The sequence below is a fragment of the Scomber scombrus genome, chromosome 12 (genome assembly GCF_963691925.1).
Source record: "Scomber scombrus chromosome 12, fScoSco1.1, whole genome shotgun sequence".
NCBI lineage: Eukaryota > Metazoa > Chordata > Actinopteri > Scombriformes > Scombridae > Scomber > Scomber scombrus.
Genome location: NC_084981.1, coordinates 18,530,470 through 18,602,558, shown reverse-complemented (window position 1 = coordinate 18,602,558; position 72,089 = coordinate 18,530,470). Strand labels below are relative to the sequence as shown.

At 40.3% G+C, this 72,089-nt stretch overlaps 4 protein-coding genes across 4 annotated transcripts; 3 read left to right on the top strand and 1 right to left on the bottom strand.

Annotated features, from left to right (window-relative positions):
- Positions 1 to 126: 126 nt before the first annotated feature.
- On the bottom strand, positions 127 to 5,011 carry ikzf5 (IKAROS family zinc finger 5). Its single transcript, XM_062430356.1, has 4 exons — positions 4,573 to 5,011; positions 4,253 to 4,414; positions 2,944 to 3,117; positions 127 to 2,770 (listed from the first exon to the last, which is right to left on the bottom strand). Exons 2-4 carry the CDS (start codon positions 4,383 to 4,385, stop codon positions 1,806 to 1,808), a joined length of 1,272 nt encoding a protein of 423 aa, XP_062286340.1. The 5' UTR covers positions 4,386 to 4,414; positions 4,573 to 5,011; the 3' UTR covers positions 127 to 1,805.
- Positions 5,012 to 8,712: 3,701 nt separating this feature from the next.
- On the top strand, positions 8,713 to 10,745 carry LOC133991467 (tubulin alpha-1B chain-like). Its single transcript, XM_062429889.1, has 3 exons — positions 8,713 to 8,932; positions 9,026 to 9,174; positions 9,765 to 10,745. The coding sequence occupies exons 1-3, from the start codon at positions 8,812 to 8,814 to the stop codon at positions 10,743 to 10,745; spliced, it is 1,251 nt and encodes a 416-aa protein (XP_062285873.1). The 5' UTR covers positions 8,713 to 8,811.
- Positions 10,746 to 35,729: 24,984 nt separating this feature from the next.
- hmx3a (H6 family homeobox 3a) lies at positions 35,730 to 37,813 on the top strand. Its single transcript, XM_062430713.1, has 2 exons — positions 35,730 to 36,283; positions 37,191 to 37,813. The coding sequence occupies exons 1-2, from the start codon at positions 35,995 to 35,997 to the stop codon at positions 37,811 to 37,813; spliced, it is 912 nt and encodes a 303-aa protein (XP_062286697.1). The 5' UTR covers positions 35,730 to 35,994.
- A 6,682-nt stretch (positions 37,814 to 44,495) lies between these two features.
- hmx2 (H6 family homeobox 2) lies at positions 44,496 to 46,092 on the top strand. Its single transcript, XM_062430714.1, has 2 exons — positions 44,496 to 44,769; positions 45,545 to 46,092. Exons 1-2 carry the CDS (start codon positions 44,496 to 44,498, stop codon positions 46,090 to 46,092), a joined length of 822 nt encoding a protein of 273 aa, XP_062286698.1.
- Positions 46,093 to 72,089: the final 25,997 nt, after the last annotated feature.

The following is a 72,089-nucleotide window of genomic DNA, read 5'->3' as shown; positions in this document are numbered from 1 at the left end:
TAAAAACAATAACTATGTTCTTCACACATGTTGCTAAGCAACAGACAACAGTACCCAAGACATAGAACAACCTTGCCAAAGTAACAGTCTTACTGCAACATGGTTTTGTTTCTTTTTTTTAAAAAACTTTTACACTGAACATCTATCCAACCACTCAGAACACAATACACAGTAAATATTCAGAAAAGCACTGGGATCCATATGATCAATGGGGAATCTCAGTGTGTGTTATCACAAAGGCTAAAACGTGTCATCCCCTGTGCTACGTGGCAATTTCTGAAAAAGTTTTCACATGTCACGAGACATTGTAATTCTGTCCTAAACATGAAGATACTGGATATCAAAGTGACTTCATACAATATCAAAATATCAGAATGTGATATTACAACATAATTTAACAAAATGAGCGAAGTTGCCATGACTGGTAACGGAAGGGCACTGTGTGGAGGAACTACAAAAATAATACGACTTCAACAAAATCTAGTTAACCTGTTAGCTGGCTGACCAAAAACCACTGATACAAAGTTTGGCCAGGTTTTACCGTGGATGCCACAGCCGGCAATGATTCCAAAGTTACATAGCAGCATTCATGGAGCAGAATTTTGGCAAAAATCATGGCTACCATAGAAAACTACAATGGCCAAACCTTCTTCTTGTGGTTATGGGCAAAAAAGAAGAATAGGATATTTTAATAATATCTGTTAATCTTCAAAGTAACAGTCCTCTTGATCTTGGACACACAAGAAAGTGAATATGTCAGGCACTGCAAAGAAATAGTTCTAATGCACCAAAGCACTGAAATAATTTCAACAAGGCTCAAGTAAGATCACTCTAGGCCAACAGTGTCACTCCTGTGTTAGTATCATCAGAGCAATCTTTAGACATAGCTACAGGAGTGTTGAGAATCTATTTGGGTGGCCCACTCATATAGATTTGTTTCTTTGATTTTGCATTTTGTATTTTTTAATGCTATTGAGTGTGAAAGCCATTTTGCTGTGGGAGCGGCTCCTCACCCCTTAACTTCTTTGGCAGGTACAGGTGAGCTACGGTCCTCCATCAGGTGATGTTCAAGGGTGTCAATAAAACTATTACATTTAGCAAATGGATGTGTATGATTTTCTCAAAAGCTGTACTGTGTCCTTATTAACTTCATCTAAAAAGTATTACACCTGTGTTCTGTGCATCAAAAGTCACTGAAAGGAAAAGTGCTCAAATTCACTTCATCATATGGACAGGAGTAGGAAACCTGCTATTAGTGGACAATGTGCCCTACCTCCTAAGCCACATGAGAGCTTTTTTGCAGCCACTAGTTTGAAATAAACATCTTGCTTGGGTTTATTATTGTCAGTTATGTTAGTGTTGCATGGTATTGCATTTAAAGAAGCAGCGTGCTTGTGAGATGCTCCAACATTTGCACAGCATTGCATTTCTGAAGGAATGGATTTGTAAAAACCAAAGGATAAAGTAGACTGGGTACTACATTAAATAAGGCTACAAATATTAGTCCTGCTAACTTCCATGTTTGGGAGGTGTTTTTCTGTTAGCAAATGAAAGTGACTCCCTCCACCACCACAAGTAAATTCTCAACCTGTGGAAAACACTGATCATCCCTTTATAATACACTTGAATGGGCACCATTAATTATACAAAATGAAACCATCTGAATGTTGACATTTTCCTGTATAAGTACAACTTTCAAAAGGCTAGGCTACATCAAGGCCAAGTAAAAGACCAATAAATAAAATGACTATGGAATTAATAAAACAAAGCTGTCCGTTCAAAGTTCTTTTCCTCATTCATCTGCTTTACTTGTGCTGCCCGCGGGCAAAGTGGCAGGCAAAGTCGTACTTGCTCTTGCACTTGTGGCCGCAGATGTTGCACTGGAATGGGTTCTCGTAACCATGGCAGCCCATGTGGATGGTGTAGAGGATGTTGTCGGGGAAGTAGATGTCACAGTGCTGGCAGTGATGCAGCATGTGGGGGTCCTGGAGTGGGGCAGACAGGCCTGGGGCTGGTGTACTGGGTTGGCTGTTAGAGATACTAGGGGTACTGGTACGCCCGCTGTGCTCGCTGCAAGGTCCCCTTCCAGGGCTGCAGTTGTTGTGTGGAGGAGCTCGGGGCTCTGGGGTGACTGGGGAAGAGGAGGAGGCGTGGGCCATGCTGGCTGTGACTGTCACAGGAGCTGTGGCGGGGTGGGGTTGCTGGATGAGAAAAGGCTTCTCATCAACAATAGACTCGGCTCCAGGAGACAAGGGAGGTTGAGTCTGAGCCTGGGACTCTGAAGGGAGGCTGGCCAACTGGCCTGCCAGGGTGGACAGCTGGTTCAGGGGGTTATCCATGATCATATCATGGTGATGGTGATTTGGATTTGTTGAGATCCCGTCCTCCCCTGCATGACTCGGATTATCATAGGTCTCCTGACGTAAATGGGGTAGCTCATGGGAGTAGTCATTCACATTGTCAGCCTTGTGCACCACCATAGAAGGGGGGCTGAAGTTGATGAGGAGTCGGCGGCCATAGCCCAGTGAGCTGGCCTTCTTCTGCAAGACACTCAGCATCTTCTTATGGGAAAGTGAGCGAGCACCTTTCATCGGCAGAAGTTTGTGGCGTCGGCGGCGATGGTGTGACAGGTTGCTACGGTCACTACAGCGGAAGGAGCACAGCTCGCACTTGTAAGGCTTCTCACCTGTGTGTGATCTCATGTGGGCCTCCAGGTGGCGTTCATAGGCGGAAGCAAATGGGCAGAGGTGGCAGCGGTGAGGTTTCTCTCCTGTTTGATTGCAGAAAAAAAAAAGTTTCATTATTTTATTTTATTTTTTTATTTATCCTTTATTTAACCAGGCGAAGTCCCATTGAGATATTAAAATCTCTTTTACAAAGGAGCCCTGGGGAATTATAAAACCCAGTGGAAAAATAACCTGAAAGCCAACTATTAACACTTACCTGTGTGAATTCGGATGTGCTCAATGAGTCGGGCTGTGCCTCTGGTGGCATAGTTGCAGTAGCGGCACTTGAGCTTGCCATCATAGGTCCTCTCAAAGCCATCCACCAGGATCCCTGAGCTGTCCTCCAGTGACATATCCACTGCAGGGTGATCCAGCCCATTCTGACTGCAGTCTGCATACAGGGACATTTACAGAGGTAAATTATTTATGCTAAGAAAACAAGACATGACATTCCATACAAAATCGGACTTTACTTCACTATAGAAGGGAAACATATTTTTCATCAATGATGAATTCAATTGTTTACACCACTTATTGCTAATAAAGTGTCACAATGCAATACTAGCAGGACATTGACGCTGAAGATGTTTACATTTAAATAAAACTCATAACTAATACTAACTGTTAGGTGCAGTATTGTTTGCTTTGTGTTTGGTGTTGTGTTTTGTTTCTCTTGACAGGTACTGCCCTCCTCCCTCAGATCACCACAGCTGTGCCCCGTTTGCAATCAGCCCCAGTATAAAGGCTCCAGCTTACTCTTTCTCTGGGCCAGTGGGCTTCTGGCAGTGCAGTTGTTGGTGCCTTGCGTTAGTGACTGCTAGTTGTTTTGTCAGTTAAAGTTATCTTATCGACTTCCGTATTTTTAAGTGAGGTACTTAGATGTTTATTGAGCCTGAGTTTTTGGTTTATTGTGATTCTGCTTTGTTAAATAAATGCTTGGTTTTGCCTGCTTCTGTTATTGGTAATACCAATTGTTACTTCCCTATCCCCCTAGACATTTTAGGGTCGTAACACTAACTAATCACAGATGTATTGTGGAACCATGTGGATGAGGATAGCCATGCCTGATTACTGACATTAGCAATTGTCCTTGTTTTGTCTATGAAATGGCAGAAAACCATGAAAATGTCAATCACTGTTTCCCAAAGCCCAAGATACAACTTAAAATGTGTTTTATAGTGTTCCGGACAACACCGATTTTCATCATATAAGGACTAGAGAAACCAGGAAGCACTCACATTTAAGAAGCTGGAACTAGAGAGAATTATGGCTGAAATGACTCAAATCAATTAATGTTAAAATAGTTGAAGATTCATTTTCTAGTCGATTTACTGACTAATCCTTTCAGCCCCACAGATAACTACAGCAATTATTAATCACTACGACAGTCATCACATGCTAATTATCTGATGTCAGACGTCAGGTCATCGTAGGAAATGCATCTGTCATGCCTGAAATATTAACGTGATCAAATGGTACCAAACTGCTGCATTCACACAGAGGAGCTGCAAACATGTAAATGTTACCGGCTGGCAGCTCGTCCGCCTCTTTGACGCCGCTGACTGAGCCTGATATCATGTTGACATGTTGAGTCTGCTGGCTCAGATACTCCTGGAAATCCTTCACAAAGTCCAGCGTGTCCGGCTTTTCCTCACCCATTGAAAAGAAAGCAGTGCAAATATCCAACGCTGTAATGACAGATGTATAAATAAGGTATAATTTTTTATTTTTTTTTAAAGCTATAGAAGCAAAATATGAAGACATCACAAACACACAACCAACTACATCTGGAAAAAAGTATCACTCTCGGAGACGTAAGCTAGCTGATTTTATAACACACTCTTACCTCTTCAAAGACAACCAGCTGGTTGAAGGTACCCCCTGTGGTTCGTTTGATTGGTAAAAGCAGTTTTAAGTCTATCCGGCGACTCAGACGAAGCAATCATTTGAATCGGTGATTGACAATGTAAAGGAAATCGACGCGATCCGGTGTGTGGTCAATCGCTCCTACACACCGCAGCTCCTCATCACCGTCATGTTGTTACCAAAGATACGTAGCTGCGTTAGCCACACAGCTAACATTAGCTTATCTCGGAGAAAGCATCTTTGTCAACAACAGCGCCGTTTTTTCGCCGACACGGTCATTATTTCCATTGTCTGCATGGGTTTGATTAAATCCTCAATAGTGCTGCTAGTTTTTATTTATGTTTCTCCGTCGAACCAATCATTAAAATTCACGTGAAAAAGACAATCTACTAAATCAAAACAATAAACCTGTTTGAGGAGTGAAGGTTCACCGTGTGTGCACCAGCGTAAACCGTCCCACGAACAAAGGTTCCGACCTCAAAAGAGCGCCAGGTTTGCGTTTCTTCTTCCAGCATCCATAAATACTGCATTATTGCTATCTGCTTGAATGTAACAATTTATCCTTAATCTATTCCTCTTCCTTTTTTTAATGTCCAATCCCTTGCATCCCCTTTATTTTTCAACTGTGTGTCCCATCCTGACTTTTCACAACCGAATTTGAAACTTTGCGAGAAGAAGGGACGGGTTGCCATAGCAACCGACAGCAGTTACGATGGAAAGAGACTATTTTAAATTTAACCAATAGGAAAAGTTCGGTCTTGGCTGCCAACCAATCAGATTCATTTTTCCAGAGGCAGCGCGAGTATAAAAAAACTCAGCCTGGCATAAACGTTATTAAAGCCAACGAGGTAGCCAGTTGCCATTACATCAATTCACTCACAGGCAAAGCCTTCTTCATCTTCACAAATTCTTGAGAAACATGGTGAGTAGTAGTCATGTAAAAGTTATTGATTTATCCAGATTTAAAGATTGATGGTAGCTTACATTATTATTATTTTTTTAATCAATTTACTGAACTGGTACGATTTTATTTGCTGAAAAATGTGTGTTCAAAGTGAAAGCTAGGTTATCTTAATGCTACATTGGGTTAGCTAAAGAAAAGTCAAATATTAGGGCTTGATAAATAACGTTAGCAGTTTCATGATCATATTTGGTGAATTTATAAATGAAGTATAGATTAATTGTATTTTTTTCATTGTCTGTCAGTTGATATATTGTCTGTGAAGTTACACAAAATGGCGGTACTCAAGTAACGGTTGGATCTCCACTGGCGGGAGTTAGCGCCTGCTCTGTTGTCACCTCTTTAGATAAAACAGTTTGAGGTACATTACAGTGTATTTAGCAAATGTCTTGAACAGACCCCAAAGCATTCACACAGAGAGACGGTTTAAAATCTGAGTTTCGCTAAAAACATTATTACCCTACTGAAAACAGCCCGAGAGCAACAGCGCCCCCTATAAATGAAAAACGTCCCAGGGCAGCTAAACAAGCACAAATATAGTCATATGACACACCGTTTTGTTCAGAATAAGTTCAGCTATCGAGCCAGCAGATAATGTTCAGCTGTTATGCTACAGTTTCAAGAGTTTTTTGGCTACAGCAGCATAATTCAGAAGGTGTTATTCACTCTAAAAGTGTACATTTTTGTCAGGCGAAAATTAAATATTTAATTTATGCTGTGTTCAATCTTCATTTAGTCTGACCCAGTAACATATATGCTGATGCTTTCACCTCTACATGTATTTCACAAGTGTTACCTTTATTATGATACCAATATTATTCATATAGACCTTGTAGTTACAGATCAGTGTTTCCCCTAGAATTTTTTTCAGGCCCGGTGGTACCCACCGAAAAAACCCTAAACAGACGCGACGCGTGTGGCACACGCACAGCAAGGCACAGCAAGCAGTCTGCAATTCTGCAATTATTATATATGCATTCAAATTTTTGTTCACCCAGAGCGTATTCAAGATCACAAGGAGAGAGTGACTTATTAAGGTGCATTTATTGCATACAAATGGAACATGCTACATTGGCACTTCAACCACACAGTGTGCATCGTTCTCTGCTGCACTTGATTTTTCTGGGTTTTGTGAAGAACTTCACCAAGGCCTTGTCGTAGGGGAACTTGGCCACAGGGGGACCATTGATAGAAACTCTCATGCAGGCCCCCAAGTGCTCCCCCTGCAGCCTGTTCCTGAGGTCTGTTTTCACCTACCAAAAATGAGAAAGCTTATTTAGTAAATTGTTAAATTTAAGGATCATTTATTGTGTGTGTGTGTGTGTGTGTAAAAATCATTGTAGGCCTATATTACTGAATTATATCACTTAAATGAAATCATTAGGCTTAATCTAACTTTTAATCAAAGTTGCATGGGCCTGAAAGGCTGCAGCGTGGTGGTCTGAGCCCATATGAGCATCAAGTGCATCTTTTCTGTACATTGCAGAAGGGATCTCAATGAAAACCCTCTGGGATGGTCCTCTTTTAACGGGCTGCTTATGCTGACGGCATAAGCGACAAAACATCCCTACACATAATTGAGATTCTATCAGTTATAAATATTTTTTTTAATAAACACATACGTTTTTTATTCATTTTATTATAACAGAGTTACATATATTTGACAATGCCTGGGAAAACTAGCCTATTGTCTGTGTTATTTTCATCATTATTGCTTACCAAAAAAAAGAAAAGAAAAGAGAGAGAAGCTCCTCAATCACAAAAATATAAGCTAAACAACAAATTGTAAACTTACCATGGGGAGTGTGGTACAACCAAGGGCTGTAGTTGTGGTTGTTAAGCCATTCGGGATCCCAGCCAGATGTTCTGTGTTTAGCTGTATTTTTTTTTTGCTGGGTCAACGTTACCAGTCGGACCGGTGTCCGCGGTCACCCGTCGGACGGGGGTCGGTAGTCGGACCGGTGTCAGAGGCAGTAACCGAGCAGCCCCCCTCTCCACTGCAATCTGCCCCCCTTTCTTCCGTCTCACCTGCACCTGTCATTTTTTCTGGAGTTGCCTCTGTTACTCTCCCTTCATCTATTTTTCTTGGCTCCGGGGTCTGGCAGAAAAATTTCTTTATATTAAGTTGTTTGTCACCCGCGATATTTTTTCTTTTCTTCGGCGGCGCCATAGTTGGTTAGCAAATCTTAAACATCCCAGAATATATGCCCGCGCTCTCAGCAGCGGTACTCGCATCGTTACTAGGCAACGAAGCAGGTTGACTCGCTTTGCGCTGCACAGAGGCGCTCCTAATGATAACTGATTTATGAATGAATTGAATTGGCTTAATTTTGGCATATTGATTGTTTTTTTCTTGGCCTGGCGGCAGGTCACCTTGGCCAGGCGGCCCGCCAGGCCTGTACAATGGTAGGGGAAACACTGCAGATATATACTATATTGATGTTGGGTATGTCATTTTCGAGCAGGACCCTGAGCCAGAGGCCTAGGGAGGAAGAGGTTAATTTAGCTGAGTTAACTTATGTAAGGTTAACTGTTAATACGCACTATTGTTTCAAAGTTCATATCAGTGATGATAATTTGTAAATTAAAACTTTCATATTTCTAGAAACATTCACAGATAGATGTTATCAATCCACCTATTATTTGTCATCCTGTTTGTCTAAGCTGTATTTCTGTAATTTTGCTCTCTTGGTTTGTTCTGTACACACATATATTGCATGTCTGATGGCTCCTCTGTTCTTCTGCCTGAGGTTTAGGAAGTGTTTCATTATTCAAAGTTAGGGTCTAAGGATAAAGGATGCTGAGTTGCTGTACTGATTATAAAAAAACCTTTTGATATTGGGCCATACAAATTGACCGTCTCCCCTATTTATTTATTTTTTAACATTAAAGGGGGGAAAAAACACTGCACTGTCTTGAGGTCCTTAAGGGCGACCTGACATGTTCTCTAAGTCTCCCTCGGTTAACTTTGAGTGTAAATTAATGAATGTGCTGTATTTATTAGGCTATTTGATCATCAATGTCTTTACAAATGTTTGTTTCCCCACCTCTGGCTCTCACCTTACAGTAGCGCTTTAGCTGTTTTTCATATGTGGTCAAAAATGTGAAGTTTCTGATGAACTGGCCAGAAGTTACAAATTGCCTGTTTTCCTCCAGCGTGAGTGTATCTCAGTGCACGTGGGTCAGGCTGGTGTCCAGATTGGCAATGCCTGCTGGGAGCTTTACTGCTTGGAGCATGGGATTCAGCCTGATGGACAGATGCCCAGTGACAAGACCATTGGAGGAGGAGATGATTCCTTCAGCACCTTCTTCAGTGAGACTGGAGCTGGAAAGCACGTCCCCAGAGCTGTTTTTGTGGACCTGGAGCCCACTGTCATTGGTAAACTCTTGATTAAATATAAATTTCATAGTTACTCCTTGATTTTGGTTTGTCAGACCCTTGAATAATTTCTGATCGAACCTGTCTCTTCAGATGAGGTGAGAACTGGGACCTACCGCCAGCTGTTTCATCCTGAGCAGCTGATCACTGGCAAGGAGGACGCTGCTAACAACTACGCCCGTGGACACTACACCATCGGCAAAGAGATCATTGATCTGGTGCTGGACAGGATCCGTAAACTGGTGGGTAAATTCAGAGCAGATGGAGTTCTTCCTGATAAGACTGAAAGTCTTGGACATTTCCAAATAACTGATGTATCGAGAAAGTGACAACAGTACATACAGCATGCTGTGTATCCATTCAGACTCACATTATGTAGTTTATCTTTATGCCACCAGAGGGCACAAGATCATCATCTATAACTACTAAATTAACTTTTGGGGTCTATTTTTTTGAGTGATGTGAGTCTATCTCTTGTATTGGTTAACTAATTTATAGCCCTTGGGCTACTATCAAGCTAGCAGAGGCTGTGTTCATTAAAGAAAACTCAAAGAAATTGTCTTTGATAGGGTCAAATATAGAAAAAAAACCCTGATAATGCTATCCTCAGATACAATAAGATCTGGCTATGACAAGTGTAGTATTTAACTTCACAGACACAGTAACACACATGTAATCATGACATTCATAGATATAAGCTTAATGTCAAATTTGTATTTTTATTTGATTGTGGCTTTTATCAGGTCAAGTAACATTGTATTTCTATGTTCTGATTCCCACTACAGATACTATGTTTCTTACATTTGATCAATATCTGTTCTTCTGTCCTCAGGCTGATCAGTGTACTGGCCTTCAGGGCTTCCTGGTCTTTCACAGCTTTGGTGGTGGTACTGGCTCTGGTTTTACCTCCCTGCTGATGGAGCGTCTATCAGTCGACTACGGCAAGAAGTCCAAGCTGGAGTTCTCCATTTACCCCGCTCCCCAGGTGTCCACTGCTGTGGTAGAGCCCTACAACGCCATCCTGACGACCCACACCACCCTGGAGCACTCTGACTGTGCCTTCATGGTGGATAACGAAGCCATCTACGATATCTGTCGTAGGAACCTGGATATCGAGCGTCCGACCTACACCAACCTGAACCGGCTGATGAGTCAGATTGTGTCCTCCATCACTGCCTCCCTTCGTTTCGACGGTGCCCTTAACGTTGATCTTGCGGAGTTCCAGACCAACCTGGTGCCATATCCCCGTATCCACTTCCCTCTGGCCACCTACGCTCCCGTCATCTCCGCTGAGAAGGCGTACCACGAGCAGTTAACGGTGGCAGAGATCACCAACGCATGCTTTGAGCCTTCTAATCAGATGGTAAAATGTGATCCCCGCCACGGTAAATACATGGCGTGCTGCCTTCTGTACCGTGGTGATGTGGTGCCCAAAGATGTCAATGCTGCCATTGCCACCATTAAGACCAAGCGCACCATCCAGTTTGTGGACTGGTGCCCCACTGGTTTCAAGGTGGGTATCAACTACCAGCCGCCCACTGTAGTTCCCGGTGGAGACCTGGCTAAAGTCCAGAGGGCTGTGTGCATGCTGAGCAACACCACCGCCATTGCAGAGGCCTGGGCTCGACTCGACCACAAGTTTGACCTGATGTACGCCAAGCGCGCCTTTGTTCACTGGTATGTGGGTGAGGGGATGGAGGAGGGGGAGTTCTCCGAGGCCAGAGAGGACATGGCAGCTCTGGAGAAGGATTATGAGGAGGTTGGGATGGACTCTGTTGAGGGTGAAGGAGAGGAGGAGGGTGAAGAGTTTTAATAAATCTGTTTATTTTAGTATTCTGTTAATTCATAATAGAAATCTTTTTCTTTCAAAATATAGGTTTGTTTATGTTCAGAAGAAGTTAAAATACAAATTGAATGTTCTAGAGATTCTGAGATGTGAAGGTCCAGAGGTTTTTGTTCTCAATAAAATCCCTGTGACATGTGAAGCTGTGTGTCTGTTTATGTATCTGTTTGAGGGGGTCTGAAAACAGGCATGTTTTACAATGTAAACTGTACAAAGAATTTTAACATTAACTTATATTTAAATGTCATATTTAAGTTGTGATTGGCTGCCTCAACATATTTCCAGTGTTTTTTTGTGGTTGACAATTATATAAATGCCATGGTCTTTATATCATAAACTGAATGCTTATACCTCTATAATCAATAGATAGAAATATGGTATATTTTTATGCAACAGTTAGATTTGTAAAAATAAAATCTAAAATGTATAATGGAAAATACAGGATCACATATTAAACCTACCTGACTGGAAACAAACCTTTTGGTTCTGTAAAAAACACATTTTTGGGGCTTATGGCGTAGTATGAGGTAGCCTATGACTGTTTTTATTACTTGTAATTTTGTTTGTATACATATTTATGTTTATTTAGCTAATATAACTAACTGTGTTCAGTTTGCACCTGTGATACTTACACTCTTCAAAGCTGTACTCCACTCCATGTTACCTGTTTGTACATCAGATTTAGTACGATACTATTAAAGGAGAGGACTATCCTGTATGTACATTCTTATAATATAAGGTTATCATGCTATCTTGGCGAATATAATGCATTTTGCAAGACTATAACAATATAAAGATAAATACAGACCATCCCAACTCAAAGGATTACATCTTGAGAGCGTGTGAAGTCAGTTTTGGTTACATGCACTCTGAATATAACACTGGTATTTTAGAGGTTTCTGTAAGGAAGATTGTCTACATCAAGGGTATCAAACATAAAGCCCATGGGCCAGAACTGGTCAGTCATGGGCTCTAATCCGGCCCACTGGATAACTTTGCAAAGTGTGATCCCAGGTTTCAGGAGCTGGCGAAAATGCTGCTTGAGAGATTTTTCCACCCTGAGCAGAATACAATTCTCTGAAAACAATGAATACATATTGTGGTCTTATTTAAAACATTCAGACATTGAACATAATGATAAATGTTTTTAGTCAGCAGCTTTTGAGCAAAATAATCAGAAAAAACCCCGAAAACCTAATATTGTTGAAATGGAAAAATGTGAACATTTTTCATAAGACATCTCAAGCTGTTATATATTATTTATACGTTATTATGCAATGGTTTTACTGGTCCAGCCTACTTGAGATCAAATTCAGCTGTATGTGGCCCTTGAACTAAAATTAGTTTGACACCTCTGGTCTACATCCTACACAACAACAAACATATAAAGTACAACATAAATCACTAAGGCGCCTACTCATGGAGCCAGAATACAACTGGTGCAGTGCAACCACAAACCATAAACTTTTTGAATTTTTGAATTTTATAGTTTCCTTTGTCTGAAAAGTAATGCCAAAGTGAAGTGACTTAACTTTGTCTCTAATTGGGCGCCTCCACTGGCTCAAAAGAGATGTCCTATTGTATGGAGGTCTATGAGAAAATGACTCTACTACTCACTTTATTATCTCAGTAAAACATTTTCCTAATTAGTTTATTGACTCAATTGCTAGTGTCAAGTCTATATCAATACAGTGTCATGAACTGGCTCAAAATTCAGACAAAACCAAACAAAGAAAAAGGGTTCTTCTGCTGGTAGCGAGAGAGCGAGACTGAGCAAGCCAGCTGGTTTTAAAAAGGTGGCCCAGCCCCCAGCCCAGGTGAACTTCTTCAGCCTGATGACCTTGATCTGCTTGGGTACTTCCTGGAAAGAGAAGAAAACAAGGACAAGCAGACCAACCAGGCAGAGCAATCACATAAACAGTAATCACAACAGCATGGTGTTCATTTGGTATTGGTAACTTACGGTCCAGTTTAATTTACATTTCAAGGATAAAGTAAGGTATGCTTCAGGGCGTACCATGACAACAAGGTTGGCAAGGTAACCTAACAAAATGGTCACGTCGAAACTCGAGCGATAGCGCGACAGATTCTCGTTTTGTCGCGCGACAAAATCGCGTTCATCACTTTTGGTGTGAACGCCACATGCGTTACCTTAGCGACGCTATTTCAGTGTGTTTTCAGTTCGTGAAAGTTAATTGTAACATTTCGGTGACCTTAAAGGCATTCTTGGTTGAATTACAAGACCCTCTCATGAGTCGGATGTTCAGTTTTTCCTGTTAGTGCATTTTAAGCCTGTTTTTCGCTAGTGAAAATTAGCATTAGCATGATCCCAGCTACGCTAGCAGCCAGCGGCTAACCCTAACTCCACCCTCGTCAAATCTGGCTCCAAAAAACCAAAGATGGCGACGGTCAAAGTCGCAAACTTGAATCCACAAAACAGGCACAGACATGTTAAGCAGGTAGTATGGACTCTAAGCACTGACTTCAAGTTTTGGCATTGAAAAAAAGATATTGCGTTGAAAACATAGACGGACGTAGCCAACATAACGTCACCATTTGAAGAGCAAAGTTATCCGAAGTTTTCAACATCATACAGAGGATTTGGTAAGATACAATTGTATTTTACCAAATGGCTATAGCTACTTTACACATATCTAATCTAATTCCAGTTCATGGCTTATATTTAAGGTTTCAAAGGGGTGTAAAATTACATTAATTGCAAATTTCCCCATTGTGGGACTAATAAAGGAGTATCTTATGTTATCTTATCTTAAAATGCATGTTTGCCAAAGCAGGGTTTAAAATGTGCTTTCCAATCATGACCAAACAAACAGCATCCAAATAATACTTGGTTTAAAAGCTCACTTGTCACCTTAGGAGATATTTTAGTGTCATCTCTGATCAAATGTACAAGTGATCATTTCTCCTCAGTATTGGGCATCTAGACAACAAACTTGTATTTTAAAGGATAGGTTCATACATTTTCAAGTCGGTCTTATCTTAAAACAACAGTCAGGTGCTCATATGAACACTGAAAAATGTTTTCCTGGCAGTAATTAAAGAAATCAAAAGCTCTTTTAATGTAAATGATGGGGGCCAATATCCACAGTGTGTCCACAGTCATTCAGTGCAGAAAAATGCATTTAAAAGTTGAGCTGAAGCTATATATGAGGCTTCAGCAGTCTGGGTTAGTCGTATCAAGTGGATCTTTGCCACATTTAAAGTCTTTTTAGCAGCAAATCTGTTTTCCCTGTTGAGCTGTGGTGGAAGTATTGTAACAAAAAGAGACTTTCACACTAAAAAGACTAACTTTAAAATATATCTGTTGATTTGACTAATTTGGGCAGCTGAAGCGTCAGATTATTTTTTGAACAGAAGGAGGCTTGTGTAATTTGTCCCACATCACTTTGTAAGTACATTAGGAAAGCATTTTCTAATGGTCAGTATGAGCAAGAGGAATGATTAGACCACGAAAAACCTATTTCATTGTCATTTGGGCCCCTGACTGTGGACAGGTCTCATTTAAAGTCTCAATTGAGCACAGTTTTAGCTCTCAGTACAACCTTTATCATGAGGTACCTTTTAACTGTACACATATTTATCTTCTAAAAGCAAATCTTCTAGATGAAGCTGTACATAGGCCTATTTGTAATATCAAACACATACTGTTATTGTTTCATAATTTGTCAACAATTGAATCATGATTGAGACATCTTCAGCATGCATCTGTCAACAGATCATCTTTTACACATACAGTATGCAGATTTGAAACACCCAGCTAATGAAGTAAACTAATAGCCTATCCATTCACTTCCAGGACATGACACACTTTCAGATGTACAGCTTGCAATTATGTGCAAGTGGCAAATGAGGCACAACAATTGTATTACTTGTATTACTAAAGCTATTGACTCATTCATGTTTTATCACAATCAATAATTTACCGGTAAGCGCCTTGGCGAAGATCACATTGCCCCATTTGTGTCAAAGTTGTAAGAAAAACACAGAGGACAGGATGATAAATGACCAAGTTGAGTGAGGCCTCTGTATCCTTTTACCATTTTACAACTGCACTGTCAGACCAATAGTATTACAGCAGTAATGTAAACCTGCTACCAGTTTACTCTTTACTGTGTAACATGAGTCACTTATTTCCTCTTAACATCTATCTATTCTACATTATATATGGTAATCAGGCTTGTGTATGTTGTGTTTTTGTGTCATTTGAGTAAATTTTAGAGCATTATCACATACTATTCTAACTTTTTTTGACAGGTGAATTTGATCCTGTGTATACACCTGTTGTTGCTGGTCAACATGTGAGTTCATTTCAACATCTGGACACTAGATGGTGCTCATGCCTCAGTGATGAAACATTCAGGTACCCTGCATCACACACATCACACACTGGTCTGAGACGCATGTACTCCGCATGACAGGAGATACAAAGCTACAAAATATAGGCGATTAATATTCACAAGTCATAGTGTGACTCATCAAGATGAGAGCTGCTGCAACTAACGATTACATCATTGTCGAGTAATCTGCAGATTATTTACTTGATTAATTGTTTGGGCTTTAAAATGGCAGCAAATAGTGAAATTATCCCATTATGATATGATTCCAGAGTCAAAGGTGACGTCTGCAGATGTCTTATTTTCTCTTATCAATAATCCAAATCCAAAGATATTTAGTTTAATATAATGTATGACAAAGAAAAGCATGAAGTCTTTGCATTTGAGAAGCTGAAACCAGAAGAGGTCTCAACTCCATTAACATTTATAGTTTATGGATCTGCAGCTTATGGCCTTTGTTGGGGTCATCATGAAAAACATTAAAATCATTTAAATAGGATAAATATAAAGCAGAATCAAAAAGGTAAAAAAATATAAAAGACATCCTGTCATATACATCCACACACATATCAGCCAATGGGACACCTACAAAGATGGGTTGGGTATATGGTCATGTGGCTTCAGGCCAATCGTTGTCCCAGACTGGCAGAGAGGCAAGAGGAGTGTCCAATAAGGGCTGGAGTGACACCGAATTTGGTCCATTAGCTGGAGAAGTGCAACTAAGAGGTGGTACTTTGTACAGAAGAGGCCTTAAACCAGAATGTGCCTATTTGATATGGCATACTTTAAAAGCAAGTACTATATATAGAAAGAGTAGGAAGAGCAACAAGATGCATCATAAAAACCATAAAAATGAAAGATATTTAAGAGCCTCTATAAAAACTCAGTCATTGAGAAATCCTCATTCATGCCTATAGGTAATAAACTTTTGAAATAGAAAATCCAAAAGGCTTCTCTCTTTATCAGGATCATGATCTTTTCAAATCTTTGCTTAACAAGATGTTAAGTAAGTAAGAATGTAGTGTATGGCTGGATCGTGTATGAGTTGCTAAAGGACGTTGCATGTTTACCGTCAATATGCAGATTGCAGCATTTTTAAGATGTTTGTTTTTATGTGTGTAAAGTCTGCATTCATAGATGTATTTGTTATATTTATTTTTATTTTATTTACCATGAACAAGGACATTATTTATTTTCAAAAGACACTAGACACATGTAATGTCTGAAAATTGACAGGAAGTCACACTGGTGACGGTGCACAGATCCTTCCTTCTCACGTAAATGTCACACAACAGTCTCCTTTGGTAGGTAATTGTGGCACTATTAAAACATATTCAAACTTAATGAAGTGACATATTATTTGTCCTGCTGCAAAAATTATAGCAGTTTAATCTCCGTCATTGCTGCTTGTTGTCTGTTGGTGTAAAATGCATTCTGGGATATTTGTTTTCGCCGGCTTTGGAAATATGTTGGGAAATGTTTAGGATCATACTCATTAACACAGAACAGTTAAAACACGAACAAGCAGATTAAAGAACATTTTTTATTCTAAAGCAATAACTGCTCTAAATGCTCCAAAAACCTGATCCTGTAATAACTGCAAAAACAATTTTGAGTGTAATATTAAGTAGTGGAATGTCTTGTGTGGGTGTATTATGTTTTAGTTAGTTTTTTTTAATTTTAGTACTAATTCCTTATTTATTTTTATTCTTTTATAAGCACGTTCTTTCTTTTTTACTTATGGTACCATAAGGATTGCTTTCAATTTCTTTGTACATGTAAAGACTATTCTAATTCTAGGTTGCCGGTAAAATGAGTATCCACTTTATGTCAGCCCACCTTCAGTGAACTGATCCGGTTATGCTAACCCATTGACGCTAACTTCAGGGCTAACCCTCTTTACTTTTATCAGCATGTTGGCAAGCAGGACACAGGAACTTAATTGTCAAAATAGTTGCAGATTATTTTTCTGTCAATCGGCTAATCGATTCATCGACTACTCAGCTCAGCTCTAATCAAGATTACACAGATCATGGCTGCGGTATCACTGTGTACCATCACAGGAAGCTCAGAGTGCAGACAGCTAGCATCTGTGTCAGCTTCCTGTCCCCGGGGACAACAAGTACAGGACTAGTGGCAGACATGACAGTCGACTGCATCAGTTGAACCATGACCGCCGGAGCAGCCAATTACATCACCTTCCAACAGCCTGAACAGCCTGTCCACACTAATGTTATTTTATTGCAATTTAATTATGCTCAGGTTTCCACCCGGGCCAGATCCTGTTGAATAATTTACACACAGCCACAATGATTTGTCGGCACGGAAAGACAAAGTGCACACTTCACTGCGCTCTCATTTGTTTCGATAGTTTTGTTTTTTAATTCTCATCATGTAAAACACTAAAAACAATAATCTTATGTTGTATTTTCTGTTAAGTATTTCTTTGCAGTAAGAAACAGCCGCTGCAGCCTTTGGTTTGAAAGACGGATATATTAAGCCTAAAAATACTTAAGGGGAATAATTGGTCAAACTTAATTTTGCATTAATGACATGTCCACTGCACCATATATTAAGCAGTTCTGTTAAAGGGCAGTGAGCATGTATTAATCAGACTGAGAGCAGGTAATACTCTAACAGAGATTACTGGGGCTGGCATTTACATCCAATAATGCTGTGGTCACACTGATGGAAACTTGAATAGAAATGACTTCCTACGGTACACTGTAAATTTATTGTGTGAAAAACTGTGTTGGATGTTAAATTGGCTACCTTCAGGTATGGAGGTAATTATGTAATATGTAATTATGTTATGTAAATGAAACTATTTTTGACTGCTTTGATATAATTATACAAGTATTCATATACTTAACATTTGTAAAAGCCTGACTTTGACTCAAAATCTTCACAAGACTATTCAAATTATATGAGCGAGTTTGAATATACACTCTGCCACATGTATAATGGGCTCGGGGACAACACCTGTCTTTTGAGAAGGTTTGTTATCCACTTGCTCTGATTCACATTTAAAAGGCCTGAATGAAAAGGTTCCCTTCTCCTCTTAACCGCTTGATTTACAGGCTGTTTGTGGTTTAACGCGACACAAGACAATTCATGTGCTCCTCCCCTCCTGAAAGAAATTGAAATTTAATTTGAAGAAGGTCTTAAGCAGTTTTTTAAGACTGTGTCATTTGTTAGGCTTGTGTAAAAGCTGCATTAGAGCTTACCCTCCTGGAAAAGCTTTTTAATCCTAGACAAGTGCAGCCATAGTAACGGTGGACGGGAGCCTCTTGGAGGCAGAAAGGTGAAGGGGGACTTTGACAGGATTTATTCTTCTTCTACTGAGACTGTTTCTTTCTTGAGGTCCCCCGCTCCACGTGGAGCATTTGAAAAAGAACAGAGGTGGGGGATAGGATAAAGGAGGTATATATTAAGCTTTTCTTTCTTCACACCACTTAATTTCCTTGCAGGCGCGCCTTGCGCCGTTGTAATGAATGTAATTGAGAATGCTATTATCTGGATCACACTTTACATGGGCAAACAAGACTGCCCCTCCCTCCGCCTCCACCTCCCATTTAACTCAGCAATGAGACCCCCCAATTATGCAGGGAACAAGTGGCTTTTCATAAAGCCAGCGTGTCGCTCTTGATTGGTGAGGCTTGGAGCCGGCTACACGTGGACAAAGGATAGATTAGATGTGATATAGGCACACCAAAAACCCCATTTCCTTGATTAATTTCCTGCATGCCTCGCAGAAAGGGCCCACTCTCTCCCCACTGAATTCTATCTCTCCTTTAAAGACAAACTTTCATCTTTTGATAAATGTGGCAACTCAATGGACAGACAGACATTTTATTGACCTAAGTTTGACCACAGCTGCCTGGGCTTTAGGAGGGAATAGGAGCAAAAAGAGAAATGTTTCACTTCAGCGTGGCAAGATGGGCTTATTTTTCACACAAAAATCTCAAAATCTGTTGGACAGTATTTTTCCCCACTCACTTTTCATGCTGATCTTTTTTTTGTGTACTCATGTCATCACCTTCAGCACACATAAACAAACACGGGCTGTTCACTCATTCTCTTTCTCTCTATTACACACACACACACACACACACACACACACACACACACACACACACACACACACACACACACACACACACACACACACAAAGAAACACAAAGAAACACGCTAAACACCCATTTAATAATAGTGGTGAACAGATATGATGGGACTTTATGAGGCGATGCGCGATAAAGCTGCTGTCACCTTAGGAGGTCTAAGTGTTCTTCTGACTGCATTATTACCACATTAAAGCACCACTCGACGCATTCACACACACCTTGGCTAGGCTCTGACAACCCGGCGTGATTCTGTCCAATATTCCACCCGGCTGAAATATTGAGAACAATCAAATAGACTGTCACAAGTGACAAATTATACTATTACTCCTCAAAGATTGTCATCCTTGAAATGTATTCATAGCCATTTCTTCTTTATCGGTGAGTGATTATTCCTCTAAGCAAGCAATTCCCCAGTGATAAATTGGTAATCAATTCATTTGACTATTACGCTTTGAGAATGGCTGCAAGGGATCGGCAGCATTGGTCACTTCCATTCACTTGCATATATATCCAACACTAACTCATGATGCTACTGCGCCTGATGGATGCCGGCTGCCCGACCACCTGACTCTTAGAGGTTTATACCATCAGAAACAGGTTGCCATCCGACGCCAGTCACGACAGAAAGAATTGGCCAATATTTTTGACTGAAGTGGCATTTTAGCAGTATTTATTTGAGGGTCCGACTACCAAAACCATGGGCCACAAATAAAGAAGATGGTATAATAGCTTTTGACTGGCCAGCTAGCTCCCGACTTGAAATGAAGTGTCCAGTTGTGAGTTATCGTGGCCAAACGTCATTTGTACAGCCTGAAAAGTGGGGACATTTTTCTAGCTTGTCACTCTCTGGCTATAGCTCATTGTCCTGAATGAAGCCTCTGAACGCACAGTTGCCCTAATATGAGCATTTCACTCGCACCACAAGAAGGCTGGTAATGGATTAGCCTGTCCATGAGAAGATAATATAGTGCGCCCAGTGGCACATCCTTAAACACAAACGGGTCGTGGTCACATGAAGAGTATCAACTCTCAGCATGTCCCCTACACTGTACACAGTCTACTGATCTTAGCCATCTGTGTAGTTTTGACTAAAACAAAACAAGGTCTCTTTTGTAGTCTCAATTAATTGTTTGGTCTATTAAATGCCAGAAAATAGTCCAAAATATATATTAAAGTAGTTCAGTGTCCACTCAATGTTTTCATATTGTTAGTTTTTTGACCGACACTCCAAAGCCCAAAGATATTAAAGAAAAACTCACTTATGTATACAACTCAGTGTACATTTGGTTATTTGAATACTGTTTTTAGATAACCTTAAAAAATTGTGAACCTATCATTTTTTTTTTTGTCACACATGACAGAAACAAAGGAGCAAATCTTCACAATTGAGAAGATGCAACTCAGCAATATTTGGCATTTTTGCTCAGAAAATGACTCTTAAAGAATTCTAAAGAAGAATAAAATAGACTAAAGAATAAACTATTAATTACAGCTTTCATTTTGCCAGAACTCAAGTGGTATAGATATCAATATAAAGTAAAATTTGAATGAATTACACTCAATTCCATTTTAACTTATTTTGTATCTTCTGTTTTATTTTATTCTTTTAAAATCCTGCTAATCTGTCTTTTTATTGTCTTGTGTTACTTTTAACATTGTATCTTATTGCCTCATGTAAAGCACTTTGAACTTTGTTCTTGTTGAAAGATCAGTTCGCTGTGCCATAATGAGGACACATTTTGAGTTTAGTGAAAGAAAAGGAAACAACATTTTTGCAGATGGGTTTGTTTGTCATTTTAAATTTTATGATAACAGACTAACACCTAACACTAACCTTTCTATGTTCATGAAATTCTTTAAAAAGTGCTAAATAAACTAAATAATTGTCAAACAGGGATACATTTTGTTACTTTCTGAAGAGTGGCCGTGTTTTTACTTTTTTCTTTTTGCACATTAAGATTCCCTGCAGTATTCATAATGCGTTGACATCAGTATCATGAACAAAACTGGTCACATTATTCCTTGGGGGGCTCACAACATTAAAAACTCCAGCGCACTCCAAATTAGCTGTTGAGTTTTGATCTCTGTATGGATCTGCTGGAGTGGCTATTGAGTCTGAGTAAAGAGTGGTCTGAATTGGACAGTCCTGCTAATGTGAGGGAAGTTTTAGATTAATGAGGCTTCTGCCCTTTGAGAATATTGATCAAACCCAATCTGGCCAGGAACGATTTCCCATGCTCCCCTGCTGTAATATTAATAATATATCAACATCATGAACAAAACTGGCTTAGTAGTCCTCGGGGCACCAACAGGATGAAAACTCAAGGCTCGAAGAAAATGTGAGGCACACTTTAAATGAGCTGCAGAGTTTTGATCTCCATATAGATCTATTGGAGTGGCTATTGAGTCGGAGTTAAGAGCGTCCTGCAATGGATAGTGCTGCTAATGTGAAGGAAGTTTTAGATTAATGAAATCTCTGCCCTTCTCAGGCCAAACTCCTAAAATTCTGCGAAATTGTACTTGTTTTATTGTGGACGAACAAATTGCGAATTTTACAGTTACATTATAGAGATGAAATGCCTGGGGTTTATAAAAGAGAAAAGAGATCATTATCATGAAAAATGTTCCAGTTAGTATGGTTTGGAAATACTGCTTGAGTTCAGTTAAGTCAAACAGCAGTACATTTTCATTTTTACATATGACAACAAAATAATAAGGTTTTATTGTTGCTGTGTAGATATAAAAATAAACATCACTCTAAACAGTAATATCATAGTTAATGAACCTGGAGACATTTTCTAGAAAAAAAAAGAAAGAGCAACAACTGTGTGTCGCAAGTATTTTGATTCTTGTCTTTTTTTCTGCAGATAATGTTTTGCTGGATTGAAACTAATGAGTACAAGAAACATACCTCTTTGTTTATATTTGAATATCTAATGGCAATGTCCAAACTTTTCCTACTAAACATTTGAGACAAGTCTTTAGATTTTGGGATTAGGTTAAAAAAAACAACAACAAGCATATTTTACTGACTGAAGTACAATTTGAAACATTAAAGTAGTGATTCAGTTTTTGATAACCACTATCAAACAGAATATATACACTAGAATTATGGGATATTCCAATAAAACACATCAGAACTAAGTTAACTTTGGGTAAGACATTTTTTTTATGCAGTTGATATTCAGTCAAGTGAAACCTAAAGTAAAGGCCACTGGAGTTGACAGAGTTTGTCACAAAATTTCTGGCATAAATTTAGTTTTTCTTGTATCCACATATACTGATCGTATTGATCAAACTAGTCTGACCGGGAACAATTTCTGTTGGCCCCCTGCTGTTCTCTTTGTCCTTTTCTAGTCAGTGACATTACTGACATCAGCCAGCCCAGAGGCCATCATTTTTAATTTACATAATTTTTGAAAAGCTGGACTTTTACAAATGATAAAAACAGTAACACGTAGTTCTGTTTTGCAGCATTATTCAGCTCTACTGTCTTCATCTAAAATGGTGACTATTATTTATGTAGACAATCGTCTGTAGAATGATTGAAAAGTGAAGTAAATCTGATTGTGGGGTGATATTTTTTCACCTGCTTCCAGTCAAGTCAGCTCTCAAAATCAAGAGTCATTTTCTTGATATGAGTTAAGCCAATATGTCATATTTTGTCTTGTTTTAACTCACATTGAAAAAAAAAATATCATGAAGCAGAGAAAACTTATATATAACCTGAGGAATTATTAAACCCTACTGGTACTACTGGATTTATACTGTTCAGTTTCAGTGTGTGAAAATATAAACATGTCACATTATAAGCCAAGTGTGACCCAACAAGCTCATCCACATTTCACAGTAGCAAAGTACGGAGTATCTCAAATCACAGAAAACGTGCTTGTTTTTATGTTTCATAACACTCCTCAATACAAATAAAACAGCATTAACACAGTTAATGTGGGCTTTTCTTTATATCAGCCTCAGCTCCAAGCTTCAGGAGCTGTTTCCTCTCCCTGCAGCGGCTCCATCTCCGGCCCTCCTGCAGGCATCGTTAGCCAGACGATGATGGGAGCTACAATGGCCATAATGGGAGGGTTGACTGACCCCTGACCCTGTATCGATCTGCTGGCTGTGTCCAGCTGGGCCTCCCCAAACCCAGTCAGCTGGAGAGGTGTTTAAAAGCTAACACCCCAGCTCCCATCCACTCCGCTACACACTCATTAATTACATCATTTACCTGTGACAGTGACAAACCTGCCCGGCCACGCCGCAGTTTATTAGGGTCACTGTATAAAACCCAGGCCAAACCCAGATCAAAAGTGTGTGCATGTGTGTGTGCGTGCGTGTGCAATGAGGAGTGAAAGACCCCATCTCATACAGTATGGGATTATGAGTATAGATGCATGCTCCAGAGGGGAGTGTGACTGCTTTGTCCTGGCCTGTCGAGCTCCTTAGTGGGGAAGTTTATTTTGATTTATCTGATATGTTGAAAGACAAAGATTGCCAATTTTCTTGTACAGACAAGGATACGAGTATAGATTCTGGAAAAAAAATCACAAACAAACCCCCCCTCTGCAAAGTTTATCATTGTAGTCCTTGTAAAACACCACCAGGGCAGCGGTATTTGACATGTTTTTGGATGAAATATAAAATATTGTAGATTTAAGACCGCTTTCTTTTTATGTGTTCTCTGTTTGTACTTTCTATGCCAGTTTGCTGACTCAGTTCTTGGCCCGTCTTTGTTGTCTTTGCTGCTCACGAGCAGCTGGATATTTGTGGCCTATTCATTCCTCAACTTTTGTTGCTGCCTTTGCATTGCCTCTTATTTCTGCAGGTGTCTCCAGCTCTACATCCAGCTAAAAATCACCCCCTTTCCCCCTACTGCTCTCACCCATCTATCGTTTCCTCCTCTTTCAATATCCCCCTTTCTTTTCTCTTCACTATAGCCCTCTGCACAATAAAAGACTATTGGTTTCCTCTTGCCATACCTTTCCCACTACACACTGGTATTTCAATCTTGACTCAATCGAGATGGCTGACCTGGAGACATAAAGAATTGGCTTTAAGGCTTTCGAAATGGAACTAAATCTGCTGCAGGTCACACTGGGGGAAAATAAGCGGCAAATGTAAGTAAGCATGAAATAGTTTTTCATAAATAATCCAAATGACAGCAGGCTTTCTAATGGTGCCAGGGGGCTGTAAAAGAATATGTTGCCAATTTCTCCCCTATTAAAGTGAAATAGAAAGCCAAATACATAACGGGGCTGACGGAAAAGTTGCATACCTGGGCCCGTTACAGTGGAGATGAGGACACAGTTGGGTGTTAGAGGTAGTTGTAGTTGGGAGGTGAGGTGGTGGAGTGATTGCTCGTCGTACAGTCAAGGTCTTTCCACTGCGGGGGAAAATAATGCCCCTTCTTCACATCAAATCAATTGGTCAATAACTGCCCCCCCCTCCCCTTTCCTTGCATGTGCACAGGTAGGCAGCTCCCATCTGTCCCTGCGCAATGTTGATTTGATTTGCACTTATGTTTTTACAAATAATCAATGCTCCATTTTGACTAATACAAGGGCCTGTAACAGCGTACATTATCACAGAGGGGAAAAAGAGAGAAACAAGAAAAGAAGAAAGAGACATTAATGGGCATGTCATTGACATAAATACCATCATGTAAGAGTGCCGGGTGGTTTTAACCAGTCTAAAATAGTAGAGAATCTTTGTTTTTGCACTACAAAGCCCTCTAGGTAACCTTTGTACAGTACTGTATCTGCTTTCAGTTATTTCTCTGGCTACGAACTTGTAAAATAGGGCCTCAACTAACAATTATTTTCATTATCGATTAATTTGTTGATAATTTATTCAATTAATTGCTTAGTTGTTTTGTCAAATATGTCAATAACTGTTTTCCACAGCCCAATATGATGTCCTCAGATGTGTCGTTTTATCCCGACCAATAGTCCACAACCCAAAGATATTCAGTTTACTATGAAAGAGGACAAAAGAGACCAAAAAATATTCACATTTTTTAAGCTGGAATCAGAGAATCTGGAATTTTTCTTAAAAATAAAATGTATTAATCAATCACCAATATAGTTGCCAGTTAATTTCATTGTCAGCATTTAATTTATTTTCTCCAAATACACTTGTGTGCGTTACTCTTTCTATTTGGATGTCACTTGAAGTCTGCATGTGGTCTGTAGTGTGAGTAGGAAAAAATGGGTATTACATATGGTGTGCTATCTCAGCCATAGAACATTTAATTGGGCTTTGTGATGTTAATCCAGCTATTTGAGGTGTGTGTGTGTGTGAGAGAGTGAGAGAGTGAGAGAGAGAGAGAAAGAGAGAGGGGCTGATCTGAAGGCCCCTTGAGTCAGAATCTGTTATTTATTGCTATTAAATGGTTAATTTTCCCGGGTGCCCTGAGGACTTTGGGGTGCATTAAGATGTGAGGAAGATAGAGTTGTCAAGGGTTGGTGTGAATGCTTGATGTATTGGGAGAGCAATTTTGAGAGATCCATTAGGGATTTGTGCTGGTCCCTCGTACCTATTCCATTTTTATTTAAACAAGGATTATATGACTCAAATGATTTTTATTTAATTTTATGTTTAGGGTGTATTTCATAACCCTTTCGTTCAATATAAAGTAACTATATACCTATCTATTTTTGTCTGTCAGTAGTTATATAGCTATATCTACATGGCCAAAAGTATGTAGACGCATCAATTGAAAACCATGACCATTAACATGCTGCAATAACAGTTTCCACTCTGTGTTGGCTTTCTGTTGCAGGGATTTGCTCCCATTCAGCCAAGAGCATCAGCGAGGTCAGGCACTAATGATGAGCTATAAAGGCCACGTCCAATTCATTGTAAAGATGTTGGATGCGGTTGAGTTCAGGGTTCTGTGCAGGCCAGTCAAGTCCGATCACAACTAACTCAGACCTGGCTTTGTGCACGGGGGGGTATTGTCATGTTGAAACAAGAACAAGTTTCACAGAAAGGTAGAAGAACGCTATATTGTGTAAAATCATTGTATGCTAAAGCATTAAAGGTTAGTGTTTTCTTGTTCGTCTGCAGTTGAAGGATAGTAATAAAAGGAATTAATTTGCTGCTAAAAAGAAAGTAACTTTGAAAGATTTTGACTTGACTTGACTTGACTAATGGGGATGGCAGAAGCTTAATATTAAAATGAACTTTCAAATTCAAATGAACTTTGAAGCCAATAAGGATGTGGATTATATTGAAAGTTCATTATGAAGGGATCTCTTAATGGCCAGTATGAGCAGGAGGAATGATTACAGCGAGAAAAACATTCGTCAATGTTCATTCGGGACCGGATTGTTGTTTTAAGACAGACTTGAAAAATGGTGAACCTACCCTTTAAGATTTCCCTTAATTGTTACAAATGGACCTACTCTATACCATGAAGAATTTGTCCATATAGTCTATCTTTATCCATTCTGACTACAGCTAAATGTTAAGTAGAAATAACCCATCAAATATAATCTATCGCTCACTCATTTTGTGTATGTTTATGTGTGTGTGTGTTTGTGTGTATGCGCAGGCCTCTCTTGTCTCCGCTCAAGTTTCCTCTCATTAGGCGGCCCTGACAGCTGCTGGAAGAGGCAGAAGAGCCATACTAATCAGCTGATAGACAGTAATAGCACTCTTTACCACCCCGCTACATAAGAGAGGGAGAAAAGAGAGCAAACAAACACCAATTACTGTCCATCACAAGGAGGAGGAAGAAGAGGAGCGGGGGAGGGAGGGGCAATAATGTTTGGGCTCTCTTTGTGATCACGTGCTCCTCGCTACCCACAGACCAAAACAAGAGGGTCAGCGGAGTTGTGTCCACAGGGAAGACATGAGTATTAGTGTCAACAATTATTGTTCTCTGAGCTGGTGAGTGGAAACAGAGACTCTTGTTGAGTTTAATAGTTTTGTTCTTGTTTTGTGTTTGGGGTATTTCCTCTTTTATCCTCTTCAGTTTTTCAGTGTTTATCCCATTGTGTGTCAGATAGCTGCAGCTTCTCCACTGAGCTTGATGGGAAAGCAGAAACAAAGAGGCAGTTAAAGTGCTATTAGTTTTGATCGGCGTGTAATGGACTCTTATCCATTAGCCAATTCATTGATCCATCAGTAATCAATTTTGGGCTCATTTCCAACCCAGGAGCTGAATCTCAATCTATTTTCCTGAAGTGTCTGAGTCAAGATGAAATGTTCCCCCAACCCTTTTATTTATTCTGACTAGAGGATCCGCATCCTCCTTAAAATGTGGAGTTCTGTCTCATTACTATAGAGCGCACGCATCAGTCACATGTAGATGTTGTTATGTCGGAGGCTGTCTGAGACATAGAGGCGGACTGTCTGGCCTGTGGATGTACCCTATCTGTGGTTTGGGCCTCGCTCGAGTCGGTTCTGGTCTGCTCGCGGGGGTCTAGGGTAACACTTTCTCATCCCTCTCAAGATCACATCCTTGATAGCAACAGCTCTTTAATAATGCAGTGGCACAGAGAGATCGGCTGACTCCTTGGATGTGGACAAGATAATATGGTGACACCGAGGATCCTTTACACCAGTTCTCTGGGTCAAGGCTCTGGGTTCATAGCCAAACTCTTTAGATGAACCTTTTCATGTCAAGGAACCCTAAACTGACAAAAATTAAACCACAGACCCCAATTTAATAAGATTTTTTTTTGCTTTTAGATGTTTTGTTACAGAAAATGCTTGAAACCCATGACCAAAATAGTCATACATTGTCATTATGTCACTTATGAATGGAGTTATAGTGAAAACAAACTATTTTCCTTTTCGCTTGGGACCCCCTGGATCCCTTCCAAGGACCCTTGGGGGTACCTGGACCCCATTTTGACAACCACTGCTCTAGAGGACAGTTCTGCTAGTTAACTGTATTCGAATGTCTTTCTTTGAAGCTCTTTTGAAGACTGTAGAGGCAGGAAAGTAAATTGTTTCAGTTCAGAGATTCATTTCATAGTCTGTTTGCTTTTTTAACCTATGAGCAAACACATCATCATTCATAACACTGTGTTGTTCTGCGCTGTTACTGACTGTCCTCAGATGATTAGTATGTTCAGTCAGTTGCCTGTTGAAGCTGTGGCGGCCTATGCAAGAGCTGTTTATAAGGTTAATAGCTCAGCAGCCACCTGTCAGCCACAGAGTTATCACATCATAATTGTTAATGTGGTTTTTGCAGTCTTTTCAGTAAACTTTTAACCAGGCTGTAAAATCATGTATCACGGCTGAGCTCACAACAGTGCTTTCAGTCACAGGTGAGCTCCACTGCTAAAAGCTACTGATTCGGTCAGTGACAACAATGACTCCGTTTAGTAGTTTGGAAATTTTTGATCTTAAAGATTTGTTCCGATTAGGATATTGTGAAATTTACACAGGGCACACAGCATCTCCCAAAACAGATTGCATTTAAATAAAAAGTGTTCATTAGTTCATTTTGGGAAAATATGCTTATTCACTTTTCTGCTGGCAGTTGGATGAGAAGATTGATACCACTCTGTTGTACAGTAGCTCTAAAATTCGCTAATCAACATGTTATATCTTGTTTGTTGAACCTGTACCAAAACCAATGTTTAAAATGACATTCATCATTTCCTGAGTCTTGTGCCAAACTATCTCCTGGCCTGGAGCACTAACAGTAAAGTAAACAGTAAAGTCATCTTTAATAAGATAAATTAACATTTTTACACAAACAAAAAAGATATAATGTGTTGGTTCATAACACTTTGTATTTTGCTTTATTTAAATTTAAAATGTTATTGATTTTGAAGTTTACAAACAGAGACAGAACAACAACTTTCCCTCCACAAACATCAGGACACCAAAAGACAGATCAATAAGTGTGTGTAAAAAAGATAAATAACCCCCCAAAAAATAAAAATAAAGATGAAATGAAATATATAAATAAATAGATAAAAAGCGAGTGAATATGGAAACAAAACAAATCAAAACAAACAAAACATAAAAACACACATAAACATCACAAAGAGGCAGAAGGTAAATACAAAATACTGTGTTAAGAATCAATAGGGATAATGTCGAAATAATTGCCAATTAAGAGTGACTGTACCCAGTTATTTCAGACCAAGCTAAACTATTTAGACCCCTCTGAAGAGCCTGGGCCCCATCTTCTCTAATATAGTCTAGAAAGGGGTTCCAAATATTAAATAATTCAAATGGTTTGTCTTTCAGCCAAAAGCGTGTTGCTTCAAGAGGGACAAGTTCCATAGAGGTGCCATGTTATCTGTTTCCCACTGTTTCATGTCTTTGTGCTAAGCTAAGCTAACCAACTGCTCCAGCAACACATTTGGCGTACAGAGATAGGACCGGCAGCCTATCATTTTTCTCATGTAAATGTGCACAAGAAAGCAACTAAGTGTACTTACCAAAGTGATGAACTATTTCTTTAATATTTGTTTCTGGTGAGTTTACATAAATCAATGATGTGATTAAAGTGATGTAAAACAAACATACTCATTTTTTCTTAAAAAAAACCCAACTACATCCCCGGTTGAATGGGTCGCCCTGGTCACATTTAGATATTGTTAAGCGGCTTTGAATAGCTCCCTTGATTTCACAGTTCCAAATGACCCGCGATAATCAGGTCATTAAAATGAGCCCATTCTCCACATCTGACACACTTCCACTCCCGCCTCATCTGAATAACAAATCAGCTGTGGAGTGCTTTCTCAAACAGAAAGATGGAGAAGAGAAAAAAAAAGGAGAGAGGGAAAACCAACTTTCTCTTTATTTTCAGGTTAACCTTATCTCTATATTCAGGAATAAAGATGGCAAGTAAAGCTAGAGGGAAAGGTCCTGTCAAAAGTGCCAGTGCCTGTGTGAAAGTACCCGGTTTTCTTAATTCATCCCTTAGGACCGGATAAGTCTATCAATCTGTTAAATTGGAAAGCCATTAGGTGCCCTGGTTTATGTGTTTCAAGCTGTTAACTAGAGGCTGATTGATTGTTGTTCCTTTGATGGGATATGCTGATCTAATCTCACTGTGTGCACGTTTGCAATAAATTACACAATTCATTTCCCCCATTTACAGGGAGGGAGGGAGGGAGGGAGGGAGAGAAGGGGGGATCACACCTCCAGGCATGCCTACGCTCTGCAGGCAAAAGAGCAGGGAACCTATTTTATGGTGCCATTTAGCCAGCAAGCTTTTAGCAATCCCAGCCTTCTTTCTAACCCCCCCGCCCCCCCCCCCACCCCTCCAAAAAATCGAAGCATAATCAAGGTGTATGTTTAGAAAATTTATTGTTATAATTTTCCCCCATAATCTCTTCCATTTTCCTGCAGCCGCAGTGACATAGATCATCATCTAAAAAGAGAAAATGGATAGCAGTTTAAAATTTATCGGTCTTTGATTCTCAATTATACGTGTTTATGACTTCATCTGTCTTCAGTGACTTCAACCTTTTCCATTATGGTGGAATATTATTTGTACGGAATCCATTAAATTCACAAGGCAGGACTCTAATGGTGGGGCTGCAGCGATTTGCAGAGGGAAAAGTTTTGAAAGGTTGGCTTTAGGAAAAGCGCGGCTGTTATGACACAAGAAATTGCTTTATTGATGGTCTGCTCTGCTGCCTGTGCATTTGGCCATTTGTTACCCAGCCCATATCTATATCTCAGGCTGACACTGATGAGAACTTTTCTGTTGCCCTGACACATACAGGCAGGCTGGGTAAAAAGCCCAGACTCACCGACAATCCAGGGAAGATTTTTGGAGGTACAGAAAGTGGATATTGAGGCTGGGTGCCTGCAGGGCTCGGAAGAAGCTGCTCGTAATAGAGAAAAAAGGCTACATTGCTCCTGTGACTGTTTCCATCCAAACCCTACAGAGGTCATCATCTCTGCTGAGAAACAATAAAGGGGAAGAAGGAGTGATAAAATGTAGATAAAATGATAGCAGGAGAGATAAAAACGAGTATTCACCCTCTATGTGCTCACATCTACTCATATACTCATGTTTTCAGGATATTTCTAAAAGGGAGTGATCACACATTTATCTGGTAACACAGCCTCGTGTTACATTTGCCAAAAGAGCTGTCATCCTCATCTTAAATACATGTTGTTTCCTGTTTACACAGGAAGTAACAAGATTCCCTGTAGTCAAGTGGCCACTGAAGTGCTCCAGCCCGAATGACATTGAGCTCCTTCGACTGGCTGGTGCACAGTGCCGAGTAAAAGCCAATCACGCTGTAATTCAAGATTCGCCTGGCCACTTACAATCAATACCTGCACAATCCCAATTAAAGCTTGCCGGGTCAGTGGAGGGCCACCAATTCCTTTACAAGTTAAATGCAATACTTAAATCTAAGCAATCTCAGTGTGGCCTTCGCCGGTTTAATGGCTCGTTCCAACAGGAGTGCCCAGTTAAAAGTCCAGGAAGGACACAGAGGTGGATGGCTCTCAGTGATGAATGCTGCCGTCTGTTGTTGATGCAGTTTGACGCTAAGATCTTGTTGTCCAACAGGACTGTGTGCAAAGTTCCTGTTTCAAATCCTCATTCCAATTGAAAACATGTTTGGAAAAGCTTAAATGCATGGATAGTGTTTGATCAGCTTAATCCATGTTTACTTAAGCCACAGTCATTGTTCATTATTAGATTGTGCGTAGATATGTTATGACAAAGGTGAGTGATAAAGCAGCAGAATGTGATCCTTTTTTAAATTATTAAAATAAACCCAAATTATTAGTTTTTACCAATTCCTAAATTGGTATAAAGACTCACAACATCAGAGCCAATGGTGGAAAGTAATAACACTTACTCAAGTACCGTTCCTTAATACACTGACTTCACAACACATTGTACTGTTTACTCCACTACATCCATCTGACGACTGTAGCTGCTAGTAACATTGAAGATTAGGATTTTACATTTAAATATCAACCATTTATAAAATATAATTATTTTTGTAGCTACAGAAAAGCAAAACGAAAAAAGATGTTAAAATGAGCTCTATCTCAACCAACTACAACAGTACAATGCTATTTACACATTAATGCATCAACAATAACGGTGACTATGAGTATGCTTCTTACATTTGACCAATAATAGTCCTCTACTTTTACTTAAGTGACATTTTCAATGGTCTTACTCATAATGGAATATTTGTAGAATGCAGTATTGCAGCTTTTACATAAGTATAGGATCTGAATACTCCCTCCGCCACTGCTCAGAACTCAAAAATCACAGTTCAACCATCGACATCTCATACCCACCTATTTTTCTCAATTTATTCCCCTCCAGTTTTCTCTCCCTGAGCTTTTGCCGTTGCTTCCATGCCATCACAGCTCTGACCCACAGAAAGGAATTCTCACAAGATATCAAAACAAAAATCTATATTTAATATGGGAGCAATTACAAAGCGAAGTTGGCTGCACAGGGCCGTTGTCACCAGAGCGCGTGTTTTTCATTAGATGATGATGGATGTAAACCTATAAAGTATCTAAACTGGACCTTTTAACAAACCACGAGCAACACTATCATTTCTCTAATAGAACCTGCTGACCGTGTCATTCCCTCCTGCCATTTGTCATTTTTCCTTGTGAAATAATCAATATCTGGGCGCTTTGAAATAAATAATATAAAAGTCATAGTAACCTACCCGAGGAGCAACAAAAATAGACTTATGGAGCATTCAGAAGGCCAATATGGCCTTTGGGCAATGCCTACTGCATTTTTCTAATCAATGCATAATATGAACTGTATTTTCTATGGTGCAGACTGCAGGATCTTAGTTTGTGCAGTTTATTTTCAGGCTTAGCATCTGTTTGGTTCTTTTTATCCTCAGTGAAATATGAGTTGGGTTGCCATCAGCCACAGTTAGAAGTCTTAAATACGGAGTAAATATTGATGTAGACTTGCATCTGCCCTTCAAAAACACGAGTCACTTTTACTCAGTTGTTAAAATAATAATACAGAGAGACAAGTGATATATATCTGCACTATTTTATTTGCACCATTTTGGTTACACAGATGTTCACCAGCCATTATTCATTTCTGACATCCTCCACCTGAACCTTCATCTTTCTGAAATATTGTGACACATCCATAACTTAAATTTAAACCACTGGAATTATTTACAATCATCTCGGACAACTGTATTTTTAATTTTGACACGAAGAAAATGTATTTTGTCAAGGAAGACGGATGGTGTGATATCAGTGAATCACAAATCTCTCTGCTACTTTACTGACAAATATTCTGCTCTATTAATTTGGTATAGGTTAAGTAAATTGTGTAGAAGTTATAAGTTATTTTAAGCATTTTAATAATAATAATAATATCTATATTTCACGACTTGGGTTTATCTTTTTGTTCAAGGTTTCCTGTTTGCTATGTCGACTACTGTATGTTAGGCAATGTGTGTAGAGCTGGATTTACTTTGTTCCTTTAATACCTTTAATAGTGATAGTGTGAATAGAAATGGTTTTATGGATATGAACATAACTGGGACCTGATACACTATCACTATAAAATAATAGAAAATAAAATGAATGTATTTGGAGTTAAAATTTCAAATATAAGAATCTACACTCTGTCCATCACCACCTTCAGTGAAGCAAATTTAGTTTCCTGGTGAGATTTAGATTCAAACTGTCCTTATTCGCAAACTATCTAATCCCAACCAAATATTCATGTTTTGAGTGTGCCATAAAATTACCTGTCATGGTGACTATGTAAGGAAAGATGGTAATTACATCACAGTAACAGGATATCTCCACTTGAGCCGCACACTAAATGAATGACAAGTGTTTTACTAACACATGGACATACCGCTGCATGTAGGAACTCTCAAGATGATGGAAAAAGGCACCGTAGTACAACCTTTACCTCGTCACTGACACCCCTCATTATGTCTGCATATCACATGGCTAATGAATGTCTTCAGGGAACAGATGATGGTGATCATAATTCATATAATTCAATGAGTATCTCAGTTAGGTCACATAGTAATCACATTTTAGGGTAAAAGGAGGAAATTTGCCCTATTTTTGGACTTTTTTTTGTCACTTTGGTGGATAATTTATTTACTTGCATTGATTCCCAGCATGGTGACTTATCCTAACACATGCACACAGTTCTCTCTCTCTCTCTCTCTCTCTCTCTCTCTCTCTCTCTCTCTCTCTCTCTCTCTCTCTCTCTCTCTCTCTCTCTCTCTCTCTCTCTCTCTCTCTCTCTCTCTCTCTCTCTTTTCACACATGCGTACACACTTGCATTTCATCCGCATTGCCCACAGAGGACGCTGTCTCCCCGTTCATCTACCGCCATCCACCCAACCGGGCTGCTTTTTTAACAAGTCAATTAATATCAATGAGCGAATATACATAGCACATTTACAAAGAGTGCAATCTGAGGGATGAATTAACCAAATCGATTAGGGGGGATAAGTGACTGTGCGACCCGCAGACATTGTGGAAGTGGCCCTCGCTGGAAAATCAATGAATTAGAAATATGAATCTAATCGCCTATTGGTGACACGTTGAGTAGCTGCAGCCTGATCTCAGGCCTTTTTCATATTGTGTCTGAGACGATTCTGCATAAATAAGAATTACTATTAATATTAGTTACTGATTAGTTGGGTATTAAATCTGGTATACGTGCTGTTGGATTGCTGCTATGGCCAATTTGTTAATCACACACACACACACACACACACACACACACACACACACACACACACACACACACACACACACACACTTTTAGATAATTTACTTAATTTTTATTTTATTTTAAATTAAACTGAATCTATTTGACGGACACAAATGCATCACACTGGGGCCCTGGATAACCAATGCAAGCTTAAAATACGCCTGTGAGTAGCTGTAAACTGGATTATTATTTTCCTATTTCTTTGAACCACATAGACTTTTTAAGAAGTTAGAAGTTAAATACATGTATATTGACAAATAAGACAACATTAAAACATACAACAACAAAAGGCCGGGAGGAATAAGAAGAGCTTCAAAATGTATCACTAGACCAAATGTTAAAAAAAAATCACTGAATTATGAGTAAACTAATGAACTAGATATGTGTATGACTGTAATGTGAATTGCGTGTTGAGGCGCTTATCCCAAACCTTTCTTTTTGGCGCTAACTGCCCCTGTGTTCATTTGCTGCCTAATTGGACTGTATGAGACCAATAACGGAGCGAGCGCACACAGCCTGCAGCCAGAGAGGGGAGGACTCTCTCTCTCTCTCTCTCTCTCTCTCTCTCTCTCTCTCTCTCTCTCTCTCTCTCTCTCTCTCTCTCTCTCTCTCTCTCTCTCTCTACTCACCGTCTCTCCCTTAATCCCATTTGCCATTGTACATGCCCAATCGCCTATACTTTCCGCATTTAACTTGGATGACATTTTTATTTCATCATTAGCATCAGACGCCAGACTGACTGACACGGTGGACACAGTTTGCGTTTTGACGAAAGAGCCCTGGATGAGACATCTCCGTGTTTGTACCTGTTTTTACCGCTCAAACATCTTTATTTTATTATTTTTCTAGCCTTAGAAGGACGTCTGTTTTGACGCGCTCTCCGGGTGAGAAATCGTGTCTCCGCGTTAAAACCCGTCGAGAAGAATAACACAGGGAGTCATCGCAGCCAGGATATCAACAGTCTGTAAGTCAGCTTCGCTGTTTTTCTTTTTTTTTTTTTTGATTTCTTGCTTCCGTGGTCCTTTGCGTTCAGACCACAGCCACAGCGATGCCAGAGACAACGCAAGAGACGTGCGCTTCGGCCAAGGACTCTCCTTTCTTCATTAAGAACCTGCTGAACTGTGATAGCAAACCGTCCAAACCTAAACCAATGCTGGCTGCCACTAAGATGGCCTTAGAGGGAGGACTTTCCCTTTCCCAGGTCGGGGAATTCAACTTTCCACGCTTTGACCTGCCCGCACAGAGGTTCAGTCTACCGGCCCACTACTTGGAGCGCACCTCGGCGTGGTGGTACCCCTACGCCCTCAGCTCATCCGCCCACCTACACAGAACTGAAGGTAAGCCGGACAGAAAACAATATTATCTATTACACAATATGAGCCAGGCAGAGTAGCAGAAGTCATTTTAACCTTTGAGTTTCATGTCGACTTTGGAGTTTATTTTTCTGCATTAAAACAGAGGCACATGTTACAGGAAATTATTTCTTTTTAATGACAAACACATTTTTCACGACCATGTGCAAGTGTCTAATAATGTGATTGGACGTCCTCCTCTGATATTTAGCTAATAAGAGGAACATCTTGGATCATTTTAATGAGAAATAATATTACGTTGGTTGTCTTTGGCACTGAGTAAACTGGCGCCTTGTCCTTTATTCAGGCCTATTTTGTAACGCCATGCAAGCAGTGATATAGGATAATAGATCAATAAAGTGACACACTGTGCATAAAATGAAGTAGACATCATCAAATCATCGGATGAGGGTGACGATGCGCGGCGTGCTTTTGATTTGTCTGTTGGCGCTCACTGTGAACATTTCACCCCGGAGGTTTGGCCACTGACAGGCTCTTTACCTGCCAGTTTCTGTGATTTATTCACATGGGATTCAAAACACCCTGATATGGACGACACTACCGTGCCTTCATGCAAAGTCAAATGGGATTTCTTTTTGCCTACTTGTTTACACAAAGAGGTTATGTGACCGGTGGTTAAAAACGACAACTAAGCTTAAACAAGCACACAGTTACTGGATAGTTTATTTGGGTTCTTTTTAATAGATAAGAGGTGATAATGTGAATAGGCATGTTTTTGAACACGGTGCTGTAAGTTGGATGTTGTGTGGGGGTGTTTTCCCAAAGCCCGCAGGCTGTCCAGAATCAACAGGCTGTTGTTAAAAAGAAAAAGAAAGTCAGACACCATCAGGCCTCACTGTTAATAACCTTCATCATGTGTCCCCCATTCCAGTCACCGAGAAACAAGGAGCCAGAGACTCCTCTCCAACCTCGGGCACGGACAGAGACTCGCCGGACCTGGTACTCAAATCCGAGCCGGACGCCAAAGACGACGACGAGGACGATGAGCACAACAACAACAAAAGCGGCGACGAGATAATCCTGGAGGAGAGCGACACGGAAGAAACCAAAAAAGACGAGCTGGGGGAGTGGAAGAAGATGGACGATGACAAGAAGCCGTGTCGCAAGAAGAAGACGCGCACGGTTTTCTCCCGGAGCCAGGTGTTCCAGCTGGAGTCCACCTTCGACATGAAACGGTACCTGAGCAGCTCGGAACGGGCCGGCCTGGCCGCGTCCCTGCACCTGACGGAGACTCAGGTGAAGATCTGGTTTCAGAACAGGAGGAACAAGTGGAAAAGGCAGCTGGCCGCGGAGCTGGAGGCCGCCAACCTCAGCCACGCCGCAGCGCAGAGGATAGTCCGGGTGCCCATCCTTTACCACGAAAGCTCGGCCTCAGAGAGCGGGGGCACCGCTGCCAACGTGCCCGTGAGCCAGCCACTGATCACCTTCCCTCACCCCGGCGTCTACTACTCCCACCCCATCGTCACATCCGTGCCGCTGCTCAGACCCGTTTGAAAATAACTGCGGCACAAGTTGGTGTCTATTTCCAAAATCAACTAATGCGAAAAGTTCAACAACAAAAAAAGACATATCCTAATATTTTTGTACAACTGACTAAATGAAGAAACAAAGAAAAGAAAAGAGACACACTGTCAGGCTTATATGGACCAATTTTTGGCAAATATCCTGTGTCATTTTCCATAAGGGTGCAGTTTACACGTGATCAGACAATTAAAAATGATTGTTATTATTATTATTATTATTATTATCTGTAATTATTACCTCAGGAGTCCACCTGCTTATACTGCCTGATGAGGGTTTTAATGGTTTTATTTTCCACTAGTTTTACACCATGACTGTTGATGGCAGGACAATGTTGTGTAATGTACAATTTTTTTAAACCTTGTTTACAAAAATTGACGGCCTAAAGGCGCGGGCCCGTGTATCATCTGACAATTATTTGGTTTAATTTGCATTTCCAGAACTGATAAAACGATTATGTGCAATACACTGACGGTGTGCTGTGAATGAATGAATCCATGTGTTGTCATCCACGGTGGATTATTCATCAGGCTTTTTTTGTTTTGTTTAATATTAACCTTTTTTTTTTTGGTTGCTTTTTTTCACAGCGCTTGACGGGGGACAATCAAGACACTCTCAACTGTAAAAAAAAAAAAAAAAAAAGAAAGAAAAAAAAAAGAAACAGAAAAAAAAATAGCCATGTAGCTTTCTGTTTAGTTTTAGTGATTCTCAGTCCTGCTCCCTCTACACGGACACGTCCTGCAAGCACAAGTGTGAGCTCCACTGTCACTTCATCTACTAAAATATCGACTACACTGGTGTACAAAATATGTAAATGTATATATTTAATGAGGAGCGGGGGGGGAGGAGCTGCCACTTGCGGCCTCTTTGTACAGAAAAAAACAAGGTTTTGATATTGTATTGCTGAATCATGTTGTGAAATAAATGGAAAATATTCCTTACATTTTTAGGAAGCGGCATCGTGTGATCTGTATTCCAGATTTATATAATTTCCACTGTATTCGTGATGAAAAGACACGATTTTTAGATCAGAGGATGTGAAAATACTCAAATTGAATCATCACATTTCATTTTTTTTGTCACTACAACAGTATTTTATTCCTTCCTTCTCTTTTTTTTTTTTTTTACACAGTCTTCATGTATTGACTGATAAGAAAGAAACACACACACACACACACACTTGGAGCTTGTGCAGGTGGGTTTCTGTAATCATCTTACTGTTATGCACTTTAAAAACGTTATTTTACATAAAAAGTGGCTCGGTCAATTAGATGCGTAATTGCCACCATCTTGCCAAAATTATCAGTAATGTATTCAGAGGAGGACATTACTCCCTCTGAGTATGTGCTGCTGTCTTTTAAACGTTTCTCTCTCTCTCTCTCTCCTCTCTCTCTCTCTCTCTCTCTCTCTCTCTCTCTCTCTCTCTCTCTCTCTCTCTCTGTGGGTTTCAAATATTGCCAATTTGTTTGGTGATATAAGCCCTCAGTTTGGCTGCTCTATTTTTATATTTTAGCACATTGAAAATATTCTTGATCCAGTTAAATTGGACAAACAAACAAAAAGATACATTTAGTGAAAGTAATCATACTTTAACAGCTTATTTTGAGAAATACTTAAAAAAAAAAGGGTGTAACATTTGAAACTGGAGATAAATTAATAAAACTGGTACTTTGTAACACATGATCCTACAAGTGTCACTGGACACTTGATGCGACTGTCTCTATCTCATTAGGTGTGTATAGCTTAATTTAAGTAAATAAGTTCAAAGTCAGTAAATAATAAAAAATGGAGAATGCTGCTGGTGTTTATGCAAAGTAACCTGCTTCACAAACAACAACCTCTGAGCGAATATGATAACTTTTAATTGTCTTCCACGTTGATTCAAGATGCAGCGTGATCTGAAAAGATGAATGGAAATTAATACAATTGCACTAAAAATATTTCGGAATCACTTTTCGATTTTCAAGATAATAACAAGGACAAGTTTAAGGATGACTTTTTAAAAAAATTTTTTTTTACCGTCCCTATATTCTATACTAAATGCTATGTAGCCTACTGCATACTGTCCCTCTCCCACTTCCCCCAAACAGAAATGGGTAAATTGTCGGGGGGAGCAATGTATCCAATCCAAGAGGAGGAGACTATGAGGAAAATAAGTTAACAGCCTCTGTTGAACTCGGCGCAGCTATAAAAGAAAAAAAAGAAAAAGAAGAAGCAATAATATATTAATTATTTCTATATTGTCAGTTAATAGCACAATTATTATGATGAATTAATTAATTACTAATCAACAAATATTTTAACGGATCTTTGCACTTGATAATAATCCACCTGCAGACAGTAAACAGGTGACCGTGTCCAGGTGGACACTTGTAGACATCTGCAGAGAATCTATACAAGCTGCTTCTGCATGCTCCCTTTAATTAAAACACCAACACGTAACAAAGCCTGGTTCAGTAGTGCACTCAGAGTGTGTTTGACTCGCAGACTCTGCAGGTTCTGTCACCTGCGGTATACGCAAATACAAAATGTTGGACTTGAATTTAAATGATTACTACCATGAATAAATGCGTTGCTGTTAAACCCTGAATGGATCAGCTATGAGGCACGCGAATTTCTCAGGAATCTCAAAGGCCGTTTTCTGCTTTCATCTGTTGGCTTGATATAGTTATTGGAAATGAATCAGTCATCTATAAACCCCATATGATGACCTCATCAAGAGACAAAGGGTTCATTCAAATATCGTCAGATCACCCAAGTATTGACGTGTACCTACCATGCACACTCAACACGGCCCCATTACTGCAAATTAATAGATTGGTATGGTATTATTCCTCTGGCACATATCGATCCGTAAACGTCTGCAGCACATTGCGACAAGTAAGAGCAACGTTCACAGGCCGCTTCGGCTCAGCTTATGACCTTGATTTGCGCGCATAAATTGAAAAAATTACCACTCGATAATTTCCATTTGTGCTACATCTTTATGTAAAGGAGAATAGGGAGCGGGGCCAAAATCAGATAAAGTAGCCTACATTTGCAGGAACGAGGGCAAAAGGACATGACCGGGTACCGCTCTGTATTACATTAAAATGGAGAGCTGAATGGGTCATTTTTAGCCATATCAACGGTTTTAGTGCTAGTTTAGAAACACACAAGTGGCCCCGACCACCTTGCGTAACGCTATAGCCTCTTTTCTGCAACCGCTGGCATCTGCTCACACGTGTGCGGGACAATTCAAGTTATACAAGGACTTAAAGTCTGCTTGCGGAGATTAAAGCATTTATTTACAGCATCAAAGGGGATTCTGTTATGAAGCATTTCTGGCAGGCTTAGATCCCCCTCCCCTGAGAACCATGAGGGATTGGCAGACGGTGCCCTGCCAAGACCGACATCACGTGATTCCAGTGATATTTCAATTGACCAGTAAGAGATGAGATTAAAATATATATATATTTTACACCATCACATAAAATTAGTTTACTTTTTTTTACTTTTCTTTTTTTCTTCTTACACATCACATCAAACAACAATCCTCCTGTGGCTCCCTCGGGCAAAAAACGTGGCAGTGAATGTGTGTGAAGAAAAAGTTGCAGATCAAACACACCTTTCACGTTGGCTCAGTGCGTCAGCAAATGGATCCAGATATAGGCCTTGGTAAAAAAATAAAAAATTAGTATATTGTCATAATCAGAGGCCAAACATAAGTGGTCTGAGCACCTCGTGTACCCGGTGTGACGCGTCAGGGCTCATGCTTTTTAACAACTCTTTTGACACTTCTGGAAGAGGAAATCTTGTTTTAAATCCGTCCAATTTGCTTTCCTGATTGAATGCGAGCATCAGATTTTCATCAAAGTTCTATTAAGTGAAACATAGGTTGCGGGGCACCGTCTGATTGGAACAGTTTAAATTTTAATTGTGTTTTTAATTTGACATATAGTTGCTGTGAAGAATGACACTGAAACGCCGAGGGGCGGTCGATTTTCTTAATTTCTCCCCGAGGAATTGATGAGTCTATCAGGGCAGTAGATTGGAAAGCCATTAAAACTCAATGGTTAGGTTGTTAATTGGAACTTGATGGATAGGAGCCCTTGGATAGGCTGTACTGATCCAATCTTCCTGACTTTGTGTTTTCCAATAAATTACCCAGTTCATTTCCACACTCAGATTACATAAATTGTACACCTCCAGGGCTCAGGCGCTCTGCTTGCGTTTACAGCTCTCTCTCTCTCTCTCTCTCTCTCTCTCTCTCTCTCTCTCTCTCTCTCTCTCTCTCTCTCTCTCTCTCTCTCTCTCTCTCTCTCTCTCTCTCTCTCACGCACACGCACACGCACACACAAGCGCGCACGGGGACGCACACCAACCGCCTCCTGAAAAAAGAGCAGGCCCCGCTTTCTTGAATGAAAATCGAAACATAATCAACGTTTATACTTAGAAAATTTATTGATATCATTTTCTCTGGTAATTTCCTTATTCTAGAGTTGGACAAGCCATATATCATAATACACACGTGTAAAGGGTCTTTGTTTAATATTTATCGAAGCTTGATTCCCAGATCAAAGCGCCTCATAACTTCATCTGTCTCTCTCAGACCTTTCTCTCCTGGTAAAGATCTTGTTCTGTTATTGCGGTAGGGCGGCCATACACCACCTATCATTGTGATAGAGCATGAATTTAGGGCCGCTGCTTGCTGTTTGGGGCCTTTGCCGTGCAGGCCTCGGTGAAAACATGGGTCGAGAATGAACATTTCCATACTAATAGAGGCAACCACACTGCCAAACTCAGCCTGTACGACCGGGCCCATATAAACGCCAACTCGGACATAAAAAAAACAACAACGTGTAGCCTCCAGTCCATTCTCAGCAGCCTGTTATGTCCACTATCTCTAAGATGAACTAATCTCACTTTGCAAAAGTCGTCTGAAAGTGATGTAGGCGGCTGCACTGACAAAGGTCTTTGTTTGAAAAGAGCGGCATATAAAATAAACCCATTTAACTGTCATTGCAGATTTCACGCCTTATGTGTAACCACCATAAATCCAGCATCCACCCTGATTGCCCTCATATATTTGCCCCCCCCCCCCCCTCCCCCTCCTCCTCCCCCTCTCAGTAAAGCCTCCCCTGCGTAAGCGTTTTGTTAAGATCGTTTAGCAGCTGCTGGCCTCGCTGCCAGTTGACGGTATTTACGCGTGGATCCAGATGCTTCAGTCTGGCTGCTATGACGACGACGACGATGATGATGATGATGATGATGATGAGGATGACGACGACAAAATCTGCTGTCAGCATCATCGTCCACCGTCCTCTCCCGTTTCCAGCCTGTCTTAATACCAAATGCCGGTTGTGTAGCTACCGGGAATGGCGCTGACATGATGATTAAAGCTGACCATTTGTAATGTGTCTGGGGCTCCCTTACAAAGCAGTAAAAGAGGAGGGATAATGTGCCCGAAACGCCAGCTCAAGCCCCGCAGCTGTCCCGCAGCCAGACACAACCAGAGGACACACACACACACACACACACACACACACACACACACACACACACACACACACACATAGAGAGCATGGGTGGTGAAGTTGGGAGGGGGGCGGTGGTGGGAGGTGCGCCCCCCCCCCCCTATTCTCAAACACACATACACTCGTGCACCTCAGCCCCCCCACCACCTCCAATCAATTAGTCAATCAATTAGCCGGCTTCCACTCCACGCGCGGTCATCACGAGGCAGATTAGTTCAGTAATGATCAAATTAATTCTTAATCGCAGATAATGGACGCAGAATGAGTTTATTATTTTCAGGAAAAATGAGTTAGGTCTCTGTAATAGTTCCAAAGCTGTGCGCGTTTTTACCGTCACCCGACCAATTTAACATGCATAGGATAATAGAAAAAACATGACATGACAGTGACTGCATGAGGTCATGCTCAGCTGAGTGAGCCTTTCTCTGGTTAAGGTGAGATAATAGTAATAATAGATTTCACGTGTCACACCAGACTTAAAAAAAGGCACATTCAAGCCACACAATTGATTTTCAAGATTAATAAATGTTAATTCTTAGCACAATTATTCTTTTTCATAACCATATTAGTCCGTAATAGTGTTGAATAATGGACACAGCCTCTCTTGTTTAATTTGAAATACTTTATACAACCCAAATTGCATTTTTAGGGAACTCGTATCAAAAAATAAAATAAAAAGTAGAGGTTTCATCTGACGTGTTTTTAGTTATACAGGCTGTAATGATTTAAATGTTATAAGCACAACTGAATGCAGGAATGAGCACTGCTGCTGCTTTTCGGCTCTGTCGCTCTCATCCCATCCCCAAAACGTTGACAGCAGTTTGAAATTTCCGGGTTTATGTTGGAGGCTGCGATTGGCCCAGGAGGAGCTTACCTACATGCAAATGAGGCAACGCAGCCTTGCTGCCTCTGATCCAGAGCGTGAGGAGGAGGACCAGGAATACACTCATGTTCCCCGAGCTCTAGAAAAAACACCTCAAACTCCTCCAATGTAAAACTCCACAATTAAACTGGCTACAGGGGGGAAAAAGGAGGACAAAAGACGTGTTCTTATTTTTTTACGCACCAATCTTGTAGAATAACGGAATACAAGGGACAGACAGATTCAGTCAATACTTCAATACTGGTATGAAGCGAGAATGAGTAGCGCAGAAGACAGCGGGAGCAAGTGCTCGACGGGCCCGATTTCCAGCTTCACCATCCAGTCGATTTTAGGCACGCCGTCCGATGCGCCTCGCTCCGGGACCAAGGAGCTCTCCAAGGGGGCGCAGCCGGCGCCGCGGAGGCGCTCCCTGTCTGTGTCCTCAGAGGAGGAGTGCAGCGGCGGGGAGGACTCAGCAGACTGCTTCTGCTCCGACACGGGTCACAGCGAGCCCTGCACCCAGCACCAAGCGCACAACTTCAAATGTTTAGGTGAGGGATATTTTATTATTATTATTATTATTATTATTATTATTATTATTATTATTATTATTATTATTATTATTAACATTATTAACATTATTAACATTATTATTATTTTTCAGAAAAGTGAATGCTAAGTAGTGTAAAAATAATTCTATCTATAATTTTTACAACCCCACCAATTTACTAATTCATTACCACACTTCACATTTGATTTATTTACTGTCTAAAATTGCCTGAGAGCTTAATTAGTTTCTTTTTTGAAAATAAAAATAACCAGGCCTGCGGTTTTATGTTTTTGTTTGCACTTCAGCTCACATATGATTATCTTGTGTTGATGACTGTCACACTCGCATGCAGCTCCTCCACCTCCACTTGTTAGTGGTGTAGACTATCACCGCTGCAGCAGCAGAAGAGTGGAGGGTCAAATAATTAGCCCCCTGTCTTTCTCTCTCATTTCAAATTTAATTGAGCTTGCTAATTGATGAAACATGTTTCCAAAATGGCAGCATTACACGTCGTCAATTGAGCGTTAAATAGAGCGGGATTTAATTAATAGTATACTGTACACCGAGCATAGCCTACTCTACTGAATTGTTTGTTTAAAAAGTCACCGGCGTTCAGCGAGTCAGAGTTCACACTCGACCAACTCTCAAACCGATTAGCTTATGTAAAACAAAACATGAAGTAAAATGATTGTTTCCTGTCGCCTGGTTAAAAAGCATGCTTTAAACATATGTTGTTTATGATATTCATGATCTCCCTCTCTCCTGCTGGCATCTAGGTCCCGCTAAAGGACTTCTGTCTGGAAACGACGGGCTGGCACGGCGGCCGCACCTGCCGCAGCCTCTGCTGCAGGATTACAAGGAGGAGCAGGAGAGACCCTGCCATCAGATGTCTCCTCTGTCGGAGGAGAGACAGACAGACGGTGCGGACAAGCAGGGCAACTCGGCCAAGAAGAAGACGCGCACGGTTTTCTCCCGGAGTCAGGTGTACCAGCTGGAGTCCACCTTCGACATGAAGCGGTACCTGAGCAGCTCGGAGCGGGCCTGCTTAGCCTCCAGCCTGCAGCTGACGGAGACTCAGGTCAAGACGTGGTTTCAGAACAGGAGAAACAAATGGAAACGGCAGCTCTCAGCTGAACTGGAGGCGGCCAACATGGCCCACGCCTCCGCACAGACACTAGTGGGGATGCCGCTGGTTTTCAGAGATAACTCCTTACTGCGTGTTCCGGTTCCCCGGTCTATCGCCTTTCCAACGCCCCTGTACTACCCGGGGAGCAACCTGTCAGCGCTACCTTTATACAACCTGTATAACAAAATTGAGTACTGATTGACTTTACAGTATGTTCACCACTGCAGTCCACGTAAAAACATATTACAAAACAACACATTCCTATAAGTGTCTCGACATAACTACTGTATATTGATTGTATCACTTTATTTGTTGAGGAAATTATTATTATGCAGCAACTGTACGTCTCACAAGAAAGCAATCAAGCTTCCCTATATGTATAAAATACACCATGTGTATAATTAATTATAATAATTTTGTACTTTTTATTTTATTTTTCTTCTCCTCCTCTTTACTGATAACATATCTTCATATCACATCCAAGAAAACGTTGATTCCACATGAAATGCATTCACACCATTTTTATTTTATTTTATCCATAATGGGTTTGTCAAATATTTTGCAAAGCATCAGTCAATTTATTTCACCTGACACGAACCCTTAATGCTGACAGGAAAAACATAGTTGTTTCTATTCTGTAATTTAGACCTTCAAGAAAAACCTTCTCATTCAATAAATTTTCTATTTCAGTGAAAATTGGGTTTGCTTGGTTTTATTTCATGCATTATTTTGTGTGTGCTTACATAAAAAAAAACACTATTGATACAGTTATTTTTTAATTATTTTGTTAAACACAAAATGTGCAAACACTTAAGGCAGCTGTAAACAAGGCTAATGTTACTGTTGACATCCTGAAGAGCATACAGACAGTACACAAATGAATTATATTACATGCATGGGACATAATTCTATTCCAATTGTTCAGTGTGCTTATCTCAATGTGTTAAAAGCTTATCATAAAGTCAGAAATGAAAGGTGATTTTTTGAATTTTTTAAAAGGGTTTTATTAGAGGTGTTTAAAACTAGGTACATGTGTGCTTTAACAGTGGGAAAAAACAAGGAAAACACTAGGTTAAATTACCTTAATTAACCCTGCTGTTGGCTCACATATACATCCCATTATTACATTAAACAATATTATGAGGTTCTTGAAAGGGTGTGTTTTAATTCCAGCTTGAATTTGTGGAAGGAAAAGGCAGCATTTGTAGGGATGCAATGCAGTCGCCATGCAGCTTCCATATTTGTTTGATTCCTGAGCATCCAAGCCTACAAGCAGAGCAAATGTCACAGTGTTTGTAAAATTGCAGATTTTTTTCATTAAGCAACAAGTTTTAAGTCATTCTTTCATTTTGAATACATAAACATTGCTATAGCGGCACTCTGCTGTAAATAAGGTGGATGACTTGAGTGTCTGTCTTATAAAGGTAATACAGAGGTAACTATAGAAGCAGGTAAAACACATTCCAGGGTGGAAAAGAGACGCACACCATCTCAAGCCAATCATGCCTCTGGGCGGGATTTTCTCTCATTTGAAGTCTGCATCAGGCCTTGTAAGGGGAAACCTTATAATAAAGAGACATATTGTCAAAGGACAAGATTCTCGTCATCATTAATCAAACCTTTTTTTTTTCATCTGTGGAAAAAAAAAGAAGAGAAGAGATACTTTGAATTCTGAGCACCAGCACGTCCTGTTTATTCAGTTTACATTTTCAAAAGAACCAGCATACTGACACGTTGTCAAAGTTCAATTTACTATTTTAAGACATGCAAATATCAAACACAAGCCTGAACAGAGGCTACACACACACACACACACACACACACACACACACACACTCACTCACTCACTCACTCACTCACTCACTCACTCACTCACACACACACACACACACAGACTCACAAATGTCCTGTGGTTGATGGGGAGCGATAAAACCATGTCATTTGCCAGCTTTTCTTGGGTGTCACATCATGTACAGTACAATAGACCCCCGTCCCACTCCTCCACCCATCCTCTCTACCCATCCCACCAATCTCTCACTGTGTGCTAATGGCTGCATTACCTAGCAGAATCAGGACTAGCTAGGCTCTGCTGCCCTGCAGATTATGCCTGACCCAATTTCTGCAACAGCCGCCTTGTGTTTCTGGAAAAAAAATGGATAGTGTTAGTTAGACAACAGCAGTGATTTATGGGTAACTCCAGCACCAGCGAAGAGGTGAGGTACAGGAGGATGAATTTGTGACAGATAGGAGAGAGGGAGAGAACAGAGAGGGAGAGAGGGATGGGGGGCCGTAACGCTTATGAAAAGGAGCAATAGCTTTGGTTGAATGAAGCTGTTTATTAGTTTCCAAGTGGTCATTATGTCATCAGGTGTGATGGCAATGCGCTGCTCTTTTGGATGGATGTTTGCACCCTACTGACTTGTGCGAAATCTGCATGACCTGTCACCTGAGGTTGTTTGATTTACAAGACAGGCAAAGAGAGAGAGATATGTGTGTGTGGAGATGCAGCTATGAGCACAGGAGAGAGAATAGGAGCCAAAGAGAGAAAGTGAAAGAGAGGGATAGGCGGGGGTGGAGGAGGGGTTTGATGTAACTATGTATCACTGCAATGGCAGGTGTGAATTACAATTTTTAATAGCAGGGCAATGAAAATGATTTGAAGTGGTTTAAACTGCAAAGAGACAGCGAGTGGCATGGTGATGAAGATTTGTTGAGATGATGTGTTGTGCCTTAGGATTCATCAAACCTGCCTGGTAAGGTGAAAAGCAAGTGTAATTCACTGTGTGGTATAATTTATGATGGGAGTAATGGAAACTGTGGGCCACACACAGTGTGGAGAGGGAGAGGCAAAGACAGAGAGCGCTCGGCAAATTGATTCTCCGAATAGTTTTTAGAGCATATTTACAGGATCATAATGAATTATACTAAAACCTCCAGATATCGCCTCTTTTACATCTTGAGATAAAACGATGTAGATCAAAACTAACTTAATAGAGACCCCATTAAATTTAAACAGGCTGCAACAACATTATCCATCACTTACTTTTGTGTTATTTATAATGTTCGCTTCCAATATTTGAAAAACAGTTTTTCTTTTTTCTTTTTAATACATATTCCAGCCAGGGCTTTTCAACTATCTCCTAACATATTTACTGCCATTTGATTTAAGGAGGGTATGTGTGGCTTCATATTAGAGTGGAAGGTTATGAAGTATAGCACCACAAGCAGATGCAGAGCCTCGGGTCTGCCCCAAGACAAGAGTTTTAAAAGCGATCGCAATGCATTAAGCCAGACAACTCTCAAGACCTGTTTGCTCCCTAAATGAATTTGAGGGGAACGTAACAAGGTTTTTGAGGCAGGCCCTGTCATCCGCTGGCTTTAACCAGCTTCTGTATTTATGGGTTAATGGTTAAAAAGGAGAGCTTGGACCAGAAGTGATTTTTCATGATTCTGTTTTATATCAACTGGAAATGAAGGAGCTGAAGGGAAATTGTGTTTGTCCACCCCCCACCCCACCCCACTCCCCAGCCACCAGCCCTTCTCCTTAACAGGAGAGGAATATGCTACCAGGCACACTGCAATGGCAAATATATAGACAAATAGGGTAAAACCATTGCTTTGGTTATTTTTGGGGAAATGATTTCAGGTACCTTCCACAATCATGAGCAAATAGAATAAATAAAGTAGGACTGAATGTGTCTGAAGAACTTTTTTGGTCTTAAAATCTATTTGCTTTAACTCATGATATTGTGACTGACAGTGTCAACATGACTACATATTTTATTACTCAAGGAAAAGCACAAGCAGCTCTTTAATGGTGTAATGCATTATCCTTCATTGTTGAATAATAATAATAATAATGTTGATAATACATTTAAATTGTGCCACATTTCATTCACAGGGCTGCAGTATTTCTAACATAGAAGACATAACATAAAGAAAATAGTAATAATAATTTGGGATGAAAAAGCCTTCCCCCCCTTTTTTTTTTTAAAACAGTCTGGGGTCTGTTCCACAGGCCTGGTGCAGCAGAGCAGAAGGCTCAACCCCCCATGATGTGGAGCTCAGTACTGGGGGCCTGGAGGAAGAAGCTGCTGGCAGATCTGAGGGTGCAGGTGGAGGTTTGTGTTACAATCAGTTTTTGTAGGTAGGGAGGCGCATGTCTGTTGATGGATTTGTATGTGAGTCATTTTGTAGTCAATCCTGAAAGAGACACGAAGCCAGTGTAATGAAAACAAAATTGGTGTTACATGTTTGTGTGTTTGGACTCTGATCAGGATCCTGGCAGCGCTGATCTGAATGTATTTGGGCCCCCGGATGCTCCTTCCCAGGGATCCCTGTGAAGAGCACATTGTAGTAGTCCAGTCTTGAGGAGATAAAGGCATGGACAAGTTTTTGGGCATTTGACAGGGTTACAGAGGGGTTACAGAGGGGTGGAGTCTAGAGATGTTTTTGACAAAACAAAAGTCAGCTGAGGGTCAAACCTAACACCAAGGTTAGTGACTGAAGAGGAAATGGTGATGTTAGGGCAGTGAGGTGAGGTTTGGCGGATGACTGAATCTGATGTGGAGAACTTGCTGATAAAGTGGAGGAAATGTGTGAACATCCAGGCCTTTATCTCCTTAAGACAGGTCCTGAGGCATGACATGTCTGCAGAAGGACTTTGTAGTGGTCTACCTATACATCTGAACCTACTTGTACCTGTACTTATATCTCAGGGAGGAAAGATGATGGTTTTGGGAGGGGGGCGGTAAATGAGAAACACTGTTATGGAGAATGACAATTTACATTTTAGAGCTGGCATTCAATAGACAAAAGATCAGGCATTGGCATAGGAGACAGTTTCAGTTCAGCCCACTGTATGATTGCTAAACCACTTCCACCACAGCCAGAGCTGCAGGCTTATTCCATGTAACAATAGCCAGGAGGGCAGGCCTCATTAAGCACAGAGTAGTCCCCTGGTTCATGCCAGGTTTAGGCACATGACATCAAGCCAATATGTGGTTATGTATGAGTAAGGATTTATCAGTGAGAGATTTTGTATTAAATATTATCATGGAGGCAGGAGACAGAGCTAAGGATGGAGATCTGTGCTAATTCCTCAGTACACTGTGATCCACCTCATATTTTGCATCTTGCTTGATACAAAGTGATGTTTCCAACGATGATGGCCAAGTTTGTTTTGGTTGCGCAATTCCGCATTGAAACCATGGTGTGAGCCTCTATGGATGTAAAGAGGTCTGTTTCTTAAAATCCCAAACTCTTGGCAGCGATTCCCTGAACTGCCTGTTTTGAAGTGCCATTCGCTGTCCAATATGCATCAAACTATTATAGGCTACAGTACATGAGGAGAACTCGGCTATTATTCTAGAGATAAGTCCATTAGCATTACCTTTGACACAATAATGGATGTGAGATACAATTTTCTGCACTCCATTTTGTATTTGTAAGGATAATAGGGGGATTATCTAGAAGGCCTTATGCTACACACTCAAGAGTGAGACCACACTGAGGATAGAGAGCCCTGCAACAGTTGTTTTCACATCCACCCCTCTCTCCCTCAGCCCTTCCCTCTCCTCCAAGACCCTCTTAGAGAGAGGCAGGCAAGATAAAGCATGTCATTATTCTATTAAAGACCTACAATTTTTGTAATGGGACTTGCAGCAGTCGGCAGAAGTGCAGGCAGCTTCTTCAATATCCTGGACATTATTTGCTCGTTTAGTTAAATGATGTTTCTAATTCCCTCATAATTACTTGTAATGAGGCTGTCTCCCTCGTTTTGATGGGGCTACATCTTAATACAGCATGGCATTCTTTTTTAGGGATAATTACCTCTCATGAGGCCGGGGAGCAAGGCTGGGGTTTGTTGTGCACTGCACACGTGGCAAATTGGCTTGTTTCCTGCCATCTTGTCTTCCTGCAAATTGGTAAATTAAGTTTCTCGGCTGGAGCATTAGAACGGTTAAGTTTGCTTTCTCGGCTCCTTCAAATGATTGGCTTCACTGACAGAGAAATGTCTGTATATTCTGTGTTAGCAGTGCAGACTGTTTTTTTGTTTTTTTTTTACAGAGTATACAGTAAATGTTAAAGCAGCTGAAGGTTGGAGCATTAAAACAATTGTCCACAGTTTTGAAATAACTGGTATGTACATACAGATAAATAAAATTACTATTTAATATTAAATAATATATATTCTTGTGATTTTACATGCTTCATTACCTTTTAAAGACAAAAGTTACAAACCAGTGAGATAAAACTGTAGGGATAAAACCATAAAAAGTCTAATTAGTAAAATAAATCAGACAGTACAAACAATGTTAATTTATTGTGGTGCTTACATACAACAACAGTGTCAAAAAATACACTTGGCAATATCACTCTGCCAACAAAGCCAGTAGAGCAGTAGAGCAGCTCTCTAATTTTTATCATGAAAATATAATCAAGAGAGCGATGTACACAATTTATTGTCTAAGGGAATACATAAATATATAAATGAATAAATTAATTGAAAAAAATAACATCTGTGAACTCTTATAGTGGATTTTCCATTAGCCTGTTTCCCCTCCAACAGCAGACCTGTCTGTTTCCCTCTGAAATGATCCAGCTGCCGTAGTCCAACCGCAGCCAATGCAGGGTTGGCTGAGGGTTTTTTATTTCTAAGTGCTGATGTGTCGCAGACAGTTTGGCTCTACAAGGATCTGTTATATGCCGATTAAAGAGAGGGAAGGAGTGCTCCCGCAGGGCGGCCTTGTACATTTACCCTGACCACAAAAAGGTCTAACGTTTACGCCCCGGTGCTGACATGACCTTCAAACAAGGTCCCTCTGTTGCCTGGGTGGATACTGGAACTGTCTGGAGGAGACCTGCAGTGAAACTAACAGACAGACAGGAAATCTTATCTTTTATATCAGGAATGACCTGTTTGCCATATCCTGTGTAGTTAGAGGATTTGGCATTTATTTGGAAATACAGGAAAGGGTAGATATTTTTGCATTTACTGTATATGGAAAAATGTGATTGTGGTTTTCCAGAAGCTTTTATCAGATTCACTGAATGTTGGAACGTGATATAAGAAGTATCTTTCCTCCATTAAAATCACCTACTTTGAACAAACTGACAAAAGCAAAGGGTCACTAAATAATTCAGGTCCAAATCCAGTCATCAGACGTCTATTGGTGCGAGACAAACATATCACTGGCTATTGTTTTTTATTTGAGTGACCACAGAGACGTTCTCAAGTGATCCTCTTGTCTTTGCTGGGTCAGTGATCTGTTTGTTATGAGATTTGATATTGAGTTCTTTTTAATACAGAGAGTTGGGGTCTCTTTGTAAGGACCAAGTGGTCTCTTTCAGCTGCAGGGTGTATAGAAAGATGATCTGTCATTTCTGTCACTTCAGCCTAAGACTGACTGCTGACCACATAGCCTGCAGTGCAGCAGCAGGGAGCACAATGAAAGCAGCACGCTATCACCTGACAGCTAATTAGGGATCACTCCCCTGGAAGGGAATACATTGTCTTTGAGGGAGTGAGCGAAAGAAAGCAGGAGGTCGCTGAAATCCGTGTGAAGTGTCAGTCAAAGCCAGAAGCCACCTGCAATTTCTAAAGGCAAATCCTTGAAGAGAACACTGTCAGCTTGCTGATATGTTTGGTTATCATTGTAGGAAATTGTTAATGTTCTGTCATTGTGGTGGTAAAATTAAATGAGCTGATATTAAACAATTTAGATATAAGCTGTTTTGGTTTCTCTGTCTCGTCTCCCACAGGAATGAATAAAAAAAAAACCCTCATATCTCAAGATTTATAGTCCGTTTTAAATCTCCTAGTTCAGCAACACCAATTGTCTCCAATTTTGTCTGCCAATGTGCCCATGTGTATGTGCAGTGAGTGTGTGTGTACATATATGCACATCCAGCAGTGTGAGTCCATGGTTTATACAGGAGACCTGGGATTTCTTTGAAAACACATTTGTAACCATTAGTTGAGTGTAAGGTTTCATGTGCAGAGTGCATCCTCTGGACTGGTGTCAGGGTTTCTACGAGGCTCTGCGGCAGCCTCTCTCGGCCAGCTGGAGAGACAAGGGCTGAGAGGAGGAGGATGGAGGTGGTGGTGGTTGAGGAGGAGGAAGAGGAGGAGGAGGAGGTGGGGGTGCATTGGAGCCTAGGCGTCCCACCAACAATGCATCACGGCAGGCAGGGTGTAACCTGAGCTTCCCCTCTGGCCCCGGTGTGGCCTGCCACAGCGCACTCCCTCTCGGCCCCTTTTGCACCCCCAAGATGCTTTTAAAGAGATTTGGTCAGCGAGAAAACAGCTCTTCAAAAGAATCGTCGTCACATTAGAAAGTAATTAGCCCGGCCCGAGGCCAAGGATTCCCTGACCTGACTAATTCTGCACCCCTAAACAATCCGTCTTGGTGCTAGGCGGCTGGTGAGGCACGTTCTCTGTGTACAGAGGAGGAGGTGGTATTTTAGCAGGGGAGATTCCCATGGTCCTGCAGGTGAACAAACCCTACAGAGGTCATTGGGAAAGGTTACCAGGTAATCCATCTGAGTAACAGTCTGCAGGTAGATTTGAAAGATGTCTCACAATACAGGTGCAGGTAACCTAACTGTAGCCTAGATGTGAGGGAACCACATGACCAAATACATTTCTGCAATTAGTTTGTGACGACTGATTCAATGAAAAAACAGGTCAGCTGCAAAGTTGTGGATATTCTGATTTTATATAATTGCACAAACGTTCAGATGTTGGTGATCTAAGAGCGGAACATGGATGCAGACCACCACATCGTTTTTGCAGATCATTGTAGAGAAACCATTTCAGCACCATTTGGCCACCTGTTCTTCCACGCCTGCAGGGCCCACTGGCAGCAACCTTTCCTCTCAGTATTAGGCAAACTAATCTGATTGGGGAAAAGATGGAAGTGGGGATGGGCGGGGGGGGGGGGGGGGGGGGGACTTACAAACCACATGCTGTAGGGTGGGACTCGACACCACCAATGCTCTCCTCTAATATCTCTGATGGTTTAAGAGCTATTATAGCTTTCAGAATTGTCAGGCTGACACACTGAAGGAGGCAGAGCAGACAAAAGAGAAAAGAGAGAAAACACTCCTAAAGAAATACACAACCAACAGTGATTTTGAGAAGTTTTTAACTCCTTATTGAGTTGTGAGATTTCACACATTCAAGGGAAGATGTCCTGTTTTCACCTGAGATTGTAGTGGAAGCTTTAAGTACTTGTATCTTAATACACTTATCATATGGCATATTGTGAGCCTTTTCCATGCCTGATGACCCTGTATACTTCCTTAGCGTATGAATCTATATGGGTGGAAACAGACTTACTTCAAAGCCATCAGTGCTGATGTGGTAAGACACTAGAGAGTGGAAAGGAAAACATACACTTGTTAAACCAGCAGGACCCAGAAAAGGCACTGAGCAATTGGCCAATTAGGAAGTGGTCTATCATGTCAAACTCATTTGCAAAGGGAAGGCTTAACCCTTAGGGTTCGAAGGTCAGGATCAAAGGGTGTCCCCCATGGGACCGCACAGAGATCCTTGAAGAAACGCTGATCCCAAGCTTTTGTAAAGGAATCTTCTAATTACAATAAATCTCCACTGCAAGGTAAAGACAGGAGTGCTTGGTACAGTGGCTATATGATAGCTCTCGCCTGAGGCCCTGCAGGTAGCCTATAGAAGTCTGGATAGAAGACTGATAGGAGATAGTGGTTTCCACCAGGGTATTGGCCTCTCATTTGCCCAGGTCAGAACCTCAGAGGGGGATCCCAGCTTTGGTGGCTCAGGCTGACCAGCACCTATGAGCCTTTATAGCCCCTAGTGTGTAACCGGGTCTTTGACCTTGCCCACAGATTAGTATCAGTATCAGTATTAGTCCTGGATTTAACACTTCTATTCTTAGTCCTCTTTCTTTTATTGTCTTGTTTTCTCACAAAGACATTTCACAGTTGGGTTCCTCTGAATGGAGCACACTCTTTTAATGGAGATTTGAGCCCTCTACTATGCACTTTTGTGATTGTTATTTGCCCTCTAATCTCTTTAGTCACGATTTAATACTTGATTATTTCGAAAAGATGTTTTCATTTGAAGCAGTTTGGCCACATATCACTGGTGTGGGGTTATGGCTTTTACATTTTGACTAAAATAACTTTATAAATGTGTTTTCTTTGAGAACCTCATGTATATAGTAATGAGTGTTGAGTACTTAGCAGATATTTTGTCTATTAATTACGCCTGAATTCTCAAACATTAGAATATTTTGTTGATTCCTCTGAGTGGGAATAACACGACCAATCAAGGGACCAGAGTTTTCAAAAGCTGCCACCTAGGAGAAAACCAATAAATATATTTCACATTTTAATGTATTTATGGTTGATTTGTAATTGATACCTTTGCCATAAAAAGGAAAGATTTCCATTTTATGTGGATAGGAGTTAGCATGCAGTTAGGCCATTAAGCCTCTCTCTGCACGCTGCCATAGCACCCTAAAGAGAACAACATTAAAGTTGAGGTGAAATCAACGCCTATATGCCCAACTGTGTTTTTCCTCTACATATTGAATCTCGCTTGCAGAACAACCTTCTTTGTTCCTGCTTCAAGGCAGACCTGTATGACGTGCTTTGTGTTTCTCAGTGGGCTCTACCGTTGGCCAAAAGGGGAGGAGAGAGGAAAAGGAGGGGAGAGTAGCAGTTTGTTCTTCCTGCAATTAGCATTCACGGTTAGCTAAGCAGAACTAATGCAGCGAATCTTTGAGTCTCACGTTACCTGTCCTCCACTGTCGGAGTATCTGCGGGCCAGATTAAACTGTAGCGAGATGACAAACCCCCTATGTATCCATTACAAGCCTTTTATTATTAGCTGTGTTATTGGTAATTCCTTTTGAATGGCCGTGACAAAAACTATGCATTGGCTCAGGCGGACTTCAAAAAAACAGGATACCGCATGGGTGTGGGTAACGTGCTAGTGATACTGTAATTTTGAAAACAAACTGAGAGTGAGAATTACTCCTCCGCTGGTGTGGCATTGTTTGGCAGCACTGACAGAAGGCATAACTCCCAGCGGCATATTTTGATCTGACCTGTTTTAAGTGATGGGCTTCCCATTACAACAGTCAGTGCTGTCACATGTCAACACAAGAGGCATCTGTCTCAAACATCACTTCCTCACTGGCTTCATCCATATTTTATGGACCCTTCCTTTATATAAATACTTTATATATCTATATAGGCCTACATGCACATCTCCGGTATGTTCTGTAGCATCTAGGTCAAGACTGAATGATCTCATGAGTTCCTTTTCAACTGGGACAGGTTCAGGATGTGTGCTCACCGTGTCACCATTATGGGATGTGGATGAAACTGCGATGATCTCATGAGTGTTAAGTGACAAGAACAACATGGCCGCTTAACAGAGGTTCTCACACAGTTTTCGTAATGACATTTTCAGCTTGTGATTCTTTCTCTGTAGTTAAACACATTAAGGTCTAATTGGTTTAATATTTGTGATTAAGCACAATAACACTGTAGTTTTATTTTGTGCTGTATAAACAATAGAGAATCAACATCCCAGTCTAATTCTTTTTCATATTTTTCTTCCTTTTACACCTGCCCAGTATGCTGATTTGATGTTTATCCTCAGCTAATCATTACCAGTTCTCTGAAGTGTTGTCTTATCAGTTACAAACAGGTACAAGTGGAGCAAGTGCTCCCAATTGATCCACTAAAGACTTCCACTGTGCGGAGGCCACTGTCTAGTCAAACAGAGCCCAAGGAAGACACTGCTCAAAATCAATAACTCTCCCAGTGACACTGGGGCTGCAGAGGTCCACACTTCTAGCAGCTCATCACTGTGAATGTGAGAGTCACTGTTTGTCAGATGTTTGTTTCCAAGATATTTTACACCAGATAGTCACCAAAATATTTAACTACATTTTGAAAAAAAAAAATGCAGGCCTAGTGGTGAGGAAGAATATACTTTACTTTTCACACCTTGGCATGAAATATCATTTTTTTGTGACCTAATAAAGCTCACACTTTTCAGAGATATGTCAGCTGCATTGCAATTCTCTCATCTATTATCGTTAGGGACTAAAATCTGCTGTTTGAGTTTTTAAAAAAATGTTCTTTTTCTTGCAATCAATGCACAGTAATTTCAGGAAAAGGTTGAGTCACATTCTACCAAATGGTTAAAGGTACTTTCATTTAATTAATGTTGTATATCTCTGTTTAACGTACATGGTTTTAGCAGAAAATTGACAATGTTACTGGACTACCCGGCTCCGAAAACTGAAGCTATCTACAGGTGAATTACAGAGGAATCTCACTGCAGTGAATGGATTAAAAAAAAAAATCCCATTTCACTGCAGAGCTTTTATCGCCAAGTGGACACAGTTTGAATTTGAGTCAGTGCTTTTGTTTAAATCAGAGCCAAACTGAATTGTCTTAACTAAACAGGTATTAGACAGAAGTATTTCATGAATATAGTTCAGCTTTTAAAATCAAGACTCAGGTACAACTCCAAGTGCTTCTGTCTCTCACTCTAATACTGTATCACCACCTAGTTTGTATCACCTTGTCTCCTTGTTGAACTGCAACTACTTGCCTCTACTTGATGTCCAATCTAAATAAAAAAGATTGTAATATAATAAAGGACCCATAGTCCCTACTTATACGGTACTTTCTGAGTGGAATATTGAGATTTATATAACTCCTCTCAATGAGAGAGAAAGAGGGAAAAGGAGTTTCTCTATGATTGCGAAGGGAGTTTAAGGTTACCGACTAATTTCCCAATCGTTACCTGCCGACAACACCACATCCGGTCTCCTCAGTGTTTTTCAACAGGGAACAGTACAATCTGTTATACTGTAGTGATCATCAGCTCTTCCCCGTACAATGATTACCAGTAATTACCTGTTATTCTCTGTCTCCGTCCCTTCATCCCTCCTCCTCCCTCTCTCTCTCACTCTCTCTCTCTCCCTCTCTTCCCCTTTCTCCCTTGAGCTATTACCCTAACTGGCTGTTGTGGAGTAAAGAGGAGGTGTGTGGAGAACAAGGCAGGCTTTTATGGACTCCCCACCAGCGCCACTCCACACCGCTCCATTTTGAAATTATCGGGTCCCCTTGCTTTTGAAGTCTCTGTAAGCGCACCCTCCTATTTACGAGATGGCTATGTACTTAAAGGTCACAGATTGATCAAGAGGTCCTAAAGATGGCCTTTTCACTGAAAGCACTGCAATACTGTGGCTTCCACAGGCCACATCTCTGGTAAAAAAAGAGGGAAAATAAAATGTTTCACTCCCCCAAAGTCAGGCATATTCAGACTTTAATGCACAATTCCATTTACCCTGGAAAATGCCACAATTGAGTATGGAATTCACAATGAGCACAGCAATTTATCATTGCTTTTTTGTTCAAGCATATTTTACTTACTGATTACTCACAGGTCATTTTATAATTGTGTCAGACTTTAACTTTTTTGAACATGAAACCTTCATTGCATTGTTTTATACATTTTAAAAATACATTTGACACACAGAAAAGTAAGAAAAAAACAGCGTCAATATTGTGAGAGTGTGTACACCAGCTGGTGGTACACTGAAGCCCACCCGCTCTAAATTAGATTTTTAAAGAGATGGATACTTCTAGAAAGGGCCAGTTACACTATGTCTGCACGTCTTTGTGCATATTGGTTTTATTTATTGATTAGGGCTGCAACTGACAATTATTTTCATTATTGATTGATCTGTTGATTATTTTCTTGATTAATCGATTAGACATTGCTCTATAAATGTGAAAAATGTTGATCACTGTTTTCCAAAGCACAAGATGCAATCTAAAATGTCTTGTTTTGTCCCAACCACCAGTCCATTACCTAAAGATATATTCAGTTAATTATGACAAGGGAGACTAAAATGATAATTGATTTTGGTTTTAATTATTAATTTTCTGTTGATCGACTAATGGATTAATCAGCTAAACGCTGCAGCTCTATTATCGATAATTATTGAAATTTGTGGCAGATTATTGAGTTCTGTTTGTAGTTATAACTAAATATGTGAAGTTATAAATGACACATTTCCCTCTTCGAAAGATTTCTTTTTGCCTTAAAATTAACTTGTCTTGCTAGGACAACGTAACCTGCGATCATTTATTCAAGGTTTTTTTTTCTTTGTAAATAAGACAAGTTGGTATGTTGTTAGTACAAGAAACATTTATACATTGTTGCAAAGAGATAAACTTAAATTCAAAGCTAGAAGAAAAGACATTGTAGTCTACAGACTATAGATAGAGTGAGTGGTGTGGATGTTTGCACTAATGTGCATTTGTTCTCACGTTGTTTTTTTAATCTGTTAATGAGATTTACTGAGCAGTGAATGGTTTTATAGATCTTTGTTGCAACGCAAAGTATAAGGCATGATACAGTTGATGAATGATGATGAATATTCGTTAGTTTTTCATTATAGTTAAGTTATTATAGTTATTATAGTTAGTTATTATAGTTACAATTATTGAGTACTTCAGAGACGATACTGCCTTAAATGTATGAAATATGTCATGCTTTGTTGTATAGTGAGCATAGTTTTCTTTTGTGGACCCAAAAACAATCCTCAGTGTAGAACAAACTTTAATCAAGGACTAGGACTACAGCATCCTTCCAACCTTTTGTTTCCTCTGCTGATTAAAGTTAGAAATGATGCTACCTCTGAGAGGTCAGACTGACTCTGTTTATATGCCATTCAAATTTCTTCTTAGTGTATCTGTTGCCAAGGCGGTACCATTTACTATTCTCAATAATAACAGAAGTTGAATGTGTCTCTTCACAAGCTTGAAACGAAATCAATTAATCAAAAGAACCATTTTTATAACAGCATACCACAGTTTAATTAGAAGAAGCCTCTAGTTATAACAAGATAAAATGGTCATTTTTATTATTAAGATAAAATTCTCTACATATGAGAAACCAAGAAGCTTTTTTATAAATTGGTGGGTGATGTATGGATGATTGCATATCATTTAATGTCAGCGAGGTTTAAATATGAAGAGCATACTGACAGCTCCATGGTCTTGATTCAGTTGGATATTTGTTTAACTAATGTAATCCCCTGAATCATGGTGTTTGTCTGAGACTCATTCGCTCTGAATGTCAATGTGTCGACACCAAACAAAGCTGTACAAAACCACGCAGGCTTCGTTCATCATAGGGTCCCAAACTAAACTCACTCCATTATTATTATTGATAGTCGGTGCCTTCAGCCTGTCTTATTTATTAGGTAATGGGGGATGAATGGGAGAGGGCCATGCAGCGTATACAATGCAATCTGGCTGTGTGTTCTAAAATATGCATGATGTGAACACCAGGCTAGGCAACTTAGCAGCAGCAGGGACATTGAAATTTTACTGATTGCATCACTCGCTGATAATATGATGCATGTCACATCTGACAACACTATAAGAAGAGGGGTCAGAGCGCTAGGACTAATGAAACTGTTTTGAGAGTGGGGGGAGCGGGGAGATGGATGTTGTTTTCTACAACATTAACCTTGCAAATGGTTGCCAGAGAGTGGCGATGCCTCACGCCACACACACCCTTGCTGTCAACTCTGGCAACTTCCTGATGTTTGACATTAACACCAAGCCAAAAATCCTGAACCATTAAAAATACCTGTACTCATGCAGGGAGCTAAAATGAAGTAATATATTTTCAAATAAATGAAAATCTTATTAACATCATAGCAGCGCTCGTGGCAAAACACTGGGTGATTTGAAAAGTGTCCCCTGCTGTCTGCTAGTGGGGATGACAGATGAGGTGAGGACGATGTAAAGGGATTGGTGTGGAGCAGGGGTGGGGTTGAGATGTAGAGAGCGGCTGCTAAGGAACAGACCCTGAGTTAAATCTCTCCAAAATGAGTAATCTTACATAATAATATCCTCATGTGTCTTGATAAGAGCAAACCCAGAACAAGCCGACAGCATCCGTCAGCATGGTCTATGAAAACTCACTAACAACGTTATGGATGCTGAAGGCAGCTATAGCCCCGGCAAATATGCTCTGTGAACCTCTAATTTGGCAGCTATATCTTCTTTAACGACACCATTACCAGTGGCTATCACCATAACCGCATCCATAGCAACAATCCTCACAAAACCCATAATGTGAAACCGTGTTAAGATGGCTCCTGTGGAGCAGTGCTGCTGTACTGTTACACACATGAACAGGCTACAAACCCACACAACCACAGGCACTGAATGGTCTCTTCTGACTACATTAGCTATCTGGTATTGTTTTAACTGGGAAGTAATTAACTGACTTGGTCAATAGGAGGGATGAAGAGCCAGTCTGCGAGATGTTTATAGGTCCCTAGAGTCACGGCTGAGGTGAGAGGGCACGATAGAGCCCATCTATCCAAACTCAATGACCTGACAGATCTTATCAATTATTGATCAAATAAAATATACTTTATTTAAAAAAAAACACTGCTGTCATCCATAACCACAGATACAACTGCTACACCTTTTGAAATGAACGATAGAGATTTTTGTGTATTTGTGTACTAGCTGTGTCTTTGAGAGTACGTGTTCGACTGTGCGCAAGTGTGTAGGTGTGTGCTAATCAGGCAAGCCGAATGTGCTCCCTTTTTATTTTTTAACACGCTGCATGGAAAGGCGCTGTGGATCAGTAAATGGCTCCCTTCACTAATCATCTCTGCTGTAGCAAGGGAAAAAGGGAGAGATAAATGTTTGAGTGGAGAGGTTGAGGGCGTCTCTTTCAGACCTGCCCCTACTGTCTGTGAATAAAAGCCTGAAAAGGAGCCACAACGACAGGCTAGAAGTGAGTCCAACTGGGCTTTGAAAATGCTGCCTCTTCTCCGGGCCTTGGTGCTAATGCATCTGACTCAAAAGCTGTAAGCCAGTGAGAGAGAGAGGGAGACAGAGAGAGAGTGAGAGAGAGGCGGGAAGAAAGAAAAAGAGAGAGAGAAAGGGGGAGAGAGACAAGGAACTGGTGCTACAGAGGACAAAGAGCTCCAAGGTGTGCACTCGGTATTCAGTAATTGGTAAAAGAAGCTTCATTTCTTGCAGTGATTTCCTGTCTTTTTACCATCTCTGACAATCCTGATGCTTTTAATAGGGGTATGAGTAGGGGCTATTCTGTACAACCACCCCCTCCCTCCCTCCTCCCCTCACACACCAACCTGTCTGGCTGCTCGGTGCTAAGCCTGACCACCCCTCCAATCTCCTTCTCTCCTCAAAATGGAAAAAAGAGTGAAAAAAAACATTAACCATATTCTTTCTGTCATTCTCTCTCTTTGAATACCTCAAACCCCTTTAGCTTTAATCATTTCTGGATCAGACTCAGTCCAAATAAGCCAAGCCATTTTCTGCACTCAATTACTCCCTTAACAGCATCAAAAAGAGAAAGGATTCAGGTATAGTGAGGAGAGAAAGAGGGTGAGAGGGAGAAAATTGTGAAGCATCTTCATCCGCCGAAATGCTTTGAATGCTTCAAAAGGCTTTCTTTTTTAATGAAAAACCAGTAATAAGAGATGGTTCTGACTATAACAAAATGTTTACTGTCTGTTCGCTAGCTGTGAGCTCCTCAGTCGCCCCCAGATAAATCGTTGAAGAGGGAGAGGGGGAATAAAGGCTTGAAGAAATGGGCCTCCAAATTACTACATTTCCACCGAATCCTGCTTTCATTACCAAAGAAAATATATCAGAGGGTACTTTACTCCGAAAGATATAAATATAATACATTACTTTTCTCATAACTACTATTAACCTTTAGATACAATACATTTTGGATGAATGCAGCTGTCAGGCTTGGTGTTCAGATAATGAGAGGTCCGACTCTTATTTACTGTTGTCTGCTTACAGAAGATTTCACACATTGTACTGCGAGTCTGGCTTCAATGCAGACATACTATATATACTGCAAGTCAGTCCAAACTACAAATACTCTCTGATGGGCCTGAACGAGGGCACAGTTCCATCCAGCGCTTCTAGGTATTTCATAAAATGTATGCAGGAAGTGCATCTAAATAGGTTGCTCTTTTTCGTAGAGTAGCACTCAATCCATAAGCATGGGCTTCGGGCTTGAAAATGCTGCCCTGTTTTTCCTCATTGCCCAAATTGCCCATATTGTTCTAAACGCCCGCCAGTAGATACAAATCAAGTATGAAATGTGTGAACACCAACAGAGGTCAATAAAGCATGTCCACAGTAATATAATGTGATTGATTTTTCTCTGCGGCTCTTTCCATAAGGGATTCTGCAGTGTGCACATTGCCGATGATTACACAAAAACTGCTGATGTTTAATCATAATGGCTCAGGGTGAGCACTTTACTTTGGTGCTCCCTCCTTCTCATACCCTGCGCTCATTTCCCCTCTTAGCCAGCCGATAGTCAGTAAGGTCAACGTGACACACATGCATCCCAGAACGCCATCCACAGGGGCGAGAGTGGAAGCCACTGTTTGGATGCCTCACCAAGAGCCTCTACTGGCACCGGTAGTTTCTCTCCACACTCTCTCATTATATCAATAGTGCTACAGTGGGTGCTGGGGTCGAACACTGAGCGCAGGGTGGCAGCTTATCTAGGGTCCTCAACACAGAAATAATATCTTTGCCTGCCAGAGGAATGCAAACAGTAAACAGAGAAAGTAAACAGGTAGATGTGAACCTCTTGTGTTGCAATCAATACTCGGGTCTGGACAACCGAAGGAACATTAATTCCATCAAGTGTCAACATATTCTGTTTGAAGCTGGTTTTCATGATCTCCAAACACCTTATTCTTGCCAGAGTATTACAGTGTCATCAGCAAACTTTTCTATCTCCTGTTTTAGTTGTTGTTGTACACTTTTGTGAAACGAATATCGTCAACTTGAGTCAGGAAGTTGTGTGTGTCCGTGTTGGTAACAAATCCCTTAATAAGAGCACATTCTCCACCTAATGAAGGCAAATTACAAACAAGATGAGGCTGAGTAAAGATGTGCAACGGGGTACTTTTGGTATCAAAGTGGGCAAAGAGGTGCTATGCATCTGGGCTGTGAAAAGAAAAAAGGCCTCAGCAATGTCTCTGCAAAGCACCTTTTAAAAACATACTCAAAATTATAGCTCTGTTCTTTGCTAAGATGATCATTTACAGCACATGAACAAAGCTGTCAGCTATCCATGGTGTTAATTAAATCTAGATGCCTTTTAATGCATTTAAACACCCACTTTATATTTTCCACTTTGCATCTGTCCACAACATATTTTTACCATTCCCTTATTATGCTCTTTAAAGAAGAAAATCCGGGCCAAATGAATGTTCACAGAAAAGAACAGAAGCTTTGACTCTTAATGGGCACGTTAGCTCAGCAAAGTCGCTAATGGACGATGCTAATTATCACAAGCTTGGAAGGCCTCACAAAGGGAGTGGATCAATATGTGACGCTGCACGCTCCACTCATTCATAGATGTTGGATGATGACATTCGCTCGAAACATGGCACTAGACAAGAGTGCATTGTAGGGGTGGGATGGTGGTGGGGGGGCATGAGGGCTAGTACCAGGAGTGTTCTGCTCTTTCATTTCCAATGCGTGTTGGCTCAAAGAGGATACCTAATGCTTTCATAAAGGCAGACAACAGGCAACGGAAAGAGCGATGTGTGCCGGTGGATAAAGGAAAACAAGCTAGCCTTGGTTATATTGAATGTGATTGCACTGAAAGGTTAACAGGTAGTCTCTGGATAGTGAAGTGGTGGAGAAACTGATGAAGAAAACTTGGCTACTTTGAGTTAGCATCACAATTATAATTTTTAATAAGCGATTACTAGATACTTTATGAAAATATAACTTGTTAAGAGTGATCAGTGACGTCTGTTTTATGGTGTAAGACAGAAAGCAACACTTTGTTAAAAAAACACACAGTGTTGTGGGAATCTTGCTGCAGGTATCGGTGATATGATGAAATACAGCTGGAAGGAAAAATGAGTTGCCAAAAGTGAATAGTATTTGTCAATCAATGCTTTTTAACTTTTTAAACTGTAACTGACTGTTCTGTGTCATCCATTGATAATTGATGCCTTAACTCGTGCAAAGAGGAACTCTAACAATTTGAACCTAAAGAAATGATGAGGTCTGAAGCACAACTTGCACCTTTATCCTCAATTAAAAAAAAAAAAAAAAAGAGTAAGAATAGCTTCCATAGATCCAACCTAAAGATGTTTGATTGTCTATTCGGGCTGCTGACTTGCATGAAAACTTTTAAAGGGAAAAAGTTTTTACAAAACACTTAAACTGTAGCTATGTTATCTGTATGTCGAGATAAGCTTTTTCACATCAGCTTTACTTTTGGTTTATGTACTTTATGTGGTAGACCTAAACAACCAGATTGCTGGACAATTCTTTGTCATTGTAGTCTGAAATACTAGTTCCAAAACTGGATCTTTGGTAGGTGTGGCATGGGCATACAGCCAAAACAGGCAAGTGAACATTCAAACTAAAACATGTAACAGAATCCCCTGCAACTTTGGGGGTAATTTGGACACAACGTGGCACACTTTCTTTGGGAAATATCCTGCTCTGGACCCCTCCTCCTTTCCTTCTCCTCCCCGGAGAGACCCATTGATCCGCTGTCTGGTGAGCTCTGGGTCTCCAGTATCAGGATAATTCCAGGAGGGATTGGTTTTCCCTTGTTACCTTGTAGTTGGGAGCCCTGTTCCTGCCCCTTCCTAATTCTCCCCGCCTTAACTTCCCAGTGGCACTGGGCACAACCGGCAGACAAGGACCCCTTTGTCCCCTGCTTTGGGCAGGAAGTAGAAGAGATGGAGTTGGGAATGGAAGATATGTAGCTGAAAGGTCTGAGGATGCTTCTCCTCTATTAGCCACACACACCAGTGTAATTACAACAAACATATATAGGCAGCTGTAAATAAAAACATACCATTGTATTCAGTATGTTAATCTTGAAAATGAAAGTAACGTGTTTGATCTTCCAGTGTACCCATGACAAGCTGCTGGGAATTCACAGAGCAACTTCATGCATTTTCAACAGAAATTATCTTTGTAAATAACTTTTTTTAAACAAATTGTAACTCTGATGTTCCCTCATGTGGTTATTCGTTATGTTTTATCAAAAGTATTTATGTCCTCTTTCACTAAGCCCTGCCTGTTTGTCTAAACGCCCATCTTCTAGTTTGACTCACTGTTTCCTGTACTATCTCTCTTTAAGCAATATCACTTAACATTGTACAATGCCACAACACACACACACACACACACACACACACACACACACACACACACACACACACACACACACACACACACACACACACACACACAGAGTTGAGTTTCCATCACTTTCTCGGTTAAGTAACACTTAACTAATGCATGAGCCATGATGATTTCATGCATGAATTCATGCAGGATGTATCATGAATTCCTGTTGCTCACTATTAACAAATGATCAAGTCACTATGACTTTATGCGATTACTTAACATTTAATAGTCAGTTAATAATAACCAATATGCCACCAGATCAGTTATAGTAAAGGGCATTTTATATCCAGACATTTGATCAGCCTCGATGAATCTGCTTTGATCAAAGTGGTAGTCAAATACAAACATCTACATGTTGCTGCATGACACAGTGATCTTTACGTACAGGTACGAACAATTAACAATAGACGCATGTATTGTACATGATCAGGATCAGAATTGTATCATCACAGTAACTGTGGGTAAAAAACTGTTAATGTAAGTACTGTAACTATTAGCAATTCATTAATTGACTATTAAGTTATCTATTAGGTGTTAACTAATCACATAAAGTCATTATGACTTAATTTGTTAATGGTGAGCAACAGTAATTTGTGAAACATCCTGCATTATTTCATGCATTAAATCATTGCGCCTCGTGCATTAGTTAAGCACTACTTAATAAGATATACTATATATACTTATAATTATTGCTTAAGTATATGAGTTGTAGCCTTAATATAAAGTGCTACCTCTTTCTCTCACCCTTACCATTACTTGCCTTGCCCCATCTCCTCCCCTAACCTTAGTCTTAAACCAAGTTTTCACCTGGAAATGTAATGATTTACATCGTGGGGACTTGCTTTTTGTGCCCAAGAGGGAGCTGAGTCTAAACTACTGTAAATAAATCATGATAATATATGGCAACTAAAACATAATTCTTGTTTGTACAGCAGATTTTTGTGTAACATGTTCAGGCATGTATCAAAAGGAAATCAAACCCCCTTTAAATTTCTTTGGCTATACATCATTTGCTAAGTTAGTTTATTTTATTTTTTTTACTTACCCTTTGTGTTAAATCATGAAGAGAATGTGGTATTATTCAGCCACATTATTATTTATCTTTAAGGTAGCATGTACATATGATCACAAACAGTGCAATAATAAGCTCACAAACAATTTCTGCGTACTGTTCACCACAATGAGAATTTAGGCTGCCTGTGACACCAGACATCTCTTTTATCAAGGCCTCGTTTCCTCTTGACCTGAAATAATGCCACAGGCGATTCTTATTTTCCTTTCATTGTCCCTGCTGGACAACACAAACAAGCAAACAAGGCTTGAGAGCGCATCATTTCATTTCCATATAGATGAAAAGTGTGCAATGAAATAAGCAAGTGTCCATTTGTACACAAAGCACAATGGTTCTCATCTTGATGCTATTTGAGTATTGTTCAAAGTGCTCCAAGAATTACCTGAACAAAACACTAGGTAGGATGATATTCATTGCATTGTAATTCTAAAAGGGTACTAATAGATTTTGCCAGTGTCCAAGCACTTGAGACATGAAAGAGGTTAAAGCAACGTGGAAACTGAAATGATAGTACCCCTATTCAATCTTATTCACACCAGATGCCCTTATACTTACCCACACTTGTGACCACATCCAGTTCATTTAAGGTATTGGGCTGTTACATGTGCAACCTAGAATCAATTCTGAATGAAGCATATTGTAGAATTACATTGACTATTTATACCCATTGAGCATTCATAAAATCTATACGACCCAAGATAACCTTTCATAGTGGAAGAAAATTGGGAAAAAACAAATGTGTTTTTCACCTTGTTTGAAATATTCTGAGAAAGAAGTTTCGAGTTGCAGAAATTCTCTGCCAAGAGATGTCATCTGAAGTCCTTATTTATTAGAATAAGGCAGTGAAGTGTGAAGCCCAAGTAATGGATGAAGTTGGAAATATGCAAGGAGGCAAGCGTAGCAACCAAATAAGCACTTAACTACAAACCACAGTGTAAATTCTGATGAAGACATTACTTAATCTGAAGGAAAAAACATACTGAATCATTGGTGAAAAGGCCTATTTAATAGAGTTCAGACTGCAAGAACCTATAGGGAGCTCTGATAGTTGCAATGATCAAGGTATATATTCCTTTGATCTGGACAACCCCAGTTCTTTGCCAAACCTCTCAAGACCGGTTCCCGGGCTTACACACCCCAGCTTCTCTCATCTTATGATGAAAAAGCTTGTGCGGTACACACAGCTAAACAATATTTCACTCCCAGGTTCCAGGTCCCATTTGAAGAGATCACATCGGGACATGAAAGCATTCTTTTTTCCTTATATCCAACCCCACTCATGTTTGCCTGAAGCGTCGATCCTCTGATGGTGGTAAATGAGTTAGAGACAATCCAAGTCTTGGGTAAATGGAGTACTGAGCTGTTAATGCTGCTCGAGTGGTTGTAACAAAGCACTGAAGAGACATAAAATGCAGAAATAAAAAAAAACACCATACTGTCTTAGACATGTTGGATGATTGGAGATAAGGACAGACAACACATTAGCAAGATGTTCAGAACTGAAGAGAGCCAACGTGCGGTACATCCATTACGACTGAACCCTGAACTTACTTCAGTTGTAATATCCAACTGTTGACAACAGTTGTTAGTCAGTTGTCATGATTATTGTGGCAATGTCTAATTAAGTGTCCTGGGATAAATTATGCTAATGTAGCTGTTGAATAACTTTTCTCCTCTCATAAGAGGTTAGTTGTTTTTAATCTCGCCCAATTAGCACATTAAACACAAAGTGCTACAGAACCGAGCAGCACTGGAGCAAATGAGCCCACCAATCTAATTGGGAATTAATGAATGCTTTAAAGTGCTAGCAGCCAGTGCAATTGCAATTCAAAACAAGAGAAAATTAATCACAGTAATTTCTGGGAGAGAAAGTTAGCATTACCATAATTGAAGCAGAGAGGATAAAAAGGCCATGGCAGCGCAGGGGAGCACGGCTAATCAGTAACCCTCCGTGGAGGATATTGTTTGTTATTCCAATTAATTATCCACTGTACTTAATCACCTAAATTGCAACTGAAAAACATTTTTCCCCTTTCTCTAGCTTTCATATCACAGAAGATGAACTGTCCGAGGCTGTTCGTCGGTGGGTGGGAGAGAGTTCACTAAAATGGCTGCAATGGGAGAAGGATCTGAGTTCACTGTATGTACACTGTTTAAGCTAAACAGCAGCAAGTTTTCATTTTGGGATTTTCTTATTCCTTTCCTTCAGTTTCACTTCTCAAAGAGTTACTGCCTTTCACCTTTGTATGGGGCAAGAGATACATTTTTACACCCTGTGTTCGTGAATAAATGACTTGAAAAATTGGAATCCATTGGCAGTGATACAGTCTGCCGTTGTATCCGTTGTGTTTTACAGTCACATCACAGGTATGATAGTCCTGAACAAGCAGCAAATATTTATCCTGGACATAGGCGGCATGATTGTAATGATGTTGGGAGAGAATGTATCTGTTGCTTTCAGAGCATCTGTTGCCAATGCAGGCATGATGGCATTAGCAGCAAAAAGCCACGGAACATTAACCGCTCCCAACAGAACTTCCAGATGGATTCTGCTCTAATGGCGTCATTATACGCTAAATTAAAAGGCGGGTAAATGGAAGTGTAAAAATTTAAATGACTGCACAAAAAAAAAAAAAAAAATCTCTCAAGCTTGAGCTGTCTTTAGTGGAGCCCTCCGACAGAGAGATTGGAAGCTGAGCAACGCAATGAGTGTTAATCATACGCATATATAAAATAGTAATGAAGGAATGAATAGTACAGTAGGGTGGCAGTACACATTACACTCTGTTATGTTTAACGCACCAGCTGAGACTGAAATGGCTGCTTTGCAGATGATGCGTTCAGTTTACATTTCCCCTTGTTAACCTGTTTGACACCCTTTAAGTGATTTCTCAAGCTAATGTGGCGATTTTGTGAAATTATCGTGACCCTTACTTTTTCTTTATATTGGCTTTACTTCCTCATTGTTTGCTCTGTCTATAAAAAAATGTTTTTCTGCTTATTAAAACCCAATATGTAGAAATGTATTGAATGGGTAACCTTTTAATTTTTGGACTTATGCATTTGAGGAAGGTGATGAAATATGGAAATAACCACAAAGCATTATTATTATTGCATTATTTTTGTCTGTCAGAAAGTAATTAATAGATAAATAATAATCAGTGTGTTATGATGTTTGAAGTCAATGACACCCTTGAGCAAACAATTTTAAATGGACTTATTTGGCATTTGGGAGGAGTATTGGTGCTTAAATGTACTGTCAACGCCTCTCATCATTAGTTAATCTTCATAAGCAATTTTCAAAAGATCCGATAAGGTAATAAAGTGTAAAGGTGATAAAACAGAAGTTTTCTATGAGTCTCACTCACTACAGGGGGGAAGTCAATGGAAACATGAATGCAACACGCAACTGTGAGCGCAGACTTGGGGTCATCAGGGGTCCTGACCCTGACTGAGACCTTTTGACCCCTGTCTGGGCCTCGACAGATACTCATGGCCTTAACCTTTACCCTGTGACAAGCTGTTGTGTCCAAGACCATCCATGAGCTCCCAGTGTAGGATCTGGTCCTTTCTTAGATCGATCACACACGAGGAATTAACTTTTGTGTGGATAAAACAAGGCTGTCTGCATATAAAGGTCGTCAGACAACGTGTCTCATATTTAATTTGGAGAATTCATCCACCTTCAAATCAACATTTGTTTTTTAATTTCTAGAAAAGGCAAGTTGTCATTTGAGAAGAAACTGTTTTATTCATGCTATCACCACATTTCTTTATACAAATTGCTTTCAGACAAGAGCTTCAACAAAAGTAATTGAGGCTATGTTTTACATAGAGGTACGGCGTG

What these genes read in the sequence shown, in the direction of transcription:
- ikzf5 (XM_062430356.1), bottom strand. Translation starts at nt 4,385, where the DNA reads ATGGGTGAGGAAAAGCCGGACACGCTGGACTTTGTGAAGGATTTCCAG. An exon ending in GGCGGACGAGCTGCCAGCCG is followed by an intron (nt 3,118 to 4,252) that starts GTAACATTTACA and finishes CCCTGTATGCAG; the next exon opens with ACTGCAGTCAGAATGGGCTG. An exon ending in GCACATCCGAATTCACACAG is followed by an intron (nt 2,771 to 2,943) that starts GTAAGTGTTAAT and finishes GCAATCAAACAG; the next exon opens with GAGAGAAACCTCACCGCTGC.
- LOC133991467 (XM_062429889.1), top strand. Translation starts at nt 8,812, where the DNA reads ATGCCCAGTGACAAGACCATTGGAGGAGGAGATGATTCCTTCAGCACC. An exon ending in CCTGGAGCCCACTGTCATTG is followed by an intron (nt 8,933 to 9,025) that starts GTAAACTCTTGA and finishes CTGTCTCTTCAG; the next exon opens with ATGAGGTGAGAACTGGGACC. An exon ending in TGGACAGGATCCGTAAACTG is followed by an intron (nt 9,175 to 9,764) that starts GTGGGTAAATTC and finishes TTCTGTCCTCAG; the next exon opens with GCTGATCAGTGTACTGGCCT.
- hmx3a (XM_062430713.1), top strand. Translation starts at nt 35,995, where the DNA reads ATGCCAGAGACAACGCAAGAGACGTGCGCTTCGGCCAAGGACTCTCCT. An exon ending in CCACCTACACAGAACTGAAG is followed by an intron (nt 36,284 to 37,190) that starts GTAAGCCGGACA and finishes CCCCCATTCCAG; the next exon opens with TCACCGAGAAACAAGGAGCC.
- hmx2 (XM_062430714.1), top strand. Translation starts at nt 44,496, where the DNA reads ATGAGTAGCGCAGAAGACAGCGGGAGCAAGTGCTCGACGGGCCCGATT. An exon ending in GCACAACTTCAAATGTTTAG is followed by an intron (nt 44,770 to 45,544) that starts GTGAGGGATATT and finishes GCTGGCATCTAG; the next exon opens with GTCCCGCTAAAGGACTTCTG.